This window comes from Pinus tabuliformis, chromosome 1_2, assembly GCF_031772625.1.
Source record: "Pinus tabuliformis cultivar Carrire ecotype Pingquan chromosome 1_2, CPIR1, whole genome shotgun sequence".
Lineage (NCBI taxonomy): Eukaryota > Viridiplantae > Streptophyta > Pinopsida > Pinales > Pinaceae > Pinus > Pinus tabuliformis.
The window spans coordinates 22001957-22074045 of record NC_142298.1 but is presented as its reverse complement, the minus strand read 5'-3'; positions in this window follow the sequence as shown (position 1 = coordinate 22074045).

Below are 72089 nucleotides of genomic sequence, written 5' to 3'. Positions count from 1 at the left end.
TTATGAACATGGTAGGCTGGCTCGTAATGAGACCCCCTATCCTCCATCTAAAAACAAAATTTTGTTGTTACTACACATTTGTATGATAAATAGAGGGAGGCTCAATACTCCTTAAGAGTAGGGATGGTGGAAGAAGTTTTAACATGTCAATAGAAAAAGTATACCCATAGTCTTATTTGTTATAGACAAAGAAGATTATAACCAGGAAGGGTGGAACCAGCATGGTATTTAAGATGATCAATCAGTATCATGTACAGCAGAAAACAATGCAGTAAAGTAGTGTATCAATAATTGTGTCCCTTTTCTTGAAAAGAATCTATCATTAAGAAGCTGTCATGTTAAATATCATAACGTTAATGGTATTAACTCCCTTCAATAGAATCCATAAATTCTTGTCCTCATAAAAGTAGTGTACTTCATACCATGAAAAGAAAACAAAATGAAAAATAAAAGAAAAATGGGGTTGAGATAAGCAAAGAGCAATTACACAAAAAGAATAATTTTGTTGTTCAATTGGGTTGGACCACGGTTGTTCGAAAGATTGAACAACAGTTGTTCAATTAAATGAACAGCAAAACAACTCAAAAATAAAAGAAGTGTTGTTCAATAAATTGAACAACAGCTGTAAAATAGATTGAACATCAGTTGTTTAATAGTTTGAACAACAACTGTTCAATTAAATGAAGAGCAAAACCACACAAAAAGAAAAGAAGTTTTGTTTAATAGATTGAACAGTAGCTTCTCAATAGATTGAACAACAAAACAATGTAAAGAAAGAAAGTGTTGTTCAATAGATTGAACAGCAAAACAATGAAAAGAAAGAAAGTGTTGTTCAACTGGATTGAACAACAGCTGTTCAATTAATTAAACAACAAAATTACGAAAAGAAAGGAAGTGTTGTTCAATAGATTGAACAACAATTGTTCAATTAAATGAACAACAAAATGACGAAAAGAAAAAAAGTTTCGCTCAATAGATTGAACAACAACTGTTCAATTAACTAGACAATAAAACAACGAAAAGAAAGAAAGTTTTGTTCAACAGATTGAACTTCAACTGTTCAATAGATTGAAAAGCAGTTGTTCAATTAACTGAATAGAAAAACGATGAAAAGAAAGAATTTGTTATTCAATATAAATGACAAAAAGCAAGAAAGTGATGTGCAATAGATTGATCAGCAGTTGTTCAATTAATTGAACAACAAAATGACGAAAATACAAAAAGTGTTGTTCAATTCGATTGAACAGTGGTTTTTCAATAGATTGAACAGCAGTCGTTCAATTAATTGAACAACAAAACAGGCAGAGAAAAATAAAAAAAAATTAAATTAAATCAAATTAGAAACCATATTTAGATATTTTACAGAGAAGAAATAAAATTTATAAAGATGAAACTGCCGAAGGATTGCCTTCTGCAGCTAAAAGTTGCATGGTGGGGTCCTCTTGTATCTCCTGATAGAAAGATTCTTTGGTAAGTGGATTTTGGTAGAGGTGCACCTGATGCCCATTTGATTTAAAAGAAGAACCAGACCCATCAATGGTGGCTAGTGTAAGAGTGCCATTGTTTTGTACTTGCTTTATTTCATAGGGGCCTAACCATCTAGTCTGCAATTTGCCAGGGAAGTCTTGAAACCTAGAATCGTAAAGAAGTGCCCAGTCGCCCTCATGAAATGGTTTTTTCTTAATCAGGGCATCATGCCATTTCGCTCTTTTCTATTGAATAAGTTCTATATGCTGTAGAGCCAGTAGTTTAATTTCATCTAATCCATTCATCTACTGTAACCTATTAACTTGGGCTTCAGTTAAATCCAGTCCTACTTCCTGGGTTGTCTTTAGTGTTTGTATCTCAAATTATATGCAAAAAATGGGTTCCTTACCAAATACCAGATGATAAGGTGACTATCCAGTAGTGTTTCTCCAAGTTGTGCAATACACCCACAAGGCCTCTGGCAGTCGAGAAGTCTAGTCTCATCGATGTGATGAGACTGTCTTTGCTAGAATAGCTTCAATAACTTTGCTGGTGCTCTCCACCTGCAGGTGATACGGATAAGTAATTTTGTGTGTGATATGATGATTTTCCAGTGTAGCAGTGATCTTGTGACCCACGAATTGTGGCCCCCCATCAGTAATTACTTCTTTGGGTAAGCCATACCACACAAAAATTTCGAAAAGAAAATTAATAACAGTTTCCTCTATTGCTCTTGGTAACGCTACTACTTCCACCCACTTAGTTACGTATTCTGTTGCAACCAATATATACAATTTCTGGTTGTATGATGGTCTGATCGGCCCAAAGAAATCTAATGCGCAACGCTCAAAGGGTTCTATCACCAGCTGTGGATGCAGGGGCATTTCATCAGATTGGCCAGGGCAGCCCATCCTTTGGCAACTATCACATGCCTGGACAAATTTCTTAGCATCTTTAAAAATAGTGGGCCAGTAGTAGCCCATCTATAGAATTTTATGTCCAGTTCTACGATCTGCAAAGTGTCCACTGTAAGGTCCATCATGGTAGGCTTTTAGGATATCATAAATTTCGTCCTCCCTGATACACCTGCGGATGTGCATATCAGCTCCCGTGTGGAAAAGGTATCCTCCAATCCAAGAGAAACGAGTGCTATGCTACACAATCAATTTCCTTTCTCTAGGTGTCAGATGTCTGGGCAATTTTCCTGTTGCTAAGTAATTCGCTACATCTACATACCATAGTGTTTTTATGGCCACAAAAAACAAATGTTCATCCAGGAATTGATCCTCTACCACCGCTGTATCGTCCATTCGTGGTACTTGGGAGAGGAAGTCTTCCACGAGGTTCTCCTTCCCTGGTCGATCCCTTATAGTTATGTCAAATTCCTGCAAAAGTAGTAACCAACGAGTCACTCTTCCATTTGTAATAGCTTTACTGGCTAAATATTTAATAGTAGAGTGATAAGTATACAGAAATACAAGTTATCCAGTTATATAGTGTCTAAATTTGTTGATAGCATAAATAACAGCTAGAAACTCATTTTCTATTACCGTGTAATTCAACTCAGTAGGAGTTAAGTTTTTGCTGATGTAATATATAGTGTAGGGTTTCTTGTATTCTTCTTGGACAAGAATAGCTCTGATAGTTGTATCTGATGCATCTGATGAAATCTGGAAAGGTATACCCCAATTTGGGCCTCGTAATATTGGTGTTGTCGATACTAACCATTTCAAATCTGTAAATGCAGTGTTACATCTATCAGTCCATATAAAATCAACATTTCTTGTTAAGGCATATAAAGGTGCAGCAATTTGCAAAAAGTTCTTTATAAATCTACGCTAATATCCAGCAAATCCTAGAAAACTACGTACCTCTGCTTGAGTGCAAGGAGTAGCTAATAAGAGGATTACTTGTATCTTGGCTGGATCTACCTAAAATCCAGCTGCTGAAATGTAATGACCTAGAATCAGGCCTTCTATCATCACCATATGACATTTCTCATGACTTAAGAATAACCTAGTAGAAATACACCATTCTAGGACTTTCTCCAATGTCTGTAATGCCTGATCAAAGTCATCTCCATAGGGTGTGAAATCATCCATGTAAACCTCCAATCCTTCATTTATCAAGTCTGCAAAAATACTGAGTATGGCTCTTTGGAATGTAGCAGGTGTGTTACATAATCCGAAAGGAAATACCCTATAAGAAAATGTTCCCCAAGGGCAGGTGAAAGTAGTTTTATCCTGGTCTTCAGGGGCAATTTGAATTTGGTTGTAGCCACTGAAGCCATCCAGGAAAGAGAAGAATTTCTTTCCTACTAGTGTATCTAGGACCTGGTTGATAAATGGAAGGGGAAAATGGTCTTTTTGCGTTGCTTTGTTTAGTTCTCTGTAGTCAACGTATATCCGCTATTTTCCATTCTTTTTGCGGACAACTACTAATGGAGAAACCCATTTACTGTCAGATATAGGATAAATAAAATTCACATCTAACAGTTTTTGAAGCTCTTCTTTCACAATATCCTTTAGATGAGGATTTAATCTACGTTGTGGCTGTCGAATGGGTCTTGCATCTTTTTCAGTGTAGATGTGGTGCATGCATAACTGAGGGTCAATCCCTTTCATGTCTGGGTAGTCCCATGCAAACACCCCTTTATATTTCCTAAGGACTTGGATAAGTTTATATTGCTAGTCATTACTTAGATTACTATTAATGGTCAGGATTTTCCCGTGCTCGATTTCAGTATGCTTGCTATTATAGACAGTGGTTTTTGGTATCGGCTAATCATTAATGTCTCTCAAGGAATCTTCTTCAATCTTATTATCAAGGACTGCTTCAATCATGTGACATCTCAAATTAGACACTGCAGCAGGGTGATTGATAAAGGTGTTAATGACATCATCTTCTGTTTGGTTTTTGAATTCAAGCGCATCTGCCACACTCAATGGTGAAAGAATATTTTCTTTTAAATATGCTACTAGTTGTTTCCTAGTTCTTACAATGGTTGGGCTTGGCTGAGCAGGAGGGTATAAAGCTATATTCTTTACATCATTCCCTCCAGTTATGGTCATACTGCCTATTCGGTAGCCTATATAAGCATAGACTTTTGCTAGCCAAGGCCCTCCCAGTATTAATGGATGTCCATCTAGCCTATTTCTGCGGTTAATGATCAAAAAATCTACCAAATATTCCCAAGAGTCCACAGAAACCATCACAACTTGCAATGTTTCTTCTGGCCTAATGACGGAATGGTCAGCTAGTTCCAGCAAGGTAGTGGTTGGTTCTAAGGCTATGATGCCAAGAACTTCGCAAGTTTCTATTGTAAGAATGTTAATGGTTGCCCCTAAGTCAACTAAAGCATTGGGAAAAGAGCGGCCATTTATTTGTACTGTGACAATGGGGTTTCTCAGATCTTCATATTTTACAGGTGTCTCTTTGCCTAGTAATAAATTAGATAAAGTTCCGAGGACATGGACAATTGGTGTTATTTTTGTTTTCCTCACAGACTTCTTTGCACACAATTCTCTAATGGTTTTAGCATATATCGGAATGTCTTGAATCGTCTGGAGGAGGGGTATTTTTATACAGAGATTTTTTAGTTCACCGCGAAGATCAAAGTCAGGATATTCAATTGGTCGAGGTATTATCAATCTTTCTGGGAATGGGGGAGAAGTAATTATAATTTGCTCAGGATCTTTCTGCCTAAATGTATCTCCTCCCTATTTTATTTGCTGGTCATCTACAGTCAAAGGCTTATTCAGATGCGTTTCTTTAACTTCAGGTTGCATATTTTTGTCCTCACCTGGAGCAATTACGTGTCTATATCTTAACTTAAGTTCATTACATTCTCTCATCTCAACTTTAGGGTCTAGACTCTTAATAATTTGGACTTACTGGATTGGTCTGTTGTTAGGATTTGGGTTGGGTTGAGCTGGGATTTGTGGTCGTATATTAGGTTGAGGGTTTTGCTACAACGTGTCAGGTGCTGGTAAGGTTGGTTGAGGTAGAGGAACTGTTCCCATAAGCTAGTTTGCGGATCGCTGCCAATTTGGTTGCTAGTTATAATTTTGTGAGGTAGAAGGAGACCATTGAGAGGAATAGGGGTTGTTTTGCCAGAATGGTGGAGGGTAAGAGGAATTTGGCCAATTATTATTTGGATTTGATTGGTTGGGCGAAGGTGGCATAGAAAATGATTGAGGTGGCTAGGTAGAGAAAGGTGGTTGGTTCTGCCATGCTGCTCCTAAATACTGCTGAGAATTAAATTGTGAAGAAGGAAAGAACGAAGATGGTTCTGTAGGCATACTTGTTGGACGTGTTTTCCATTGACGGTACTGGTTCAACAGATATACTGGTTCCACTTCCTCTTCTGCTTCCTTGAAAACTGCTTTTAATCCAGGAAGCGATGGACAACTTTCCGTAGCATGATCCTTAGTGCAAATGGCACATGTTTGTATCATATCTAATGGACATTCTCTATGATTGTGTTTCTTTCTGCAACGTGGACAGAAAATAGCCAGATTCTGTTCTACTTTGGCCTACTTTTGTTTGGCCTGCATGATATCCAATTGTGTCGTCAGGGTCCCCAAGATATCAGTCTTGAAATCTTCCAGCAGATTGTCGATTTCAACTCGTGTAATGCTCCCTCCTGAGGCTTTGTTGTCTCTGGTGACCGCATCACGTCCGGTTGGTTTCAGCCTTGTACTGCCTCTAGAACACCTGATGCACAATTGTATAATATTTTCATAATCCTCTTGATAAATATCACCCTTCCCCATTAAATTTAGTGTTTCTATCCATTGGTCTTTCATACCTTTGATCATCGTAGTTTTAAGAACTTTAGGAGGCAAATTTGGATAAGGAGATCTTTGCAGATTATATTGAAAACATTCTACATATTCTTCAAGAGTCTCATTAGTCTTAGGTACCATTTGAAATATTTCATCCTTCAGTTCTCTAGTTCAGAAATAATCTTGGTATTTTTTTACAAAGGTTATTTTCATTTGGTCCCAGTCATTAATGGTACCTCCACCAAGCCCCATAAACCAATGTACAACTGCTCCCTTCAGAGTAGAGGGGAAAATCTTCAGCCTCTGGGGGTCGATAGTGTAATCATATCCCCTACATAAAACATCAAATTCAAAAAGAAATGCATCAGGATCCTCTGAAGTTAGCCCATGAAAGGTAGGAATATTCTGTAATGGAATAGCTTTCATGGGAGCATTGATAGTTGTATCAACAATAGGTTATTGTAATGTAGAAGCCTGAGGCTATTGCTGATTATTAGCCATTTGATAAAAAATATGCCAATATTCTTCAGGGATATCTGGAGCTGGGGATTTGTTCCTGGGGGGTTCAGAAGAGACTTTTAGAATGATTTTAACAACACTAACTTGGTCCAGAATACTAGGTGTCCTATGTTCAACTACTACTTCAGGAGATTTGGGTTTTGATGATTTAATATTTTCAGCACTGCCTCTCCTTCTCCTTCAAGAGGGTTGCGAGAATTGCCTTCTTGTAAAGGCTTAGGCTGCAAGTTTTTAGTGTTCTAAAACCTCTGTTCAGACACTTCAGTCTTACTGTGAATCTCAACGTCAGCTACAGATGGTGATCCTGCAGCCTCAAGGGTTACAGTAGGATTTCTTGTAGAAACGGTTCAGGGTCCTACTGATGACTAAGACTCAACTTTCCTGATGATTTCATCAATGAAGGTTGATCATCCAAGGGGAACCGATCCCTTAGGTTTTCCAAATCTGGGTGGAGGAATTATATCTTTTTCTACTCTTTTCTTCTTAGTCATTCATACAAAAATTCAAACATTTATTTCTACTTTAATTCCTACACAATTTTGTTGAAAAGTAGGCAAGGGAGCAAGCACTTTACTTACTCATATGCAAGTTCTTACATTTTGTTTTTAATACCCAGTTCTTTCACGGCAAACAAACATCAAACATCTATTTCTACTTCAATCTTCTATGCAATTGCGCTAAAAAGCGGGCAAGGGAGCAAGCACTTTACTTGCTCGTACGCAGGTTCTTACCTTCTATTTTTAATACCCAATTCTTTCACAACAAACAATTATCAAACATACATCACCTTCTATGAAATGGAAACACTCTCCCCGGCAACGGCGCCAAAATTTTGGGTGCATATAAGGTGTCTTTTAGAACTCCTAAATGCTTCACATTAATTATCGACCTAGGTAAGTCTTTTTGTTTCAAGAGTGTACACAATATGTGCAAGTGATGGAAATCGTTGAATCTACAAAGAGTAATGCTTTAAAATAACTTATTGATTTCAATACAAGAGTAAATAGATCAAACCATAAATATCAAACTTGTAACTTCAAGGAAATTAACCTATTCAAGCATCAAAACTCAATCTTAATCAAAACCAAAACTCAATCTTAATCAAAAGTTCTAATTGCAATTACATCAACCGAGTGCACCGTAGCGATAACAAAGCTCTTTCAGTTGAATCTAAACTTTTGCATAAAAGTAATACACCTGATCTAATCAATAACACTCTGGCTTTCAATTAACAAGAAATGATTCTTATCTAATAATCAAATCAATCTGTGACATAAATAAATGAAACCAATCAATGGAAATAAGAATTAATGCAATGAATACACAAACTCAACACTAGTGAAAGTAAATCAATCATAAAGCTATAAAATAGAGTAATTAAACTTGCAGTAAAAGAAAGGTAAACTATAAAATAGGGAACAACAGCGAAATCCAGCACTGACCGGGCCCAAGCCGCCAACGATTACATCTTGATTACTTCAAAATCTTCTGAATAAATAGCAACACGTATTATATATTATTCATCAAATCCAAATGTCATTAGAGCACGATGTATCCTTGAGAACAATGCTCTGCATATTAAAATTACAACTAAAGTAAAAGGGAGAAAAGTTAAGTCCCGCTATTCTATTTGTTTTTCCCCTCTTATAGTCAAAGAGAAAAAGAGATAAATGTGATTCCTCAAGATTAGGAGATCCTGAGGAAGTCGCAACTAAATGCTATTATCAGACAATCTTCCATCTTGCACTGATCCTACTGATTCGCTTCTCGATTTGACCACACAAAACATGCTCTTTTCTCCGACAGTTGTTCCATTCACTAATTTCTGCATAAAAAGTAACGAAAGTTAGTTTTGACAGCCAAATCGCATCAAAAGGAGTTTCGTACACTTTCCATCGAAATTCTACCAAAACCTTATTACATCATGGCACAAATGCATAAAAAGGAGGAAGAAGATAATGTAATCAAGAGTAAATTTATACCTGTTGCATGGCCCAACAGCTACCCAAAAGTCTTTCGATGACCTAAAAGCTATCCTCATCAATGGTCCTTTGCTGCAACCCCAGAACTATCATCATGATTACTTCCTCAGTCGCAACCTCCTTGACACTGAAACATGTTATTCTCATGTGGAGAAGTTGGCTTTGGCTACGGTACAAGTTGTTCAGCATTTTCGGCATTACATTCTCCTCCACACTACCACTATTATTTTCGAATGCAATCCCATGACCTACATTCTGACTTGTCAGTTGAGAGGGGGCAAGTCTTCGAAGTGGATTGTCATCCTCTAAGAATTCGTTTTGGTGTTCACTACTACAAAATCTAAGAAATCACTGGTCTTCGCTGAGCTGATTTGCTTCCTTCCCTCTACTTCTCTTCCTGCTAGTGCCAATGAGCAGCTCCAGGAAGAGACTCTTTTCTTGATTAGTACCCTCGACCCCTGGTACGCTAATATCCTCCTGTATCTCCAGACATCCATCTTCCGGTCTTCTTTGACCAAGGATGATCGCTAAGGGATTTGGCATCAATCTCAACCTTACCATATCATTGGAGATACTTTATACCGCATCTGTGTCGATTCAATTCTTCGTCACTATTGTACTCTCGAGGAGGCTGAGAGAGTCTTGAATGACTGCTGTTTTGATGCATGTGGTGGTCACCTATCTGGATATGCTACTACTAAAAAAACCTTCGCACTAGTTAATTTTGGCCCTCCATCTTCAAGGATTGCATCCTTTCTGTTCGGAAGTGCCATGAGTGCCAAATTTATCAGCGAAAACAGCGTGTCCCACCCGCTCACCTACACCCTGTTATTACCTTTGCTCCTTTTACCAAATGGGGCATCGACGATATGAAATGTAACCCTCACTCGGCTAGGGGGCATGGGTATATTGTCATTGCTGTCGATTATGTCACCAAATGGGCTAAAGCAATGCCTACATACTCGGTGGATGGTAAAATGACGACTCAATTTCTATTCAATCACATTATTTCCAGGGTTGGAGTGCCTCAAACCATTTTCATCGACCATGGCTCCCATTTTTGAGATTACATGATCGCTGAGCTGACTTCTACATTGGGGTTGCGCCACGATGGCTCAACCCCGTATTAACCTCAAGTCAATGGCTAAGTCGAAGTTGTGAACAAAGTCTTGGTTACGATGCTTCAGTGCACCATTGGGATACACAAGTCAAATTGGCATCTCATACTCCTTTCATCTCTATGGGCTTACTGAACCTTGACCAAGGACGCCACTGGATTCACACCATTCCAACTAGTCTACGGTCTGGAAGAAACATTGCCTATTGAGTGCAAAATTCCATCCCTCAAGCTAAATCACGAACTTCTCCCCGAGACCTCACCTCAGGAAGAAAGCCTCTTGTATTTAGAATGACTGGATGAGATTCGCCATCTTCCTGCTTTGGTCATCGAAGCACAGAAAAAGTGGGTCAAGTCCCATTTTGATCAGTCTGTCTCTCCTCAAGCTTTTTCAGAGGGAGATTTGGTTCTTCTATATGATCAGGCTAATGATAAGCTAGGGGAAGGCCATTCCAAACCCATGTTGCAGGGGCCCTAAATTGTTAAATGTGTTTTACAAAAAGGGGTTTACGAGATGATTGATTATGAGGGCAATCCCTTAGACAAGCCCCATAATGGGCTTTATCTCAAAAAGTATTGTGCTTAGGTCATCTTGCATGGCTACTTTTGTACAATAGTGTTTTATTCATTTTTATACAGTGTGGTTTTTTGTGTTGTTTTGCAATCAGATTTCCTGCTTGTTATGTTTCTACCTGCTTTGCAAATGTCGGTGTCTCCTCACATCAGTTTCGCTAATGGTGCTTGTTGTAGTACCCAGAATCTATCATCCGCAACGTGGGCCATTTATGACCCCCATGGTGAGTGTATTGATCTTCAAGGTATTTGTCTAGGTTGAACAACTAATAGCATCAATGAGTATAGCACAGTTATTAAATTGTTGTCAGAAGTTATCGCTCTTGGCATCCAAGAGTTGGTTGTCAACCTTGATTCACAACTTCTTGTTCTTCAACTCAATGGGAAATATTCCATCAAAAACCCTCAGATATTGAGAATAGATCTATGAATTCGTCTATAGGAGAGAAATTTTGATTACATTATATATCATCATCTTCCTAGACATATGGATACATTGACAGATGCATTAGCTAGTTATGTGCTAGATAGACATTTGAGAAACATGTCAAAATTAAAAACAAAACATTTATACAATAGTAAGCAAGGAAATATAGCATATATATATGTCAATAATATTTTTCATACATCAAAACACCAAAAAATAATATGTGTGTTCAAGTACATCTATGGCTCGTAGGCCTTATACATCCGTGGCTCACAGGCCTCAAAAATGTGGAATGCTAGACCTATGCACTACTCAGCATGATGTTCATGGAAGCACGTAACTTCTCATACTACACAAGTCAACAGTCGGTAGATCTGATCTGATACCCCCACTGTGTGCCTTTGATATTGGCATGGGATATCATCCACCCAGGCATACTCTAGGATATCGTGGGTCAATCCCTCGAGGTTCAACGCAATCTCCTCCTCATTATCGCTTCCTTCCTGATAAGGAGAGACATTGAACTGCCGAGCAACACGCCTGGAAATCAGGGACATCTTGGCAGGACGATCTGGTCCCACATTTGCATTTACAAAATTGGAATGTGATGAATGCATGTATTTCAAAAAATAATAAAAAAAAAAAAAAAAAAATTACCTCCGTCGTCATAATCTTCTCCCTCTGGGAGCGGCATATCTGGATCACTGCGGAAGTCAGTACCCCTATAAGTCCAATCATCTACTATGATCAACTGTCTCTATAGCCACGAGAAGGCAGGCTTATAGGACATCTGTTAGCCCCCAATAATCCTAGGCATAAATGCACTCCAATGGACCATCCGTGGGTCTCGTGGCAATGGAGGTTCCACCTCAGCAAGCTGGTAGTGAATTAGTGGGACCCACTCCAGAAAGAAGGTCACTAGAACAGAACCATAGCAAAACTGCTTCAGGTTTCCTGCCTTGGCTTTAGATAGATGGTGTTTCATGTTTACCTTCATGTCTTCTGCCCAGTTGAAGATAGGTTGTTTCGTACAGAATATAGCATACTAAAACTTGTATTTGTTGGTTTCATGTTGTGCTTGACCCCCAGCCACTCTGTTTATGGTCAACAATTGCACTCTCAACACAAGATCCCGAATAGTCATGATCTCTATCTTGCCACTTTTTTATTTTAGTGCTTCAGGGAAGTGTTCTGCAATTAACATGGTCACACTTACCCCAATAGGCTTAGACCCATACAGATTGAATGGCTCCCCTCTTCAGGACAGTCCTGTGATGAAATAAATGTCAAAAGTTTCCAACTCTAGTTCTTGGTCCCGAATCATAAAAACTTCCCAATTGACATCCTATAAACTGATCAGATACCATAGAAATTCGAGCTGAGCCTGCAGACCTAGTATGAGGAATAATTTGAGGAGCCCACAGTTCCTCAAGGCATTCAAGCAATTTGGCTCTGGAATTGCTTTTGTGTCAATGTTTTCATGCTCGCGTTCCTTTCAATCAACCATTTTTCGCGATATTTTCCCCGCAAAAACCATAAAATCAAGTCAATAATCATTCTTCGCTAGAAAAATTTGGATCAAATCAGGGAAATTTGGGAAAAAATTTAAACTTTTATGTTCACAATGTCGGTATGACTGTTTTAAAAACAGTAGCGCTGACGATGCATTTGACAATGTTCATAACCCATGATCGACGCAATTCCATGCCTAGATATTGTGCCAACCGAGGGCGAAATCTTTTTGCTACAACCTCTTGAAGAAATCCAAAAAATGGTTAAAAATAGGAAAAACAAGCATGAAAATGAAGCTAAAGGTCTTGGCTCTTACCTGCAACTCACGAATCATCGAATGGCCTCCCGGATCTCTCGCAATCTACTCTTGAAAATCTAGGGCACAAATGGGTGAAAAATTCTTCACACAAGGTAAAATGGTAAAATGGTAAAAAAATAATTACTTTTTCCTCCTTTTATTCATTTTTCATGAAATATTAGGGTTTTAAATGTACTTTTGACCTATTTTTCCTCAGAAATTGGATAATGAATTTACCTTTTGTGTAGCAATAGGTGACAGATTACTGATGATGGTACTAGAGTCACAGTTAAGCTCTTTTCTCAAGTCGTAAAACTCAAATGAAAAGATCACCGAGTATTTTTCCCTTTTTGACTCATAAAAGAGAATATAAATGGGGGGTACACTTTCAAGATCTTTTCTGACTCTTTAAACACGAAGAGATTGCCGAGCTCTTATCATTTTGAACTCATTAAAGGTTGCAAAACGTCGTTTACCCAGTAAATGTTTACCCCTTTTTCGAGCTGGGATAAACTATTTATGAAACATGTACTCCTTAACTTAAATGGTCAAGAGGTTCTCTCAAGTATCATTCTCTACCTTTTCGGGCTCGAGAGACACAAATGTACAAAAAGGGACCATGTGGAGTTTTCTTTTCCATGTCTTGTTCAAACTCTCTAAATATGAAAAAGATACTGAGTTACACCTTTGTTGGACTCATTAAAACATTAAACGACATTGGATTCATTGCCATGACGAACGTGAGCTTCTCATTCCTAGGGCTCATTAAACTTACTAGGTCAGATTCATCTGAAGGATGAACATACAGTGCAAGCTCATGCTATCCCATTCAATCTTGCAATAAAAAATAATTGGGGCACCTCCCAGAAATGGTGGGGGGAAATGGGAAATTCTATTATTCATGTCGGCAGCTCACTCTTGAACATGACACTTTCTGCTTTGTGTTAGGTTGGGATATCCTCCTTTTCATCAATGACCTTCATGGATTGGGCCGTTCAGTTTTTCCTTCCATTTGATCTCTGCCACATCATCATGGACACTGATCCTATGGATCCAAAAGCTGCCAAACTCTAGAGTCGTGTCGCCAATATGTTCAAGAGTTAGTCCTTATGCAATTAGACTTACTCTTGATTCTCTGTATCATCTAAAATCATTTTCATCCCTATGTCTCGTGTCGATGATGTGGGATACATCATGGCCCTCCTTCAACACGGTCGCTTCTTGTCAACTTCAACTCATTATCGAGGAAGTTGGCCAAGTGAATCCCTTCCAGTACCTTAGAGCTTGCATGCCCTAATGGCACGTTCTTTGCACTCAATGACAAGTTCACATCATTGGGTTTCGATCGGGTGATTTCACGGGTGTTCGACTTCAGTTCCTTTATTCGCATTCTGTGAACTATACTATTGGTACCTTGAGATCCATTGTCATTATTGGTGGTTTCTCTTGCGCTTGTTAATGGTTCACATCATTTACTAGTAATCAAGCGACTTTCTATCATGTTCGACTTCAACACATTTATTCACATGTTAGGATTTGTACTTTGATGGGGTCGTTTAGAGCACAAGACCTTGGGCTCATATTACACAAGTCAAGGTTCCAAGGTGATGTGACATGATCATGTTGATATACATTTCTCTTTTAGATGGATGTTTACGACCATACCATGAGTTTTTATATGTGATACTTCTCATTATTGGATGGCTGCAACCATACCTTAGTTTCATTATGATCCTCTCTATTGGATGGTTGCGCCCATGCCTTAGATCCATTTACATGATCATTCTCTGGATGGGTGCGTTCATACCACGATTCATGTATCATTTTTCAAAGTTTTTTAGTGATGTATATGTATCTATGCTTTCTTGCAGGCTTTTCGATGATGAACTCTGGTTCCCCGCATCCAGTTGTGAAGAATTTCACCCCTCACTCTAGTTCGGCCTTCATGCTTGAGGGGGCATCTGTTACACAACATTTTTCCACTGTCCCTGTACTTCCCATCCATGATGCTAGAGTACGTCTACAGTGAACCCTACATGCTTTCCCATCATGAAGAAACTCCCAGTATGTCCCTCTTCATGAACAAAATGATTCCCTTTTGCATCATTTCCCAAGAATCTTCCTTTTACCCTAGCTTACAAGACCGGTGCTACTGACCAGTTTCCTCCTCGCGTTGATTTGTAGAGATGAAATTAGGACTAGCTCTTTATGGCACTACTGATACTTTTCTCAGTCGCGATGATCCTCTTTTAGCAAGTTTTTTAAATATGGAGTCAAAGCTTCAAGGTCTAGAAGCTTTGTAACAGAAGTCTGGTAAATAGTTGGGCTGGATGGAGCTGAGGAAGTTAGTTTGGGCTCCTTCCCCCTATTAGGATGGAACTAACCCAAGAGATAAAGACTTCTCCTATGATAAGAGGAACCATATCCCCTCTATCCAAGCTATATAAACCCCTCCTTTTACAAGCTTCACTAGTTTCATTATTAGTATTTTTGGAGATTGAATAATCAACAAGACATCTATAGCTTGTAGTTTTCTAGTGTATGTTTGAGGGAGAATAGTGTGTTTGGTTTGGTTTGAGACTAAAGGGAAGAGGCCTTAAAACATCCATTGTTGGGGCTATCCATGAGATGCTAGTAGAAGTGTGGGAACCCGGATACATCGGAGGAGACCAGCGACGTCAAGGAATTGGTTGTAATCTCTTTCTGAATTTATATGAATACACCTATTGATTGATTTCCTACATTGATGTGTTATCTTACATTCGATGTCTTAATGTTCCTTGACATTTTAAGTAGGCTGAATACAATATTGTATGCTATCATGTTTGTTGTTGTTGTTTGTTTGCTTGTTTCAGATATTCGAAGGAGAGAAATGAAAGGTAGCTGGAGTGACAAAGCAGGATCATCACCAAGAAGAATAACATTCTAGGAGGTAGGCCCTCTTATTTTATTCTAGATTAAGGATATTTTCCATAGGTTGTTTGTTTGTGGCTAGACATGCTCTCTCGGGCTAGAGGAATTGTTTGTGTCCGCACTGAGAATTTACCTGCACCATAGTTAGTGATTAAGGTATTAGGAAATGGCTAAGGGGTTAATATTTTAGGGGGCTTAGGGAGTAAGTGGTTACTGGTTAAGGGTTTAGGGTTGAATGATTTAGGTGTTAAGGTTTAAGGGATTAGTTTTTATGGGTTCAATAGATTAATTAGGGGGAGTGCAGTTAAGGTGTTAAGGATTAGGGGGATAGGGTCTAAGGTGTTAAGGATTAGGTTAGATTAAAGGGTTAGGTTCAGTTAATGGTTTAGAATTTAGGGTTGGGTTAACAACTAGGTATTAGAGGGAAAGTGGCCATCAACCTAAAATCATGTGTGGTCACAAAGTGAAGTAATGGAAGAATATGGCATAATAATGAAGAAAAAATAAGAATAGGTTATTTTTGCTAGTTGTGACTGTATATCCCACAAAGTGTTTCTCTTTATACATTTCAAGAAATAAAAAAAATTCAGAAAAAATTTCAACATATTCCATAAACATCTTTGAGCAATTGCAAAAGTTGCATCATTGATTTGCTTTTTCATTTCTCACTCTCACCTAAGCTAATTTATCCATCTGGACTACCAGCTCCTAAGTACCCCTAACACTTGGATTTCAAATAACCTCTTAACCCCTAATGCACTAACCCCTAATCCTTCAACTCTGAACCCCTTATAAATTAAACCATGGTCTTTGATTAGTTGGCCCATGTGAAATTTCCATCCACACCAAATGTCTAGTCTACAAATGAAATCAAGAAATAATATGACATAATGATGAAGGAAAAATAAGAATAAGTTGATTTTACTAGTACTGAGTAATATATATCTCAAAATGTATCTCTCTTTATACATGTCAAGAAAACTAAGAATTTTCCTATATGTTTTCAACATCTTCGTAAACTTATCGATAAATTGCACAAGCTTCATCATTGCACTAAGTTTTCATTGCCACTGTATTTATTTTCTTTACTTTCTAGTATTATATTTTTAAAGGTTTGTATCATTTTAATAATTTTTATATACACCAATATTACTTGAGTTTTTGTAATCATAAAGAAAGAGTGTCTTGGGGAACTAGCCATGGATCCTGATTACATGGTTGTTGTACTTGTGCCTGTTTATAAAAATGGAGCAAATATTGAAGATTAAGTTAATGATCCCATGGAAGAAGATGATGATGCTAATAACACAGTTGAAGAAGAGGGGACAAATATGTTGATCTAAAAGACATTATATAATTATGGAATGGATAATGATGGTGACCAAATAGATGATGATTTTCATAGACCTGTAATTAAAAATGAAACAAAACCTCTATCTGAAGGCTCCAAAATAATTATTCTCTCTACTATATTGTTGCTAGTGAACTTAAAGGTTATGAATGTTTTTTCAGAAACTTGTGTCACATAAGTCCTAAGCTATGTCATATATTTTCTGACATTTAATACAAACCTTTGTCCTGACGACGAGTCTTTGTGTAGACTCAAAACCTCAATATTCAAAAATGACTACTATGGAGCAATTTTTGGCATCTCAGATTCAAGATCATCCCCACAGAAATTTGCAAACCCTAAAGGTTTTATTTTTTCCTCTATTTTTATTGTTAGATTGTCATCTGTAAAATTTGGATTCAATATGTATCTCTTTCATTGCAACAGTGACCGTCCAAAATATTTTCGTAACTCAATTTTAGAGCCTACATGAACCGTCGTTTCAAGCCACCCAGTGTCGTCATGTTATTTGATTTGTCATTTTTATATTTTCTCTAAGAGTCGTGTCCTCCCAATTTAATGTTTCCTATGTGTCGCCACTTAACCTTGAGAAGCACTTGTGCTATCTTGCCCATGGTTTAGTGAACTCATAGCTTTTGTTGACTTAGAAACTAGCCTTTTCGCCACAAAAAAGTACACAAAATCACACAAAAGCAAAAAGAAAAAAAGAAAAAACAGTTTTAAGGAAAAAAACACCTCAAGATGACGAAGACTTTCTCTTGTGTTGAACACACTCCTTTGGGATAAAGGACTATGCACTCCTTCATGCTTAGCTAGTGTGCACTATTTTAGAGTATTCCTTCGGCATGAAGACATGCACCCCTCTAGAACTAATGCATGCACTTTCTTGTTGCATGTGGGTGCACTCCTAGAAAATAGGATCCCATTTCTCTTATCGTAAGTAACTCATTCACTGGTCGACAAGTGACGACGATGCATGAGTGTATTTGCATATAATTTATTTTAAATCAACCCATTTAATCATTCGTTCTCATAATCATTCTCATCTGGGTTTGGCACACTCTTTGGATGAAGAAGCTCTTCATCGATATTCATTCTAAGTTTTGCATGTTGATTCTATTGGTTGCCTTTCATGTTTTCTCTATCATTCTTTCTTTCCTTGCTGGCATTTATTTTCTTTTTAGTTTATTTTATGGTGTTTTTTTTCATTATTTCCTTTCGAAGTGTTATTTTATTGTTATAGGTTGTGACTCTAGACATTACTTAACTCTTCACATTATAATCATGATTGCAGCAACAACCATTAAAAATTATAGGCATTTCGTCTCCACATTTCTATCATTCAATCTTGCTACTAGAATTGTCCTGAGCCATTCTATGATAGAGCACACTTGTGGAAGTAGAAGCCTCGACTAACTTAGAAAACTGCACCCAGGAAAGACAAGTTTCCTCAAGAGCACACTCCATCACGAAGAAATGTGCCCTCCTTGAGCACATGAGCACACCTTGAAGGCTTGAATGTTTTCCCTTCATCCCTTAAGAATGCGCCAATGCACCCTGATTGTCCTCTTGAGTGCATGAGTGCACATTGAAGGATTGAAGTCTCAAAGCTCCATTCCTTCATTTCTTCATAGTGCACACTTGTGCCCTCTCAGTCTCCTTGAGTGCATGAGTAAACCTTGAAGGCCTAAATGATTCTCCTCCATGCTTCGTCAATGCTCGCTACTCCCTTGATGTTTTCTCTCTCTTGTTTGAGCACATGAGCACACTTCAAAGCCTCGAATGAACCCTGAACTTCTGTCATGATTTGAAAATGAACCCTTCTTGTTTACATGCAAATTTATATCCCATGCAAGTAGCTATGTGGTGTCATTGATAGGATTACATGCTCAGTTACATTGTATGGGTTTTTCAATATGGTCTACTAAGGTATTACTTGTTACATTTTTTTTTTTTATAAAGCTAATCGTTGTCACCATGAGTCTGCTTCCACATATAGGTGTTTGAGCTACAAGTATTATTACTCTTTCATCATCTGTTGGAACCATTCCCCATGCTACACGTTAAGTGGCCTCCAAAGCAGCGTCAGAGGAAAGCACTAAGGAAGTAATTGATGTTACAAAGCGTACCATTCCCATTTATGCAGATACATGATGCTTCATAGATAATTCTACGGAGGTCACATGGAATGACATTAAAGACACACTCATGCATAAATAGTTCACTGAAAAATTAGAAGATTTGCAAGAATATCAAGCGATACTGGATACATAGGATCACATGCAAGTTCCTAGTTATCCCTTGTGTAGAAGTGATTAAGTGAATTCTTACACACATGTATGATTTTGATCTTGTGGTTTTGTTAAGGCCTCAAATTTCGCTACCACAACATTGGGGATAACCACCTGATTCAGACATTAAAACAACTCCTTTTCCATTTGGGATAGTGGCTCCACTTGGTTCAATTAGGTCCAGTTACCTTCCCTCAACCATTATCATCTTTAAATATATCTCTAATTGCTAATAGCTAGGGCCATCAGATCATTTCTTTGAGACGTTCACGCAAGAAGAATCATCCTTAAGTTGTTCTTGCGGAACAACCAAACCAATCTAAAGCTTTTCCTCAAAAGAGGAATTCTAGAAATGTAGAATTAATCTAAATGGAAACTAATTGTAAAATGCAAGGAAAAGGAACTAAATCCTAATCCTATCTCAATTAGGAAGATATAGATCTATCTCAACTGACAGAAATATATTTAAATGATTTCAGATTTAAATATGTTTTTCTTATAATGAATATCAAGCTAATGAAATAGTTCAATTAACTGGCATTATGAATATAAAAACATATTCTATTCAGAGACCTATTAATTGAAATAATAAACAGATAACACTTAGGAAGTAGTTCACAAAATGATATTGATTGTTAAATCAATAATTCAAATAATTAAAGAAGAATATGAGGAAATAGTCAGAATATATCATTATTTGTTAAATTGATATTAAAAGACAGATTTCTGAGTAAATAGTTACTTAGAAATCAGAATTCAACACATAAGAGCAAAGATAAATAATAAGATATGATTGAGACAAATTACTCATACCAACAATAGTGCACAAATATGAATAAAATGACACATTCCTGCCATTATAAAATAAAACTAGTATTTAAAACAATAGTATTAAAAATATCGTTTTAGTAAATGCATTTCTCTAGCTCTGGTCTCCAATAGTCCTTTACAATGCTTGAACTTCTACTTTTAAAACTAGAGTTGTAATAGTACGAACTATGCCCATAAAAACATAATTCAGAGTGCGAAAGAAAAATCCTCAATAATCCTTCAGATCTAAGTTTTCTCCTCTAACCTACAACTCTCAATCATTTATACAATAGTGCCTTCAAGAATTCATGAATTGTAGAGAAGAGTAGAAACACCATGTATTAAGTAATTTGAAAAGATAAATTCACTATTTATTTATGAACAAAAATATGATATCCCCCAGACTATGTAAATATTTTAATTACTGCAGTTTGGACAACTATTTATTTTCTTAATTTAAAAAAATACTATTTTGGAAGTTAATATTTTTTGAATGAAGACAACAGTTATCAGTAAATATTATTTTACTTAATAATCAGTTAAGGAAATAGTTACATGTTCCTAACTAAGTTCTTGAAACTAATTTCTTGAGGATTTAACCAAGAGATCAAGAGGATAGAGGTATCTGAGATCAAGGAGAAAGAAGGGAAGAGTTACTAAGGAACATACTGTGTTGAAGAGTCAGGTAGTCCTATAAGGCCATGTCTGGTTTGGACTAGAGGGCGCTGAGACTGTAAGTCTCAAGAAAATAAAGAGTTCCTATGAACATGAAAGCTCGGGGGGAGACTACTAAAGTAGGTCTCAAGGTTGGGAGGCAAAGATACAGAGAAATTCAGGTCTGGTTGCAAGACTGAATCAGGAATATTTCAAGCTAGACAGTGGTACAAATAAGTAATAATATCAGTGCTTATTAAGTAGATTTTGTCTTGATTATGATATAGACATAATGATCATTTTCAGTAATTCAAGAATGAGATAGCTTGATTAAATTACAGTTAACTGTCATATTAATTTATTGACATTGTATGATTCAAGAAAAGAACAGAAAAGACTAGTATTAGTAAAGTTCACGAATTTTGGAGATTTAGAACAAGTAATGCTATAAGGTTCCACATAGTTATAATTCTGAATATAAACGATATAACTAGAAGAAAAAGTTCACTTTAATTATTGGGAAATTGTTCCCGAGGAATCACAGTACGCAAGAAAGAGTAACAAATCTTCTGTTAACAAAAAGAGAAACAGTACGGATATTTTCTTTCTCTATAAACTTGGAACTATTATAATAGGTACTGATAATTTATAAGTAGTTAACGGAACAACCAATTCGGAAAACTCAGAACAAGGAGGGAAATATTCAAACTGTAAATATTCCCAGATCCAAAACTTTCAAAAATGAGTCTGAAAATGAGGTATATAGCCTCACCACAAAATAATTAGGAATCCGCAAAAATCCCCAACTGAAAAGAAAAAACATAGATTTTGACTGTTCTCTCAAATAACATAGACAATATTGGATATAGAATCTCTGTAAATCTCTTCAAAGCATTAATACATTCGAAATAGAAAAATCAGAGGCGATATTCTAAACTACAAACCCTTGCAGATGGAGGCAACATGGCGTTCGTAGAACCTCTGAAATAATTAAATATTCTACCAATCAAATAAAGAAATATAGGCCAAGATCTAGCATAAAAATAGTAATAATTTCCATAAATAAAATAAGTAACAGGAACAAAGTTCTATTCCAAGAAATGCTTAAGGATGTGAAACAAGATTACATATATTTCATTCAACAGTCTTGGCACCAAATTGTAACTATTCTAGCCAGGGTTTGAACCACTTCACACTCAGCATAATTAAAAATCTACAAATACCTAATCCAGTCAAAGCCGGGTAGATCTAGCAACATGTTCATGGCTGAAAGGCCTCAGAAACTCAAAACTAAATTTAAAAATTACAGAGGGTAATCAATATCGTAGTCATGGCAAGGAGAAGTGCCAAAAACTCTCCATAGAGCCACAATCTTAAAATTCTAATTCAATACAAAACTCTTGCATACCCGTGATATTAATAAACTAGTCCCCAAATTGAACTGAGGGCCTCACAACAGGCTTGACCCACAGCTTGTCCATTGCACAGCCTATGCGAAACCCTCCACCTTGACTGGGTGGAAAAATCAAGGATTAATGTAATGTTCAACAAATGTAACAATAGAAAATAAAAACCACAAGCAAGAATCTCCATTAGAATTACTTGGATGGCTTGAAGGGGTGAGTCGTCTGTAGATAAGTTCACACCAAGAATGCTAACAGACTCCTCTTTGGAACCCGGAATCACAAATAACCCTAACAATGAATATAGGGAGTAGAAAAATAACTCAGAGCTTGAAAAAAACCCTAGCGGAGGGTCCTCAAACTGTGAATACAAACCGACCCAGAAGATACCAGGAGCATGAACCGAAGAGGAAAAATGACGAGCGAACATACCCATTCGAGGGTTAGACAAACCAAGAAACCCCTCCTTTATCTGATCTAGTGGAGAAACTGATGTCGTTGATCCAGAGCGAATTCCAAGGTTACAATGTATGAGGTCCTGCAGTAATAACTCCAACAAGGCGCCACCTCCACCTAGGCCGAGCAACGAATCAACCAGAGTTAATGCCGGGTAGTGTGAACCATAAGGTAAGTATAGAACCGAACCTCCATCAATGGTGGTAAAATATTACAGTACAAGTTCATTAATGTAGAAAAATCGTGAAAGTAAACAAGTGTACTCGATAATCTAAGCCATCACGAGTGACGAACAGATGTCCTCATCTCGAACTTATATCACGATGTAACTTGTAGACTAAAGTCTGAGAGGTATTCACAATGTAATTTTGAATAACAGTTTCTATCCTTAATAAAGTTTTCAATTACTTTGATTGTGTGTAATAGATTCTATAGAATGATTATGTCTATATATCAATAGAGATTCTGGTATTTTAGGAAGTAGTTAAATAAATATATGTATATGCTTAGTAGATGTGTGACATATGGTATCAGAGCACTCAGGTTGCTAAACTGAGGCCTCTGGAATAAAACAACTTTGATGTGCACGTAGGAAACAGTCAGCATGAGGAGAATGGGGAACCCTCCCCATCAGACAGTAATGGGAACAGGACCAACATCATTTCAAGAAGGTAATCCCGAAGTATGGGTATAGTTAGGAGATGAGCCACGAAATGATAATACAACCATCCTGGAAACTGTACAAGAATTAAAAGATGAGATGGCCCGACTACGGGCAGACAATGAATGACTAATGCAGGAGCAAGAGAAAATTATGAAAAGTTTATCTGATAGACAGAACCATTGGCCACTAGCCCCTAGCCCTGAACACAGAAATATGACAGGGGAACAAGAATATCGAACTAAGAATATGGAGATAGAAGGAGGTGAAGAAAACCATGAAGAAGAATCAGATAACGTGTCAAATCACAAGATACATAAAAGAAAGAAATCAAAACTTCAAGGACAATTTCGAAAAGTTAAACCTCCTCTCTACATTGGTGAAAAAGAAGAGGTAGCAGAGGCATGAATCATTAACATGAACAAGTATTTCTAGCTGTACGAGTATGACCATAATATGAAGGCTCGATTGGCCATCTTTCAATTACAATGAAAGTCCACATTACGGTGGGAGGAAGTAAAAACAATCCAAGGAGTTAATGAACAAAATATAACCTGGGAGAATTTTCAAAGATTTTTTAAGGAGAAATATCTAATAGAAAGATTTTATGATTAAAAAGTGAAAGAGTTCCACGATCTCTGATTGGGTCAGATGACCATGGATGAGTTCATAACCAAGTTCACATCACTACTTCGGTATGTCCCTTACATACACGAAGAAAAGGAAAAAGTGTAGCAGTTCATCAATAGCCTCCCACTATTCATGAAGGAATGACTAGAGTTTGACAACCCAAAAACCATGGACGAAGTTATTCGTAAGGCACAGATATGCTACTATCAAAACAAACCCAAGGGCGATTTAGGAAAGAAGTGGGCTGACAAAAAAGGGAGCAAATTTGTTCCCAGCCAGAAAGGGAACAAGGGTACAGGCAACAAGGGATCATTTAAAGGTCCAATTAACCAGAAAACAAATGGAAATCAGCCCAGATTTAGGGTACCAGGTGAAAATAGGATGAATGAACAAGATGGTAGATCTGAAATAGAATTAAATAACAGACCACCTGTATAGTGTTGGGGATGCGGAGGGCCACATTATGTCAAAAACTACCCACAACGCAGAGGAGTTGATCATATTTCACAGATACAGGAAGCATCTACCATGGGAGAGGTGGCTAGGAGCATCCCCAAAATTAATGCCGCCCTTGAAGACCATCAGGCAGAGTTTCAGCCAACAATGGTTGAATTTGAAGGTAAAGTTTTTGACAGACCTATATCTATTTTAATCGATCCAGGGGCTACCCTAAGCTATATTAGCCCCAAGATTGTAGAACAGTGTAAACTGCAATCTATCAAATTTAAAAATCCATGGCTAGTACAACTAGCCACAGGAGAAAAAAGAAGAGTTTTGTCCAAGGTCAACAATTGCCCTCTAAGTTTAGCTAACCAGACTATTATAGCAGACCTTAATGTGTTACCCCTGGGGTCCTACGACGTTCTTATAGGTATGGACTGGTTGGAAAAGCACTGGTCCCTTATTAACTGCAAGACCAAAACCATCAATTACTAGGATGAGAAAGGAGGAAGGAAATAGATTCAAGGTATTCAAAAGCCTCTGGATATAAGACCTGTAACAACCTCCCAATTAGCAAAATGTATCAAAAAAGGCTGCCAAGTTTATGAAATACAAGTAGGATACACTGATTCTAAAGATAAAATTGTTTATGTAAAAAGTATTTTTGTGATACAAATCTTTCCATATGTATTTCCTGAGGAAATCCCAGGCCTACCCCCAAAAAGAGACATAGATTTCACCATCGAGATAATTCTGAGAGTTGCCCTAGTCTCCCGATCCCCTTACCACATGAGCATACTAGAGCTAACTAAATTAAAAATGCAGCTACAAGATCTTCTTGATAAAGGGTATATTTGACCCAGTGTGTCCCCTTGGGGAGCTCCAGTGCTCTTTGTCAAGAAGAAGGATGGAACATTGAGAATGTGTATGGACTACCATGAGTTAAACAAACTGACCATTAAAAATAAATATCCTTTGCCCCGTATTGATTAATTATTTTATCAAGTAAAGCGTGAAATTGTCTTCTCAAAGATCGATCTACGCTCAGGTTATCATTAGATCCATATAAAGAAGGAGGATATAGCAAATACCATATTTAGAACTCGTTATGGACATTATGAGTTCATAGTGCTACCTTTTGGACTAACTAACGCCCCAACCACCTTCATGTGTCTCATGAACAACATATTCCATCAATATTTAGATAAGTTTGTATTAATCTTTATTGATGACATACTAATCTATTCTCGAAGCATGGAAGAACATAAGGAACATCTCTGTATTGTTCTGCAAGTCTTAAGAGAACACCAGTTGTATGCCAAATACAACAAGTGTGACTTCTTTAAGGATCAAATCTAGTACTTAGGACATGTCATCACCAAGAATGGCATTGCAGTAGATCCATAGAAAATAAGGACTATCATGGAATGGCCAGTACCGAAAGATGTAGCTGACATAAGATCATTCATGGGTCTAGCTGGATATTATAGATGGTTTGTGGAAGGGTTTTCTAGGGTGGCATATCCTATCACTTCTTTGCAAAAGAAAGGGAAAGCCTTTAAATGGACCCCCGACTGCCAAAAGAGCTTTGACCAGCTCAAGCATCTACTCACCACTGCACCCATTTTGAGCATCGCAGATCCCAACAAAGAATATATGGTTTGTATAGATGCTAGCAAAGAGGGTGTAGGTGGTGTATTAATGCAAGAAGGGAGGGTTATAGCTTATGAATCAAGGAAACTTAAGGAGTACAAACAAAAGTATTTTGCATATGATTTGGAACTGACAGCAGTGATTCATACCTTGAAAATGTGGTGGCGCTACTTAATGGGTAAGAAATTTATGCTATTGACCAATCATCATAGTCTAACAAGTTACTTTAAGAAACCCACTTTGAATGCTAGACAAGCTCGTTGGGAAAATTTCCTAAGTGAATTCAATTTTGAAATCAAGCATTTGAAGGGGAAAGAAAATCGGGTTGTGGATGCTTTAAGTCGAAAGGTAAATTGTTTATATGAAATTTCTTTCAGCGAATCAAGAGCAACATTTTATGAGCATATTCGTGAAACAACCATGCAAGGTTTAGTATACAAACATTTATGGTAGCAAGAAAAAATTCCAAACAACCATGAACAACAATTAGGATATGAGGTAAATACAAAAGGATTGCTGATTTTTAGGAAGCGGTTATATGTACCTAATGAAAAACATCTTAAAAACTTAATTTTAGATGAATTTCATAAGATTCCTTGTGCAGGTCATCCTGGATACCAGAAAATGATTTCTGCCTTAAGAAAGGAATTTTTCTGGCCTGGAATGAAAAAGGAGGTAGCAGAATATTTAGCCAAATGTCTGGAATGCCAGCAAATAAAAGCTGAGCACCAACACCCAACAGGTTTACTCCACCCCTTACCTATTCCTGAATGGAAATGGGAAACCATATCCATCGATTTCATCATCTAACTACCGAAGTCAAAAAGACAAAATTACTACATCATGGTAGTGGTAGACAAACTGATAAAATATGCTCATTTCATACCACTCCAGTTAACTTATAAAGCGGTGCAGGTTGCTAACAATTTTATGCAACACATTTTCAAGCTACATGGAATACCCAAAATGATCATCTCAGACCGCGATGTGAAATTCACATCAGCCTTCTGGAAGGCCCTTTTTGAAGGATTGGGCATGCAACTACATTTCAGTACCACTTATCATCCTCAAATAGATGGACAAATAGAGAGAGTAAACCAAGTGGTTTAAGACATGTTGCAAACTTATGTGATGAAACAACCATCAAAATGGGAGGACTACTTACACTTGGTAGAATTTTCTTATAACAATGGATACCACACATCTCTACAGATGAGTCCTTTTGAAGTATTATACGAGCGTAAGTGTAGAACACCATTGAGTTGGAGTGGACCAGAGGACAAGTTGATGTTAGGACCAGATATGTTGGAAGAAATGGAGGAAATGGTAAAGAAAGTATGAAACAACTTAAAGGCCGCTCAAGACCGGCAAAAGAACTTTTCTGATTGGAAACGAAGTTTTCAGGAATTTCAAGTAGGAGACCATGTTTACATTAGAGTATGAGCTAATAAAAGTACATTGCAATGGACCAGATGTGCTAAGATGGTACCCCAATTTTATGGGACATTTCAAATATTAGCTCGGATCGGGCAAGTGGCTTACCATCTTGCTTTACCCAGCCACATTCGTGTGCACAATGTCTTCCATGTTTCTTTACTTAAGAAATACATTTATGATCCTAAACATGTAATCAATTGGCAAAACATTCAGGTAAAATATTCGAGAAATTTTTTCTTTAAATGCAAATATATTAAAGAAGTTGATTGATGACTTAAGTCATTTTGTTGCTATGTAGGTCGAACCGGAAGGCGAGTTCTTGGTCGAGCCTCTAGGTATACTAGATCGAAGAGAAGTAATGCTGCGGAAATGAGTTATCACCTAGGTTAAAGTGCAATGGCAGCACTTTGGGCCTGAAGAGGCCACCTAGGAAGATGAGCAGGTTATGAAGGAGACCTTTCCAAATTTTTTTTTAGAAGGAAAACATCGGGACAATGTTACATCTTAGGGGGGGAAGATGTGATATCCCCCTAACTATGTAAATATTTTAATTACTGCAGTTTGGACAACTATTTATTTTCTTAACTTTAAAAAATATTTTGGAAGTTAATATTTTTTGAATGAAGACAACAGTTATTAGTAAATATTATTTTACTTAATAATCAGTTAAGGAAATAGTTACCTATTCCTAACTAAGTTCTTGAAACTAATTTCTTGAGGATTTAACCAAGAGATCAAGAGGATAGAGGTATCTGAGATCAAGGAGAAAGAAGGGAAGAGTTAATAAGGAACATACTGTGCTGAAGAGTCAGACAATCCTATAAGGCCATGTTTGGTTTGAACCAGAGAGCGTTGAGACTGTAAGTCTCAAGAAAATAAAGAGTTCCTGTGAACATGAAATCTCAGGGGGGGACAACTAAAGTAGGTCTCAAGGTTGGGAGGCGAGGATACAGAGAAATTCAGGTGTGGTTGCAAGACTGAATCAGGAATAGCTCAAGCTAGACAGTGGTATAGATAAGTAATAATATCAGTGCTTATTAAGTAGATTTTGTCCTGATAATGATATAGGAATAATGATCATTTTCAATATTTCAAGAATGAGATAGCTTGAATAAATTACAATTAACTGCCATATTAATTTATTGACATTGTATAATTCAAGAAAAGAACATAAAATACTAGTATTAGTAAAGTTCACGAATTTCAGAGATTTAGAACAAGTAATGCTATAAGGTTCCACATAGTTATAATTCTGAATATAAACGATATAACTAGAAGACAAACTTCATTTTCATTATTGGAAAATTGTTCCACAGGAATTACAGTACGCAAGAAAGAGTAACAAATCTTCTGTTAACAAAAAGAGAAACAGTAGGGAGATTTTCTTTCTCTATAAACGAGGAACTATTATAATAGGTATTGATTATAAGTAGTTAACGGAACAACCAATTCGGAAAACTCAGAACAAGTAGGGAAATATTTGAACTGTAAATATGCCTAGAACCAAAACTTTAGAAAATGAGTCTGAAAATGAGGTATGTAGCCTCACCACAAAATAATTAGGAATCCACAAAAATCCCCAGTCGAAAAGAAAAAACATAGATTTCGATTGTTCTCTCAAATAACGCAGATAATACTGGATATAGAATCTTCGTAAATCTCTTCAAAGCATTAATACATTCGAAATAGAAAAATCAGAGGCGATATTCTAAACTACAAACCCTTGCAGCTGGAGGCAACAGGGCATTCATAGAACCTCTGAAATAATTATATATTCTACCAATCAAATGAAGGAATACAGTCCGAGATCTAGCATAAACACCAGGGAAAATTTTAAGAATGGAAAATTATTTTGAAGTTTAAAAATATTGACGAATCTCACTAGTACCTAATATGAAAACTATAAAATGTTTATTGATGTATTTGTAAAATTATTCAAATTTATAATGATTTTATATATACGCTCTATATAATGTTGGCAATTTTTAAGGTAAAATAACTTTATATTGTAAAATTTGGGCGAATCATTTTTATAAAGAAATAGAAATTGACAAATCTTTTTCTTTTGAAAAATCATGGAAAATTAGCCCATGTGCAAATATTAGCCCCTAAAATTTTCCATGATAAACACAGGAATAATTTTCAGAATGAAAATAAGTAACAGGAACGAAGTTCTATTCCAAGAAATTCTTAAGTATGTAAAACAAGATTACATATATTTCATTCAATAGTCTCGTCACCAAATTGTAACTATTCTAGCTAGGGTTCAAATCGCTTCACCCTCGGCATAATTAAAAATATACAAATAACTAAGCCGATCGAAGCTAGGTAGATCTAGCAACATGTTCATGGCCAAAAGGCCTCATAAACTCAAAACTAAATTTAAAAATTACAGAGGGTAATCAATATCGCAGTCATGGCAAGGAGAAGTGCCAAAAACTCTCGACGGAGCCACAATCTTAAACTTCTAAATCAAGCCAAAACTCTTGCATACCCAGAATATTAATAAACGAGTCCCCAAATTGAACCGAGGGCCTTGCAACAAGCTTGACCTGCAACTTGTCTTTTACAAGCAAGAATCTCCATTAGAATTACCTGGATGGTCCGAAGGGTTGAGTCGTTTATAGATAAGTTCACACCAAGAATGCTAGCAGACTCCTTTTTGGAACCCGAAATTGCAAATAACCCTAACAACGAATACAGGGAGTAGAAAAATAACTCAGAGCTCGACAAAAACCCTAGCAGAGGGTCCTCAAACTATGAATACAAACCGACCCAGAAGATACCAAGAGCATGAACCAAAGAGGAAAAATGATGAGCAAACATACCCATTCGAGGGTTAGAAAAACCACGAAACCCCTCCTCCGTCTGATCTAGTGGAGAAATTGATGCCATTGGTCTAGAGCGAATTCCAAGGTTATAATGTACAATGTCTTGCAGTAATAACTCCAGTAAGGCGCCACCTCTACCTAGGCTGAGCAATGATTCAGCCAGAGTTAATGCCAGGTAGTGTGAAACATAAGGTAATTATAGAACCGAACCTCCATCAATAGTGGTAAAATCTTACAATACAAGTTCATTAATGTAGAAAAATCGTGAAAGTAAACAAGTGTACTCGATAATCTGAGCGATCACGAGCAAGAGACAGATGCCCTCATCTCGAACTTATATCACGATGTAATTCGTAGACTAAATTCTGAGAGGTATTCAAAATGTAATTTTGAATAATAGTTTCTATCCTTAATCAAGTTTTTAATTAATTTGATTGAGTGTAATAGATTTTATAGAATGATTATGTCTATATATCAATAGAGATTCCCGTATTTTAGGAAGTAGTTAAATAATTTTTTTTATATATGTATATTATTAGTAGATGTGTGACAAAATCAAAGGAGAAAAGATAGGATACTAAATGCAAGTTGCTCAGCTCATAAAATAAATAGCAGCAATTTACTATTTCTCACAAAGATGATTCCAGGAGTACAATAGTGCAACTTCTCAAAATTCTTTATGAAATTCCTAAAAAAATGTTCCAATCATTCTATTGAGAAAAGTGTCAAAGTACAATAGTGCGAGCTTTCGTAACCCTTTATTCATAAAACTCCGGACCCTTTATTTCATACAAAAAGTAAGCTTAAATAGCAGAAAACAATTGAATCTATTGTGTAGAGCGCTGAGGGAATTTAAACAAAGCCATTCAACAATGCTTAAAGGAAAATAATATTTTCGTAGAAGTTTCTAAAAGTAATTTGTTGTCTTCATCAGCTTTTTTTGCTCCATCGAATGCTATGGATGCATGCTTGTCGATTTGAACTAATATGCCACTTATCGACACAACCGTCCTCCTCATTCATGAACTTGAACAAAGAAAACAGGAATCTATAAGATAAACATAAAAGAGATAATAAGAAAAAATTATTTGAAACAAATCACGTTTTGCAACAAATCAAGAAAAACGTAGAGCACTATAAACCCTGACACATACATCATGGACAAGAATGCAGAGTGAGGAGGTGGAGTTTATAGCTTATCGCAATCAGAAATCATAGTTTTGGGCAGATCATAAAACAATTGCAATTAGATTAGAATCAGGGGCATAACTCAGAAAAATCACAATCGTATTAGACTGGGAGTATTCCAAATAAAATCCAAAGGTGGCCTTCTGAAATCACATCCCAATTGCAATCAGAATGGGCAAAAGAAGCAGGAAGCAGTGGTCCTATGTTGTTTTTGATAGCCATGGATGCGGGGATTAAATGAATTGCAATGTATAATTTTATTGGATTGGTGTTTTATCGCATATCGCAATGCATGATTATCACAATTGGCATTCAGAGTTTCAAACTATAAGAGGTGGCCAAAAGACTTGCGATTTGAGGGATGCGGGATGACGTCAGGGATGATGTCATGGTGATGTCATTATGATGTGGTAGATGATGTGGAATGGTGACATGGGAGGTGATAAGTGAAGTGGAAGGTGATGTGGTAGATGAGGTGGAACTGACGTCACTGCTGACATCATATCACAATAGGAATTCAAGATCATATCGCAATCAGCTGATGAGCCCCAATTTTTGGTACAATTTGGGCTCATTTGGCCTACTTACCTTGCTCAACCATTCATCTTTTATCACTTATGCATTCATTTCTTAGTATATTCGTGTTATTTGTAGGAAGAAGGGCAGGCATTATATCTATGTGGCTAATACATGATGATTTCAGGTTTTTGGCATTAAAGAGAGCAAAAGACCACGCAATTGGAGACAAGGAGACAACAAAGGTGACATTGCGGGTTCATAGGGAGGTTTTCCACAGTCTTGATGACCTTCCTCGTGATTTTCACCTTAACTCCAAGCTCCAACAGCTCTCCCCACCGAGCTTAAAGGCAGCCAACGGATTCTACAGGATCAGCAGTTTGACTTTCAGTTGGACAGCCAAGCTCCACGAATGAAGGAAGCCAGCTTGATCTTCATTGTGTATAAATATGAAGGCCGTAGCCTTTGATAGGAGCTTTTTGAACTTTTGAACTAATATTGTAATTTCTGAGCACGAGCTACAGCTCAGTGTTTGTTTTTGTAAGCCCGTTTTGGCATGATGTTAGACTCATGATTATGATCTTTTAATAAAGGCAGGCAGCTTTGGATTCAATTCTGAGTTCTTAAGGGAGCTATAGCTCTCAGGTTAGGGCCCAACCTGAGAGCAATAGACCTCCTCTTCCTTGTATTGTTACTTGTTTCCTTGCAACACTTTATTTCCTCTGTTTTGACATGCATTTAGAATTTACAGTCTCCTGATTTGATTTCTTTTATGTGATTGAGTAGGATTAGTTTACAGTTCAAGTGCTTTCATTTGCTTAAACTAGAGTAGGAAGATTGTAATTCATTAGAGCTCCAAAAGAGGTTGATAGTGCACTCGCTGCCATCTCTGTTTAGAGATTGGGGGTGTGGGCTGTACCAACCACCAAAAACGCAGTCTTATGCTTTCATGCAAGCTGCCACACAGTCATTGCAATTGTAGATCCATCCATGCATTCTGATCTTGAGCCATACTTCTTCATTCCAACTCCATGCACGACTTATCTTCATGATTTACATTGTTGTTCATTGGTTTAATAGCACAGGTAGCACAGGTTAATGGATTCTCGTTTTTGGTGCAAGACATAAGCAATTTGTTTTATTTACACTGCTCAGTATCATTCCATTTCCTTCTTCTTCTTCTTAACCACGCCTAAAGCCACCTACTCGACCTCTGTTCAGCTCCTTTACCTTCCAACTCTTCCATTGCCCATGTAGCTTCATTTTCTTGACCTTTCGTTGCTTCCATCCTTCTATCCACCAACCAACTCCTTGCACTCTTTCTCCATCTTATTTCTCCGCCCCTGAGCCATCACAAGATCCATCTCCATCTTACCTATCCACCCATACCGCTCCATCACTTCACCATCACCCAAAACTCCCACGGTAGAACATCCTGTAGAAGTTAGCAGACTTCCTGTAGAATTCCTGAGTTTCCTGTAGGATCCCCTGCAGACATCCTGTAGAAGCCTGCAAACTCGGTTGCCGAGCACCTGAACATTGTGGACTTCTGTGGACTGATGCTAGGGGTCCCCTGGGACCTCTCCTAGCCCTCCTGACCTTTCCCAAGCTTTCTCTCCCTTCGCACCACCTTTGCACAGCCAAACCCTAATAAGAAACAAAACCATAATCACTCCAACCACTTAAGCAAAAATACAAAAACAATGTTCTTTTCAATGGAAGTAGTTTAAGTTCATGCATTTCATATCACTAGTAGTAATGGCATCATTCTTCAACACTTGCACTCCCACCATTGCATCATAGAGATTAAGCTAGTCAGATTAGGGTTTACTAGGGTTTCTATGTTTTGGTTCGCTTTCAGTTCATTTTTGCAAAGTAGATTAATTTCCTTTGAAATAGCCTTCGTCCATCATTTAGAAAGCTTCTTCTGAGAGCATATAGAAGTTGGCTTGAGCCCTAGCGGACTTGTGCCAGCTGACCAAGTGACAGCTGCGACAAGAGCTAGTACTTGTGCATACAACACCGTCGCTTCCAAGTTTGTACGAACTACCAGGTTGATAAAATTAGAGATAGGAAGCCCCAAGAGTTGTAGTATTATTGCTACAATACTGGAGCCCACCATATTTTTGCCGCCGTTGCCGGGGAAGCGTCAAAGTATTAGTAAATGTTGCTTTTCTTCTATTTTCTTACTCTTGCCTTCTGCTAAGTAGTTTATTTCATTTCCATTCTGCAAAAGTAGCATAGACATTTCCTGCTTTCGTAGATTAGCATTTCCTGCTTTCATAGATTAGCATTTCCTGCTTTCATAGATTAGCATTTCCTGCTTTCATAGACTAGCATTTCATTTCTGCAAGCGTAGATTAGTGTTTCAATTCTGCAAGCGTAGACTAGCATTTCCATTCCTGCAATTTCATTTGAGCAAAGTAGATTAGTTCTTTCCTGCTTTCAGTTTAATTCTGCATCTTTATAGTTAGTTGTAGATCAATCTGTTTCAGTTTTGCAGGTACCATAGAAAAACAAAAGCAATCAAAAAAAAAAAAGTCTTTCCATTTCATGCCTCGTAGGAATCGAGATAAAACAGGCAAATTCTTACCCAACACCCCCACCACATCACTGAGTCACCCTTCTCTCTTCTTCGGTGACAGTGATCCAGAAGAACCTATAGGTGAACCTCCTGAGATATACGAAGATCCTATAGTAGAAGAAGAATTAGAAACCATCCCATCTGAAGCTATGGCTAACAATAGAAGAGAAGATGAGAGAATAGAAGGTGCCTTCCCCATCCGAGAGACCAATGGAGAGATGAAAATGAAGAACATTAGCCCCTTCACCTTACCTCACTTCCATGGACTGACTACTGAAGATCCTGATACCTTCCTGTTTGAGTTTGCTGTCCTTTGTAGAACCTATGACTATACTGAAGATGAGCAAAAGCTGAAACTCTTCCCTTCAACTCTTAAGGATGCAGCATTACGCTGGTTCATGGGCTTACCTGGGAATAGTATCACCACTTGGGCTCAGATGCAGCAAGCTTTCAATACCAAGTACAGGGATTACTGTAGGTCCAAGGAAACCAAGGGAGAAATCTTTCGGATGACCATGGGAAATGATGAGTCCTTAGAGGATTATGAGAAGAGGTTTCAACTTAGCTATAAGCGGGCCAGGTGCACACTTCACCCTGAATCCCTCAAGTTGAACCTGCTCCGAGGAGTCCCTGAAGACCTCTTAGATACCCTTCACATGTTAGCTGGGGGGGACATTTACCAACTGCCTTATGAGGACATCAAGACTGTGTTTAGAAACCACTCCAGGGAAACACGGAAACGAGGTAGAGGAAACCTCCTCTCAACTAGTGTCCCTTTCTCCAAACATGAGCTTGAAAATCAATTAGAAGATCTTAAGAGTGAGGTGAGACAGACCATTGCCATGTAGCTGGACACATTCAGGATCCAGCAAAAGAAAGAAGAAGCTGAGAGAGCCTTGGCTGTCTTCTGCCCTAGGTGCACAAGGAGACACCCTAAGAACGAATGCCCATTGCATTCGGTTGAAGTATGTTTCGTTTGTGAGGAGGACCATCCCACAAATCAGTGTCCAACCTTACCTGGGTTCAAATCCATGTACCAAGGGACAGAAGCTCGCACTGAACCTCTCTATTACCTCAATAAAAGGAGGCCACAAGGACCTAGAACTTACCAGCAAGGGATGCAAGGGGCACCTCAAGCTTATTACAGCCCCAACCAATCGACTCCTATGCCTTCCTGGGGTCCCCCTGCTCATCCTTCCTGGTCCATGCCTCCTCCATGGTCTTATCCACCTCAGTACCCTACTCAACCTACTTCTCATTCATATCATTCACATGCCCAGCCACAGCCTCAGTGGAATGCACCTCAGTCGGGGTGGAGGCCCCAGTACAATACTCCTCCCGCCATTTTGCCTCCACTACCAGTTCAACCTCAGCCATTACCTCCTGCTCCTCCAAGGCAACCTCAAATGCCTGCTCAACCGAACCCAAACCCCAACAATAGACAGGCCCAACAGGTATACACAGGGGAAACCTCATGCCCTACCTATGCTGTGGAGATCCAGGAGATCAATCTTCGATCTGGAAAGACTCTACCAGATCGCCAACCTCCTCCCCCAGAGGATGAGGAAGATAAACAGGAAAGTGAACCAAAGGCTATTCCACCCTTTCCTGAGAGACTAACAGCCACCACACAACCCAACCCAGAGGAGGATGAGCTTCTGGGTGAGCTCAAGCAGTTGTGTGTAAAAATACCACTTCTCCAAGCCATCAAGGATGTGCCAATATACAACAAACTGGTTAAGGAAAACTGTTTCAAACACCCAGGGAGGCGGAAGAAAGATGCTTCAACCATCAATGTCATAGGACAATTGTCTGACCTTATGTTAGGACAAGTCATCTGCCCAAAGTACCTAGATCTTGGAAGTCCTGTAGTAGATGTCCACATCAATGGCACCGTCATACCACACACCTTGATTAATCTGGGGGCTGCCATTAATGTGATGACCAGGGATACCATGCTCAAACTCAATCTTTAGGGTTCCTTGAGGAGGACCTCGACAGTACTGCAATTAGCAGATCGCTCCACTGTGACTCCCGAAGGGATTGTGGAGGATGTCTTGGTCTCTATCGACTCTTGGGAATACCCTGCAGATTTCTTGGTTCTGCAACCCAAGGCTAAGCTTACTGGATATCCTCTCATTTTGGGAATGCCTTGGTTAGCCACTGCAGATGCTTACATAAGTTGCCGTGCAGGAAATATGACCATCAAAAATGGTCCTATGTCCAAGCAGCTAGTCCTATACCCTCCTGCCCAACCCTCCTTAGAGCATGACTTACCACTCTGGTTGGAGGAAGGAGAGGAAGACGAGGTGTACTCAGCACCTCTGTGCACCCTGGATACCACTAGAAGAGACCCCCCAACCGAGGATGACTTGATCGAGACCTTGATCTAGAATCCGCCTTCCAGTGCACTATCCTTAGAGAAATTGGCCAAGCTAGCACCTTAGTGGATCTTTGTACAACCAACCCTGTCACTCCCAGAATCAAGACTGTGGAGTTCGACCCTGAGAGAACATTAAATATCAGCTCCTCCCTATCTCCTTCCCAGGAAAAGGAGCTGTGTAGCCTGTTGGCCAGTCACCTAGATGCTTTTGCTTGGAGCTATAAGGAGATGAAAGGAGTCCATCCTTCTATCTGTACCCATCACATATACATCAAAGAGGATTGTAAGCCGGTTAGGCAACCCCAGAGGAGAATGAATCCATCCCTTAAGGACATTGTCAAGGAAGAATTGCAAAAACTGTTGGATGCCGGATTCATCTACCCCATCTCAAATAGTGAATGGGTGTCCCCTCTGGTGTTGGTTCCCAAGAAAAATGGGAAATGGAGAATCTGTGTGGACTACCGAGAACTTAACAAAGCTACCAAGAAAGACCATTTCCCTCTACCTTTCATAGATCAAGTGTTGGATGGACTGGCAGGAAAGAAGTTCTTCTCTTTCCTGGATGGGTTTAGCGGGTACAACCAAATCCAAATTAGCCCAGAAGACCATGATAAGACCACCTTCACTTGTCCTTGGGGCACCTTTGCCTACCGAGTCCTTCCCTTTGGGCTATGCAATGCTCCTGCTACCTTTCAGAGAGCTGTCTTAAGCATCTTCTCGGAGCTGGTCCATGATGCGGTGGAAATCTATATGGATGACTTTACTCCTTATGGGGCCAACTTCCAGGAAGCATTGTCCAATCTGGGAAAAGTCCTAACCAAATGCATTGAGATGAACTTGTCCCTTAGTCCTGAAAAATGTGAATTCCTAATGACTGAAGGGACCGTGCTAGGCCATACCATTCCTTGCCAAGGGTTACAGGTGGATCCTAACAAAATTGCTCTCATCAAGAAGGTTCCACCTCCTCAAAAGGTAAGGGATGTTCGGAGTTTCTTGGGATTAGCAGGATATTACCGGAGATTCATTAAAGACTTCAGCAAGCTAGCCTCGCCATTGTTTGGCCTGTTGGCAAAAGATGTGGAGTTTAAATGGACTGACGATTGTCAGAGGGCTTTGAATGAATTGAAGGACAAGTTGGTGTCAGCCCCAATCTTGAGAGGTCCAAACTGGGCCCTACCTTTCCACATCCACACTGATGCCTCGAACAAAGCCATAGGTGCAGCTTTAGGACAAGTTGAGCAAAAACTTCCATATGCCATTTACTTTGTTAGCAAAAACTTGTCCAAAGCTGAGCTGAATTACACTGTAACCGAGAAAGAATTCTTGGCTGTGGTCCATGCACTGAACAAGTTCCGACATTATATTACTGGCTATCAAACCTTTGTACATACAGACCATGCTGCAATTAGATATTTAATGAATAAACCAGATGTGAATGCTCGTATTATTAGATGGTTACTTTTATTGCAGCAGTTTGATTTGACCATTGTTGACAAACCAGGTAGAGAAAATGTTGTTGCTGACTTTTTATCTAGATTGGATTTGTCTGCAGATGAGGATGGAACAGTGGATGACCAGATGCCCGATGAACATCTGTTTGCTATTTCAGTACTCTCTCCATGGTTTGTTGATATAGCAAACTACCTTGTTTCAGCACAGTTCCCTCCGCACCTATCTTCAAGAGAGAAGAGCAGAATCATCAGAAAGAGTGCCTCATTTACTTGGATCGGGGGCAATCTGTTCAAGCTTGGCCCCGATCAAATCTTAAGGCATTGTGTAAGGGAGGAGGAAGACTTTGATATCCTCCTCACCTGTCATGATGGGCCTTGTGGAGGACATTTTGCAGCAAAGAGAACTGCCTTCAAAATCCTGCAGGCAGGCTACTATTGGCCCACACTTCATCAAGATGTCAGAAGATATGTCAGCCAGTGTGACCAATGCCAAAGAATGGGGAAACTGACCCAAAGGGATGAGATGCCTCTCCAACCTCAGGTGACTCTTGAGACATTTGAGAAGTGGGGTATGGACTTTGTGGGCCCAATCAACCCTCCTTCGAGGCAAAGGTCTTACATCATTGTGTGCACTAACTACCTGACAAAGTGGGCAGAGACCAAAGCAATCAAAGCAGCAACAGAAGAAAAGGTGGCCGAGTTCCTAAGAGAAAACATCTTCTATAAGTTTGGCTATCCAAGAGAGCTGGTCACCGATCAAGGGAGCCAGTTCACCTCCAACCTGGTTGAAGATCTACTAGCTCATCACAAGATCAAGCATAGGACTTCCACCCCCTATCACCCTCAGGCAAATGGGCAGGTGGAAGTCACCAATAGAGCATTAGAAGGGATCTTGACTAAGGTGGTGAGCAGCAGCAGAAAGGACTGGGGAGATCGCCTGGTTAAAGCCGCATGGGCTTACAACACCACCTGGAAGACCGCCACCGGCTTCACACCTTATGAGCTGGTCTATGGGAAGAAAGCTTTGTTGTCCATTGAATTTGAATACAACACATTGAGGATGGCAGCTCAACTGGACCTAGATCTCAGCCATGAACAACAAGAAAGGTTATTGCAGCTGAATGGACTGGATGAGCACTGAATGCAGGCCCTCCTTCACTCAGAAGTGGTTCAACTTCAGAGAAAGGTGTGGCATGACCAACATCTCCATGACAAGCAATTTCAGCCGGGAGATTGGGCTTTGTTGTATGACTCCAGATACAAAGATTTCAAGGGGAAGCTGAGAACCAGATGGCTAGGGCCATATTCAGTGGAAAAATGTCATGACAATGGATCTGTTCTTATTCGGACCATTGATGAGGAAGCCATCCCCATGCTTGTCAATGGGCATCGATTGAAGATCTACAGGAAGCCTCTCTCAAGACAAGAGTTCATCAAAACTATGGAGAAGGCAGTGTTGGTCATAGAGAAGGGTTCTGCCTCTGCTTTGGGCATACCCTGAAGAATCTAAAAAAAAAAAAATAATAAATAATAAAGATCCTTGGGTGAAAACCTTTCTGAGGCGCCCAAGGCAGGTGGTAGGGGTGAAAACCTCATTAAGGCGCCCCTATTGTCTTTCAAAAAAAAAAAAAAGGAGATTGGAAAAAGATCCTTGAGTGAAAACCTCTTTGAGGCGCTTAAGGCAGATGGAAAGGGTGAAAACCTCAATGAGGCGCCCCTGTTATCTTTCAAAAAAAGGAGGAAAAAAGAAAAAAAACCAAAAGAAAAAAACAAGGTCAGCAGATTCATTATGTAAAATTGCATGCAGGTTGCAGGTGTTCTATGGAGGAGAGGAAGCCTCTCAACTCAGAGCTCAGGATCCTTATCATGCTCTCAGGAGACCTCACCAGCACCTCCTCCAAGAATACTCATTTTCTCCAAGGTATGTGAAATTTTATTACAGCTTGAGTCTTCTACAGGAAGACGCAGATTTTCTACAGGAAGATGCAACCTTTCTACAGGAAGCTTTGTATTTCTACAGGAAACTTCCTGTAGAAGCTCAGAACGGCCCAGAATCCATTTTATGAGAAGATCTAACGACTGAGGATCAGTTTCGATGCATGCAAAATATTGTTATCTCCCTTGCACATTGTTGTCACCTCGTCCTGCCATCCTTGTCGACATGCAACGAAGTTACCTGCACCAGCAAAGCAGATCGATGAGTTCTCAAGAAAAAGCAAATTTTAAATGAAAAAACGCTGGAGATCTCACACCATATTCATCCCAGTCATCCAGAAGCTCCGGGAGTGTGATCGTGAGGCCAGATCCTTCGTCGTGCAGCATGCACCCAAGGAGGAAGAACTGTTATAAGACATCCCGCGGGAGTCCTGTAACAGTTAAGCCCGCTAGAGTGGATACCATTCACAGCGCCGGCCATATGCAATGAAACACGGGCGCATGCAACCAAAGCATCCAATCCATCGTCGGCAGCCTGTAAACATGGACCTCCGAGCCTGTGTAAGTTCGCCAGCAGCAGGTAAATCCACTCATCAGCGTCCAAAAAACCAAAACATTGTGTGCAGTCATGCAGGTAAGTGTCTCGACCCTTCCTTCCATCAGATTGCATGGATTTTACTTTGAATTGATTGCAAAGTGTAAAGGTGAATGGGTTGAGCGGCCGTATAGCCATTTGGCCGGCCACGTCGGCCAGTTAATGGTCTAGTTGGATGTTTGGGTGGCGGCCATGACAAAAAGAATGGGTAGCACGCACGTGAGAGCAATCCCATCGGAAAAAAAACGAGTTTAACAGAAGAGGCGGTGGCAGATCTGCGGGAATTGATGCGGCAGCAAGTGAACGCGCAGTTGAATGATGGGATGACGTCGCCCAACGGTCCGGCGGGGACAGCTCACCCCCGCGCCACGGATTCCGCCGATTCAAAATCTAATCGGCTAGATTGCCCTCATGCATTTATCAACCACCGTTTTGAACTCGAGTGGCTATCCTGATCTTTCTGCAGTTCGATACGCCGAGCCTTTGGCTATCAGAACGCTTGTGAAGCACACCCAGAGCGCAGACCAACCGCAGTCTTTCCCGAAAATCACGCGCTGCTTCTACAGGAACGCTGTTTCTACAGGAACGTAGTTTCTACAGGAAGGCGGGTGCCTCACGTAAAAAGGTGGCAGATTAAAAAGGTAACCCTGAACTCTTCATGCAACTGGTTTTTAAAGGTGGCAGAATCGTCGTCCACAGTCTGGTCATAGAAAAGTGGTGAAATTGTTGTCTGCTGTGCCTATACTGTCATTCTACAGGATGTCAGGGTAATTAAACTGTGTTAAGTTCCTCAGGGATAAGTTTTGTGGATTATGTGCATGACAGAAGCGTAGTTCTATGCTCTGTCTCAGTAGACCAAATTTCTTCCACAATCACCATCTCTGGTTAAGGAAACTGTTTTATCATGCCGGGTGGGTTTATTAGACGAGAACCCACTGATTCAACCAAGTTAAGGGAAAACTAGGAGGTGGTGGAGCTCTTCACACGGGTTCAATGGATATCTTTTTGTGACAAATTGCAGGGTTACGACGATGAAGTGGCAGAATAATTTTTGCAGGCTCTGAGGCTGAAATCCAAGACACTGGCCACAGTGAACTTCAGGGGCCTAAGCCTCAAGCTCACCCCACAATATATCAGTCGAATTACTGAACTTCCAATGGGTTTGCCATGGGATAAGGAAGAAAGGAAGTTGAGCCAGCAGGCCAAGAAAGAATTCTTTCCACCTGAGGAGGAATTCTCGGAGGACAAAAATGGGGTGCGTAGAACCAATTTGCTGCCACCATGGAATGAAGTTAGCCTACAAATCATGAAGTATATAACCTGTGAAGGCCGTTTTAGCATCGTGTATGCGTATCACTTTCGGTTGCTCACTGAATTGAGGCACCGGATTGATCTTCCTGTAGAACAGAAACTGAGCATTCCTTATTTCCTGCTACAGTCTCTAATTGAGTGTGCCACAAAGTTAAAAGAAGGCATACCAGATCAGGTAGCCCACCATGGGTTGATCAAACTTCTTGTGGAGGATGCGCTTCATTCATATAAGGTTCCCCTCTCATGGGAATCATTCAGAAATTTGACAAGAGATGGAGACATAAGGATGATGGCTGAAGAAAGTGGTTCCTCCAGCAGTGAGGAAAAAGAAGCAGTGGCTGCGGAAAAGAAAGAAACAGGCCAGAAGATCCCGACCACAGTGCAGAAGAAAGAACAAAAGAAGAAGCATGAGAAAAAGGATGACAAAGAAAAATGTGACACACCCATCTTGTCAGCAAGAGAAAAGAGGTTGCAGAGCAGAACGGACAAAGCTGAGGTGGTCCACATCAGCCCAAGTACCTCATCAGCACCCGCAACCAAACCAAAAAGCAAAACCCATGTAGCAAAGAAAGCAAAGGTGGTGACACCTGTGTCTACAGGAAAGCAGAAACAGGCTTCTACAGGAAGCCTGAAAACAGAAAAAGGGCCTTCTACAGGAAACCCGAAAATCATTGAAAAAGGGGCTTCTACAGGAAGCCCAAAAATTACCAAAACAGGGGCTTCTACAGGAAGCCCGAAATTGGCTAAAACAGGGTCTCCTACAGGAAGCCCTGAAAAGGTGAAACCCAAGGAGAAGAAGGCGGACATTCTAGCAAGGGAGGCAGCAGTTGTACTAGCTGACCTCAGCACGTCACCTAAGCCAAAAGAAAAGAGGAAGAGGGAGACCCCTCTATACTTTAAAGCTCGAGGAAGTGTTAGGATACCAGTCCAGCAGCCCGATTGTCATCGAAGATACCCCTGCTTCTCCCAAGGAAAAGTCCCCCTCAAGGATAACAGTCACCTATGAGAAGGGGAGTCCAAAGAAAAATACGTGGCAAGAAAGGTTAGACCTGTTGACTGAAAAAGCTCGGCTACAGGAGGCTGAAAATGTTCTACAGGACACTCTGGCCCGGCTACAGGAAACGGAGAAGAGGGAAGGAGAAGGACCCTCATCACCACCAAGGGAGGGTGAGGTAGAGCCACCTAAAGAGGCAGAAGGAGTACATATACCAGAGCCCAGCCCTTAGCCTAGTCTGAGTTCATACTACACCTTTTTAGAGGCAGGCAAAATCATACCGCAGAAATTTACTCTACCCCTATTTTTTGCATTGGAGGAAGAAAGAGTCCGTACCCACACATGGATGCAGATCGCCAAGTCAAAGGGTGTGGCGGACATAGGTCCCTTACAAGAGCAACTCAAGGAGGTCAGGAGTGAATTCACCATGGCTAAACATGTGGCTAATTGCCAACGTGTGCTTCTACAGGAAGAAAACCAGAAGCTGAGATTGCAGCTACAGGAGCTAAGGGCAGGGGCAGGTACATCCTCCAAAGACACCACAAAAAAAAAACAAGGCAAAAAGGAGCTAACCAGTAGTCTTGAGGAGCCAATGACACTTCTACAGGAAGCAGAACAGCAAGCACAAATTGAAGTACAAGCTCTAAAAGAACAGCTGCAGCAAAAGGAAGCACAATTGGCCTGCATGGCCAGCTGGGCCATGGAGGCAATACAGTGCAGACAACCTACAAAATCCTATGGTTTGTACTTAAAAGATCAATGGCTGCAGTTCCAAATAAATACCTTGGCACAAAGAGGTATTTCTCAGATCCAAAACCCACAGCAATTTTCTGAATTGTGCAGTACTAGTTCGTCAGAAGACAAAGCCAAATTAGCAGAGTTCTACCTCCACAATTTGGCTTTGCCTAATGAAGTCTCCTGGGATCCCAATATTTCCTTGGGTGATATGCAATTGATGGCGTTCGCTTCATGGTTGAACCATGAGGATCAAAGAGCAGCTGAAGCAAAATCGGTCATGAACCGAGAATTGAGCGAGCCACTGTTCATTCGAGCAGAACCAGAGGATCCGGTTGCACTCATCTCAGCACACCAACAGTTGTCTACTGATCCCACAGCTTCCTTGAGATTTATGGACCAACAGGCCCAAGCCATAGCTCATTTTGAAGACATGGAAAGACTGTTAGGAGAAAGTGCTGCCCAGGCATGCACACACAGATGGAATACCTTGGCACACAGTTTGAAAATCCGAGAGTACCATACCCCAACTCGGATGAGGGAAGCTTTGGTAAGGGTAGACCTTTACAAGAAATCCATGCAAAGCCTCCAGGCCAGCTGGATTGGCCTTAAACTCAGCCCACCACTACTGCTAGGGTTGACTGAAGGCAATACAGAGGAGGATGACAGTGAACAATGGGAAGAGGTGAACAGGAAAGTTGGGTTTCATATCAGCAAGGAGGACACTACCACAGAGGCTTGGGATGTAAGGGAAGCAGTAAAAGCAATGAAGGATGAAGATTTGGACTAAGTTGCTCAAGGATGAGCAAATATTTTAGCTGGGGGGTGATGATGAGCCCTAATTTTTGGTACAATTTGGGCTCATTTGGCCTACCTACCTTGCTCAACCATTCATCTTTTATCACTTATGCATTCATTTCTTAGTATATTCGTGTCATTTGTAGGAAGAAGGGCAGGCATTATATCTATGTGGCTAATACATGATGATTTCAGGTTTTTGGCATTAAAGAGAGCAAAAGACCATGCAATTGGAGACAAGGAGACAACAAAGGTGACATTGCGGGTTCATAGGGAGGTTGTCCACAGTCTTGATGACCTTCCTCGTGATTTTCACCTTAACTCCGAGCTCCAACAGCTCTCCCCACCGAGCTTAAAGGCATCCAACGGATTCTACAGGATCAGCAGTTTGACTTTCAATTGGACAGCCAAGCTCCACGAATGAAGGAAGCCAGCTTTATCTTCATTGTGTATAAATATGAAGGCCGTAGCCTTTGATAGGAGCTTTTTGAACTTTTGAACTAATATTGTAATTTCTGAGCACGAGCTACAGCTCGGTGTTTGTTTTTGTAAGCCAGTTTTGGCATGATGTTAGACTCATGATTATGATGTTTTAATAAAGGCAGGCAGCTTTGGATTCAATTCTGAGTTCTTAAGGGAGCTATAGCTCTCAGGCTAGGGCCTAACCTGAGAGCAATAGACCTTCTCTTCCTTGTATTGTTACTTGTTTCCTTGCAGCACTTTATTTCCTCTGTTTTGACATGCATTTAGAATTTACAGTCTGCTGATTTGATTTCTTTTATGTGATTGAGTAGGATTAGTTTACAGTTCAAGTGCTTTCAGTTGCTTAGATTAGAGTAGGAGGATTGTAATTCATTAGAGCTCCAAAAAAGGTTGATAGCGCACTCGCTGCCATCTCTGTTTAGAGATTGGGGGTGTGGGTTGTACCAACCACCAAAAACGCAGTCTTATGCTTTCATGCAAGCTGCCACACAGTCATTGCAATTGTAGATCCATCCATGCATTCTGATCTTGAGCCATACTTCTTCATTCCAACTCCATGCATGACTTCTCTTCACGATTTACATTGTTGTTCATTGGTTTAATAGCACAGGTAGCACAGGTTAATGGATTCTCGTTTTTGGTGCAAGACATAAGCAATTTGTTTTATTTACACTGCTCAGTATCATTCCATTTCCTTCTTCTTCTTCTTAACCACGCCTAAATCCACCTACTCGACCTCTGTTCAGCTCGTTTACCTTCCAACTCTTCCATTGCCCACGTAGCTTCATTTTCTTGACCTTTCGTTGCTTCCATCCTTCTATCCACCAACCAACTCCGTGCACTCTTTCTCCATCTTATTTCTCTACCCCTGAGCCATCACAAGCTCCATCTCCATCTTACCTATCCACCCATACCACTCCATCACTTCACCATCACCCAAAACTCCCACGGTAGAACATCATGTAGAAGTTAGCAGACTTCCTGTAGAATTCCTGAGTTTCCTGTAGGATCCCCTGCAGACATCCTGTAGAAGCCTGCAAACTCGGTTGCCGAGCACCTGAACGTTGTGGACTTCTGTGGACTGATGCTAGGGATCCCCTGGGACCTCTCCTAGCCCTCCTGACCTTTCCCAAGCTTTCTCTCCGTTCGCACCACCTCTGCACAGCCAAACCCTAATAAGAAACAAAACCATAATCACTCCAACCACTTAAGCAAAAATACAAAAACAATGTTGTTTTCAATGGAAGTAGTTTAAGTTCATGCATTTCATATCACTAGTAGTAATGGCATCATTCTTCAACACTTGCACTCCCACCATTGCATCATAGAGATTAAGCTAGTCAGATTAGGGTTTACTAGGGTTTCTATGTTTTGGTTGGCTTTGAGTTCAGTTTTGCAAAGTAGATTAATTTCCTTTGAGATAGCCTTCGTCCATCATTTAGAAAGCTTCTTCTGAGAGCATGTAGAAGTTGGCTTGAGCCCTAGCGGACTTGTGCCAGCTGACCAAGTGACAGCTGCGACAAGAGCTAGTACTTGTGCATACAGCACCGTCGCTTCCAAGTTTGTACGAACTACCGGGTTGATAAAATTATAGATAGGAAGCCCCATGAGTTGTAGCATTATTGCTACAATACTGGAGCCCACCATCAGCATTAGAATGAGGCATGAGTTTTAGAACTTTGTGATTGCAATATAAGCCCTAGATGCGATTTTAATGTAAATTACAGTGAATAATCCCGGCAAGTCTGGGACTTATCACATATCGCAATCGGAAAAGGGAGTGAGGTATGGACTTTGGAATTTTTTGATAGTCCGCGGATGCAAGGTTTTATAAATTGCAGTCGATTTTCCAGTCAGTTACGGTGTGATTGCATATCGTAATACGTGGTGTAAAGGAATTTTTTTGTAATGTTGATTTATTATGGGATATGTGATGCAGGTATGGCAAAGTGTTGAAGTTTGAAATGACTTCAACCTTCGAGAATCTTTAAAAAAACCCTTTAATTTTGTTATTTAATTAAATAACCCATAATGTTTAATACTTAAGCCTAAGTATAGTTTGGGTCTCATGAGCTATTTAATTTAGTTTTTTTGGATAATCAAAGTTTAATACTTGGGTTTTAATTAAAAATACCAAGTATTAAACTTTGATTATAAGACTTTATTAACAATATTTTTGTTGATTTTTTTTTATTTTTTCATTTTTTTGTTTGTTTTGGAAAAATTAAAGGCTTTTTTTAAAATCAAAGGGTCTCTATTTTAATATAATGAATCTCATATGAAATTTATAATATATTAAAATGGGGGTTGCTGAAAAGTACAACAGCTTCGTAGCGAAAGTGGTGGTCACCTTTCCACCTATTATGGAGAATACATGCAAACTTACTATAATATGAAAAGGCCCACAAAATATGCCAAAAACAAATTTTACACTAAATGGGTTGATCTAGAAACAAGTGACACAATTAAATCTTGGTCTCAAGAGCGACCGCCCAGCTACAGTTTACTCAACCAAGATTGTCAGAGACGTATATCAGTATCTCATTGTTATGTGTTGTAGACTGCATTGGCGAAATAACAATGAGGTGTCTGAAGAAAATATGATATATATGCATAGTATGGTGGCTACCAATGGTAAAGTATTTAATTGGGAGGATATACTTTTTCTGAGTTGCAACGTCATGTGTGGTAGGAAAATGCATCTTTGAGGACAAACTCGACACCATAATTCTATATGTCTACATTTCTTTTGAATGGAATTTGTGCATGATATGCTTTCACAGGAATGTATTGGTATTGGACCCCACAGAGTAAGTTTTGAGTATACTTCAGCTATAGGGTGTCCTCAGAATCAGGTCTCAAAGGGGAATATAATAGATTGGAAGAGCAATTATTTGCACTCATATTCCATATGATATATGAGATTCATACTTCTTTCATGATCGATTAGGTGAAGGAGTCACTCCATGATATCGTGGATAGGTTTACTACATCTGAGGGTACATATCAGATGCTTTTGATATCATATTTCTCCTCATCTCATGTTGCAATATGTGACTAATAAGGTGGTCTTGCAAGAAGTATCATATCGGTGGGAAAAAGGGTTGTCATGAGTTCTTCACAGAAGGGAGGAAACCCCTTAGCCCACCTTCCCTTTGAGGATCAGATTGTATGAACTAAAGATTCACAAGGTAGTAACTACAAAAATACAAGGGTTGAACTACTTACACTTTGCAGTGAAGGAATTTTATGGATATGATCCTAGGAGAGTGTGTAAGAAACATTGTGACAAGATTGGTTTCAATTGGGAATATTCATCAATATTTAGCATAGAATATTATAAGTTGTTGGATTGATGGGGGCTAACCCAGGTTCAGAGTTAATTAGCTAAACAAATCCCTGCACTACTGGCCCTTTGGACAACAGCTCACAGAGCGTGGACTGAGGTCTCACTCGAAGCAGTATGGGGGGATGTTGGAACCAAGTTTCCACACCCTTGAGATGTCTGAGGGGTCAATTTAGTCAAACTATGAATAGCTTCGTGTAGGTTACTTCGCGCACTGCCCTGACCTACGAGGCCTTCATGATCTGCTATAATCGCCTTCGTGTAACCCTAACCAGGGGCTAACGAGCTTTTGCACTCCTAAGGCAATGATGTGCACTATTTCCCCAAGTTACACCATGAATCTTACTTATCTTCTTATAACTGTTAGTTAACTTAACATAAATAGATACTTTATCTTATATTCACTTAATCAACACAATCATATATGTTCGCGCGTCATATAAACAACATAAATGTAATTTATACCCAATACATTCAATGCAAAAAACAAGAAAATGATACATATAAATGATATGAAAATTCTCTTTATTACTTCTCCAAAGGTTAGAGACTCGACACATCCTGCACACTCAGCTGCAGGGGTCCACGCACTCAACTGCGGATTACTAGACCTCTGTGCACTCAGTTGCAAAGCATACTCCTACTCTATGACCCAAGACTTGAAACTACACTTAGGTAGGACTTGATTCTTCATCTTCATCCCTCAATTGATTTGGTTATTTACAACTTAAAGCCTCGATCTATTTATACAATCCCATGGTCCGTGGACCATGGGTAGATCTCTAAATCCAACATTACATTACAAAAATGAGGGTAGACAACCCTATGATTCATATACAAGCTCGCTCTCCGCACCCACAAAATGCAGAGTCTTTACATCGGATTTAGTCAAAATCTGGGCATTAAGCCCCAAAACTTCCCTTGGGGGATACCGCGCCCAACAGGCTCCCAACACAAACATCACGAATTGCCCTCGAGTCACTCTATTGGTGCGGAGATCTTCGCGCAGATACCTCCCAACTCTGCTCAGATCACTGCAAGGTCATCATCCCACTAAGCGGCTGCCTGTTGTACCTCCTGGACATGCTATTTTGAGACCACGGTATCTGAACTGCTTCTTTGCATCTCCTCCTGCATTCCCTGCATCTGCGCAAGCTTTGCTTCGATCGAGGTTGTAATGACGAATGCTTCATAGATCCAAGGTTGTATGTGTACCTTCAAAACCGCTTCCTTATGTCGCGCTGCATCTAACTGCTCCTTGAGCGCTTTTGCCTGTTGCATCCGCGTGAGCCTCTGTGTAAGTGCCACCATTTGCGTGGTCCCTTTAATATCATCATATCTTTGCTACAACTCATTCGCCTCTATTTCTAAGCATTGTATGTTTCGGTCCTCCTACAGAGTGTTGGGGACCTCGAAAGACTCTTCCAAAAGTTTGGTGCAGTCCTTCACTACACTGTTGATCTCCTTTATTCCCATCGTGATAGCACTAGCGTGTTGTACCATCACCTCTGGTGTAGTTGAAGGCTATGCCTTCAATTTCAGCTTAGCTATTTGAAGGTTCAGCTCCAACTGAACCTTAGCCATTTCTTCTCGCGCCTCACACACCCTTGCTACTAACCTCCAGATGCACGCCTTTGCTGGTGCCTCTGTTGGGATGGCCAACTTAGGGACCATCTAGCAGGCCTCTTCAACCACCTACACTAGCTTCTTATTCTATGTTATGACCTCGTCATGCTGCAGGCTTAGTTGTTCCATGTTAATTCGCAGTTCACTCAATACTTGTAGTGTGCGTCCCTCCCTAGCCCGCAGTTCTGCAATTACTTTGTCCTACAGAACATAGAGCATCTCCCGAGGGAGCACGGCCACGTTGATCCCCACTCCTTCTAGCGCACTAACCATAGGCCTGTCGGCCTCATTTTCTATAACCAATTACCCCTCCTATAGCACTATAGTATTATTCATGCAGTTGTGCAACATTTCCTCAGCTGCGGTCATTCCTACTGCGAGGATAGTCTACAAAGTACTAGCCTGAGGAGTGCACACCTGCAACTCCTGTATCTGTGCCCAAAGGGCCCCCATTGCCATCTGATTTTCTTCTACCTACTCGAGGGCCTCCGCAGTGACGTCGCACACCATCTCCCCTATGTCATTTAGGTCCCCCTCAGTGAGGGTGATTGGGTCGAAAGAAGTCCTGGAGGCTTTTGACTTCTTCCGTGGCCCCACCTGCTCTCTCAAGTGCTGGCGCTTCAACTGTGTAGAAACTGTCTGTGGGTCCACACCACATTCCTCTGTCTCGATCTCTTCCTTAGGTGATGATGACTTATGGCCCTCGCGCTCCCTCTCTGTTGCCTCTTTCTATTCTGCGGCTGCCTTCTGCTATTCTATTGGTGCCTTCACAGTGTCCCGCGCCTCCTGCGCCTTTGCTGCTGCTTCCTCTTTTCTTCTCTTCTCTACTAACTACGCCATTCATAGTTTTTCCTCTTCCTTCTTCCTTTGTGTAGCTAACTTCTCCGTTTCCAATGCGGAGATGCATGGAGCACACCACTCTGGTGGCCACAACTCAAGTACGGCAAATATGGCATCATCCGTGGCCAAGTACGGGAGCTCCTTCCACTTCTTCACAGGGTCCTTGCGCACCCAGATATACACATGATGGAAGTCTGATTTGAACTCTGCGAAGCTTTGTAGACTATTATAGATAGTGGGTGATAACCAGAAATGGAACCATTTGTTGGCTTGAGGGAGCTTGACCCAGCTTCAAATTTAATTAGCCAAACAAATCACTACACTATTGGCCCTTTCGGTAATAGCCCGCAGAGCGTGGACTGAGGTCTCACTTGAAGCAGTATGGGGGGATGCTGGAACCAAGTTTCCGCACCCTTGAGATGTTTGAGGGGTCGATTTAGTCCAACTGTGACTACCTTTGTGGAGGTTACTTCGCACAATGCCCTGACCTGCGAGGCCTTCCTGATCTATTATAATCGCCTTCGTGTAGCCCTAACTAGGGGCTAAGGAGCTTTCACGTTGCTAAGGCAACGATCTGTGCTATTTCCCCAAGCTACACCATGGATCTTACTTATCTTCTTATAACTGTTAGTTAACTTCGTGTAAACAGATACTCTATCTTATATTCACTTAATCAACATAATCATATATGTTCGTGCATCATGTAAACAACATAGATGTAATTTATACCCAATACATGCAATGCAGAAAACATGAAAAAGATACACATAAATGATATGAAACTTCTCTTTATTACCTCTACAAAGGTTAGAGACTCAACTCGTCCTGCGCACTCAGCTGCAGGGGTCCGCACACTCAACTGTAGACTACTAGACCTCTGTGCACTCAGTTGCAGAGCCTACTCCTACTGTACGACCCAAGACTCGACACTACACTTAGATAGGACTCAATTCTTCATCTTCATTCCTCAATTGATTCAGTGATTTACAACTTAGAGCCTCGCTCTATTTATGCAATCCTATGGTTTGCGGACGATGGGTAGATCTCTAAAGCCAACATTACATTACAAAAATGAGGGCGGACAACCCTATGACTCATTTACAAGCTCGCGATCCGTGCCCACAAAACGTTGAGTCTTTACATCAGATTTAGTCAAAATCTGGGCTTTAAGCCCCAAAAATTCCCTTAGGGGATCCTGCGCCCAACAGAAGGTGAAGCGCTAGTACAATGAAGTTGGGAAGATAAATCTAGGAATTAAAGTTGGTTCACCCCAAGTTCCACCAGCTCAAGATATACATGTGCAGGAGGAAATGCCAACAACTCCTCAAGCAAAGAGAGTATCTCCCAGGAAAAATATCAAGCATTATTCGATAGGAGAAGGCAGTAGTAAATGGATAGTCGATCCTTTGATTATAGGAGATATTTAATCTGAGCGAGAAAGGAGAAAATTTGAAGAAGATGAGAAGAGGAAGCAAGATGAGTTTCTCATTAAGCAACAAGAAGACAAAGAGGAAAGAAGGAAAGTATAAGAGAAGCAACAAAGTCAATCATAAGAGGAAGAAGAAACATAAAGGCTGGAGGAAGAAAAATTGACTCAGGAAATAGAGGAAGAGTTGGAGGAAGATGATGCGATCCAACCCATATAATATGCACTAGGTTCTCAAGAAGCACCGCCTCTCACGGGTGGTCATCTCCAATTTGGTGAAATGGGAATAACACCTCTACCTAAAGATAGATTCATGGATGTGTGCAATGTGACATTTGATCAACTCAAGAAGAGGATCATGCAGAAAAGGCAAAGATACTTCCCAAATGATCCTTAGAATATAGTCTCAGTATCTACAAAAAATGTCATAATTGCCAATACTAGAAGGAATCACAGGGAAATCATGGAAACAAATGTTGATTTTGCTACAAAAGTGCGGGACAACTCAGAGTATTTGTTTAATGAGAATCCACGATTAAGGAAAGAGTTAATTGTAGTAAAGAAACAAGAGGAACACTTTGCTACAAAAAATAAATTGTTATGTTCACAAAAATTCAACACATTAGAATGGAAGGAAGTAATACAGGAGGAATTGGGGCCAATCGACAATACTATGGAAAAGTTATATGATGAAATGATACTTCTACAACAAATAGTGGCTCCTCTCGTTGGAATTTAGAAGAAAGCACAAGAAGTCTTGAAGCTCGTAAAAGTGGCAAGCAGAATGATTGATAAAGTCCAAGAATGGGATGCCAAATATCTAAATGTTTTGCAACAGTTGGTTAGGAAGGACAATATTGTTGTTGAAATATATTAAGTAAAACTAACACTCCACCATCATAATCACAACTGTCTTGGAGAATAGGATACTAACACTATTGTCTCTTATAGTCAATTTCACAATGGTTTCGAGTCTCTAACATAGAAACATGGGATGATTTCGTTAGGATCACTTGAATAAATAAAGGGTAGAGAAACCATATTTCAGAAGATTAGGAAGTACATAGAACAAATCGAGCAAGCATCAAAACAAGAACGCTTGGAGATCACCAAAGAAATTATTCTACAATATGCCATCACACTAGTTAAAGGCCACATGAAACCGTCATAGGTATGGAATAATGTATAATAAATCTACAAGACCATATGAACAGAAGCACTCGAGGTGAATATGCGATATCCAACGTACTTTCTATTTTGGATCAAAGTCATTCCACAAAGTTCATAGAATGGCACACATACATACAAATGAACTCCATGAGGAAGAAAATGACTTGTCAATTTGATAATTCTATCCTATCAACAATTTTTTCTCATATAACCATGATCTTATATGTAATTTTTCATTTCTAATAAGTTGTATGTAATGAAGTCCAAGAGACTTGTGGAATGTCAAAAGAAACATATGGAGTGTAAAAATTCATGTATAGAATATGAAAAGTTATATAAAATCCAATAGGTCATAAGAGTTGAAGAGTCATTGGGAAGCTCAAAAGTCATTTTCATTCTTTATAAATATCCCCTCATAACTCAAGCAAGGGGCTTGTATTCTTGAAGTCTCGCCTAGGATTCTCTTGTAGTTCATATGAGATAGATAATTCTTCGGAGAAGAAAGTTGTGGCTTCATGTTCCACTACTGGATCTAGTGTTTCATCTATGTAACAATGTACTTGGCATATTTCATTTATAATCATAAACTATATGAAACAAAAGTTCTTCATACATGTATCGTGGATGTGTAGGACTGCTCTTTTTATGTTTTCGATATATGTTGGTTTAATTACATACAATGTCTACTAAAATATTTCATTTCTAAGATATGAATATTATTAAATAAGTGTTCTTATGTTTACATAATTGGTGTTTAGCATGTCAACTACTTTGCAGGTAATCAAAAATCCTTTCTCTTCGCTCTCGGGTTTCCCTTAGTATAGTACTATTACTTCCCTAACCGGAGGCTCATTTTCCTATACCAACGATGTAAGTTTCGAGTGCGCTTTACATTTTGTGTCACATAAAGATTACATAATTGCTGCCCCAAAGAGGTAATATGATATCTTTTGTATGTTTTGTAACCAAGGCATATCTTTGAAACCTTTGTAATGGTCATGAGACCATATAGTCGGATGGGACTCCTACACCAAAAGGTGTGAGGTCTAATTGGGACCTCACATCAAGGAGATCCACTTACACGTTGGGGAAATCTAACACCATCAACATTTTGGCACTAGACGTAGGGTGAGATTACAAGTTGAGCCTATGAAATCCATTTGAATCTCTTACCTTTAATGGATTCATACCAAATCATAATCCCAAGGTGTTTGTAGGGAGCTTTACACCTTTCAATCCACACATAATTTTTACATAACTTCTCACATTTGCAATTTGATGAAAAGGGCACAAAAACCATCCTTGATTATGTAATTGAGTTTTTTCAGTTATTTTTCTCAAGTGGTTTTTATTTTGATGAAATCCTTGCAAGGTTGTTTACCCCTACATTGGATGGTCGTGCTAAGAAATGGTGTTATTCTTAACCCGCTGCTTCTATTTCATGTTTTAAGCAATTGATTAGTGAGATTTGTTGTTGTTTTTATAAATATGAATATCAAGATGTTCTTAATGAAATCAATTAGATTATAATGGAATTGAATGAATCTATTGAACAATTCTTCAACCATTTCCTTCATTTTTGCTATGAATTTTTAGATGAGGATGTAGACTGATAATTTTTGGATGAAAAGCTTCATTTCTTAGTGTGGATTTCAAGAAAATATTTTGAATAAGATTCATCATTCTCTCCCATTCAAAATGAACTTCAACATCTTGAAGATGAATCTGATGTTCTTCTTATTCCTTGTCACCCTCCTTTTCATTTTCCATGTTTTTAGCCTAAACTATTTAGTAAACAAGAAGATCAATTTGCTGATGAGGAACTAATTTTTCTTTCACATATTTCCCCTGATGATGATATATATGATCCTATTAATAAATCATCATTGAATCTTGATATTTCTCCTATCGGCCCTAAATCTATTTATCAAGTTGAATCCTTGGATGAACATGACCCTAGTCATTTCCTTTCTTTTTTTTAATTCTACGGTGATGATTGTTCAAGTCTTACAAATGAATCTTTGTTCCCACAAGAATATTTAGATTTGAAGAATTTTCAAATAGAGTTTGATGCGATTATTGAATATTTCCTCTATGACATAAGTCCTTTCAATCAAGAATATGACATGCTTATCATTAAGGATTTTTGTGGTAACCTAAAAAATCTATCTCATCAAGCTCATCTCCCTTATGAATCTCATGATTTGAATGATGACTCTTATTTAGACAAGCAATTGGCTATGTTTTGTCAGTTTGATTTTGAATCTTTTTAGAGTTAAAAGTTAACTCAAGTGAATAGAACACTTCAGCCTATGCTGATGGTTATGTTAGGTTCCTGTCACTCGGACAGTACTTGTGATTTTGGTCAGTTTAATATTTTCTCGCAAAATCTTGTTGTAAATTTCATCTCATGGGATTTTGACTCTCTCTTGAAGGATTATCATTTTCTTCACATAAAATGTTTAAACTCTCAAAGTAGAATGTTTAATTTCACTTTTGAACTTCAATCACTACATCCCACCTCAATCAAATATTTAACCTGCGGTGTGGAAAGAGAGAGTGTTCTTAATGATTGTCAAATATTTTGATCTGACATCCCTTATGTATCATCCATCAAAGATTTTAACTCACATGAAAACATATATTATGGTCTACCGAATGATTTTTCTCATGATAGGGATTTGTCTTTGATTAAGCTTTGTTGTCAAATTTCTCCTAAAAGTTTTTTCCATGATCCTATTGCGCATTGGCTTGAAAATTCCTATTAATCAAGACCCATGTCTCATGACCTATACCTTCATCCATTCAATCAAGTCTTTGATGGTCATGAGCCATGTAGTTTCATTTTTTGGAGGTTTTCGTTTGGTAGAGAAGTCAAGAGTGTCACACCATTGTGCTTGCACTTCTTGTTTTTACCTATCACTGTGAATGTTTTGGTTATTTAACCTTTTCACTACAATGTATTTAACTCTGGTCTTACATGATCACATCCTTCGATTTCAAATTTGGTAGCAGCGTCTATGGCTGCATTGGAAGTTCCATTTCAGTTAACCCAACATCCCAATTTTTAGTTTACGAAAGGATAGGTTGCATTTAGTTAGATGAATTACATTTCTATTTTCCATTTTCATGTTCCCATTTTGTTCTTTTGGTTTCATTAGTCCTGGAATAAATTTGGTTTTGAGCTTCAAGAGGATGTGGCTAATATTTTGTGAAAGGCAAGTTCTAGTAACATACAAGCCTTTGCTTATCTGTTACAGTCTCCTTTGGTTTGTCTTACATATTTAAATTTGATGATTTTCAGATGGAGAATATGATCCTTCAAGCCAGGAAACCATGATGCCTGTATCTATATGGCATCCTCATTCCTTACTCGGTCTTGTTTATTAATAATGTGTTCTTTCATATCTATCTGAGTAGCGTAAGATAAGGGGAAAACTTTTAGTGAATAAAGAATCAGAGTTATTAAACCTATCTATGAAGGAGAAACGTCTTCTTCTCTCAATAAGTTGGGATCCCTCTTCCTCTCGTTCAAAACATTAATATCCTAAGAACAATCCTTTACAAAATAGAAAAAAATAAAGGGCGAAAGAAGAGAAAGGATTCTTGGGTAGGGAGGTGAAGAAAGAAACTTTGTTGGGGTACTATCTAGGCTTGTTGGCAGTAAAGTGGGGTATTGTTGAAGCCTCATGGCAACAGATAAACACCAAAGATGTGAAGCTCATACTTTGATTTTTTTTAACTTGATCTACTATATTACCCTTACTTTTGTTGAAAGGATCATGATATGGCTTGCTTCATGATGTGTTAAGCTGAGTGATAAAATGAAGGAGAGCATGTATTTAACTGGGTAGAGTGGGGAGTTAAGGTAACTCACTAATTGAATCAATACTTCCTACATACTTGAGACTTCGTGCATTAATGAAACCATATTATAGAAGTTGGGGTTCTCCCAGTGTGTCTCCAATTGTTATCGCTGCTACAATGACCCTCCAAATTTTTGGTCTAACTTAATTTTGGAGCCTACATGAATTGTCATTTCAATCCACCCAATGTCATCACATTGTTTGACTTGTCATTTTTATATTTTCTCTAAGTGTTGTGTCCTCTTAATTCAATGTTTCCTAAGTGTCATCACCTAATATTGAGAAGCTCTTGTGTGATATTACCCATGCTTAGGTGAACTCATAGATTTTCTTGTCTTATAACTAGCCTTTTCGCCACACAAAAGCACACAAAAGTAAGAAAAATCAAGAAAAATCAATTTTAAGGCAAAAGCACACTTCAAGATGATGAAGACTTGCTCTTAGGTTGAGAAAACTCCTTCAGGCTAAAGGGCAACACCCTACTTGAGCGCACTCCTTCATGCTTAGCCAGTGCAATCTCCTTGAGCACAATCCTTTGGCACAAAGATATGTTCCCTTCTATAACTTATGCATGCACTTTCTTGTTGCATGTGGGCACACTCCTAGAAAATAAGATCCCACTTCTCTTCTCTTAACTATCTCATTCACTCATCAAAAAGTGGCGAGCGTGCATGAGATGGATTTCCATGTAATATATTTTAAATCAACCTAGTTAAACATTCCTTCTCATAATCATTCTCATCTATGTTGGGTGTACATCTTTGGATTGAGAAGCACTTCGTCAATCTTCATTCCAAGTAAGTTTTGCATGTTGATTTTATTGGTTTTGTTTCATGTTTTTTCTCTCGATCTTGCTTTCCTTACTCTCATTTCTTTTCTTTTCAATTTATTTACTAGCATTTGTATTCATTCTTTCCTCTACAAGTGTTAATTCTCCAATTGTTGTCGCTGCTACAATGACCCTCCAAATTTTTGTTCTAACATAATTTTGGAGCCTACATGAATTGTCATTTCAATCCACCCAATGTCATCACATTGTTTAACTTGTCATTTTTATGTTTTCTCTAAGTGTCGTGTCCTCCTAATTCAATGTTTCCTAAGTGTCATCACCTAATATTGAGAAGCTCTTGTGTGATATTACCCACGCTTAGGTGAACTCATATATTTTCTTGTCCTATAACTAGCCTTCTCGCCACACAAAAGTAAGAAAAAATGAGAAAAATCAATTTTAAGGAAGAAGCACAGTTCAAGATGATGGAGAGTTGCTCTTAGGTTGAGAACACTCCTTCAGGCTAAAGGGAAACACCCTCCTTGAACGCACTCCTTCATGCTTAGCCAGTGCAATCTCCTTGAGCACATTCCTTTGGCACAAAGACATGTTCCCTTCTATAGCTTATGCATGCGCTTTCTTGTTGCATGTGGGCGCACTCCTAGAAAATAAGATCCCAGTTCTCTTCTCTTAACTATCTCATTCACTCATCGAAAATTGGTGAGCGTGCATGAGATGGATTTCCATGTAATATATTTTAAATCAACCGAGTTAAACATTCCTTCTCATAATCATTCTCATCTATGTTGGGTGTACATCCTTGGATTGAGAAGCACTTCGTCAATCTTCATTCCAAGTAAGTTTTGCATGTTGATTTTATTGGTTTTGTTTCATGTTTTTTCTCTCGATCTTGCTTTCCTTACTCTCATTTCTTTTCTTTTCAGTTTATTTACTAGAATTTGTATTCATTCTTTCCTCTACAAGTTCTAATTTTCCATCACAAGCTATGACTATGCGTATTCTTTAACTCTTCACATTCTTCTCATGATTGTGAAAATGCCAATAAAATCTTGTAGATATTTCCTCTCCGAATTTCTATCATTCAATATTGCTACTAGAGTTGTCCTTAAGACGTTCTATGAGATAACACACTTCTGGAAGCTAAAGCCCTAACTAACTCAGAAAATTGGGCCTAGAAAAGACAAGTTTTCCTCAAGAGTGCACTCCTTTGTCATGAAGAACTACGTCCTCTTGTGGGAATGGGGGAACCTTGAAGGCTAAAATCGTTTGCCTTAATCACTTTAGCATGAACTAGTGAATCCTGCTTGTCCTCTTGAGCACATGAGTGCACCTTGAAGGCCTGAAGGCCTAAAGCTCCATTCCTTTGTATCTTCGGAGTGCACCTTTGTGCCCTATCAATATCCTTGTGTGCATGAGTGCACCTTAAAGGCCCAAATTATTCCCCTTCATGCTTCGTTAGTGCACCCTGTGCCCTTGGTGTTTTCTCTCTCTTAATTGAGCGTCGATAACTTCCTTCGTGTTTGAAAATGTGCCCTCCTTGTTTGCATGCATATTTCTTTCCCATGTAAGTAGATTTGTTTTGTCATTGGTAGGCTTACATTCTCAATTGCATTGTATGGATTTTTGAATATGATTTCCTATGCTATTTCTTGTTAAAAATAAAATATTTTATAAAGCTAATCGTTTTCGCCATGAATGTGCTTCCACATACAGGCGTTCGAGCTAAAATTATTATTACTCTTTCATCATATGTTAAAACCATGCCCCCTGCTACACATCAAGTGGCCTCCAAAGAAGATTTAGAGGCAAGCACTAATGAAGAAATTGAAGTTACAAATCCTATGATTCCCATTTATGTAGATACATAAAGCTTCATAGATAAGTCTACTGAGGTCACATGGAATGACACGAAAGACACATTCATGCAGAAATAGTTTCTTGAAACCTTAGAAGATTTTCAAGCATACAACAATATCAAGTGATCAAGGATACATATGATCGCATCTGGGTTCCTAGCCATCCCTTGTGCATAAGTGATTGAGTGTATTATTACACACACGGATGATCCTCATATTATGCTTTGTAGTGAAAGAGGTGGTTAGATTGCCACCTATTATGGAGAAGAGATGAAAAATTACTATAAGATTCGAAGGCCCATAAAATATTCCAATAAAAACTTTTACACTAGATGGGTTGATCTAGACACAAGTGACATCATTAAATCTTGGTGTCGAGAGCCTACTAAGTTTTGCCATCGCCCATCTGCAGTTTACCCAACTAGGATTATTAGAGACATGTATCAATATCTTGTTTGTATGTGTTGTGTATTGCATGGGTTAAAGAATGCTAAGGTATTTGAAGAAGACAAGATATATATGCTCAGTATGGTGGTTACATGTGCTAAAGTATTCAATTGGGAAGATTTAATTTCTTTTGAGTTGCAACATTGTGTGGGGTGGCAAAAAACATCTTTGAGGACAAACTAGGCCCCAAAATTCTATATGTTTGCATTTCTTTTGGATGGAATTTGTGCATGATATGATTTCCCAAGAATGTATTGGAACTAGACCCCACAAAATAACTTTCAAGTATACTTCCAATAGAGGGTGTTGTCTAAATAGGGTTTCAGAGGGGCATACGAAAAATTGGTAGAGAACTTGTTCGCAGTCATATTTTGTATGATATATGAGATCGATCCTTCTTGCGTGACCGATCAGGTGAAGGAGTTACTACATGATATTAAAAAATTGGTCTTCTGCACCTGATGATACATATATCAGATTCTTTAGATGTCATGTTTCTCCTAATCTCATGTGCAATATGTGAGTAATAAGTTGGTCTTGGAAGAAGTAGGATATTGGTTGGACAGAGGGTTGTCAGGAGTTCTTCACAAAAGGAGTAAAACCCCTTGGCCCACCTTCCTTTTGAGAATTAGATTGTATGAATAGAAAAGGTATAAGGAAACAACTGTATAAGTATAAGAGTTGGACTGCTTACACTTTGAAGCTAAGGAATTTCATGGGTATGATCCTAGGAGAGTGTGCAAGTAGCATTGTGGAAAGATTGGTTTAAATTAGGGATATTCATAAATATCTACCACAAAATATTAGAAAGTGGATAACTTGTACAATGTCATTAGGAAGACACATCTAGGATTTGAAGTTGATTCACCCAAAGTTCCACCAACGCAAGATATGTAGATGTAGGAGGTATCACAAACAACTTCTCAAGTAAAGAGTGTAGCTTCCAGGAACATAATCAAGCATGATTCGAGAGGAGAAAGTGTTAGTATGAAAATTCTTAGTATGTGTAAACAAAATGCTTCGCTTAAGTCAGTGGTGACAACTGACCCTAACAACAAGATTTGGTCACTTTTTATGCTTAAGATCTAAAATAAAACATGATAAAACCCTGTAAGAAAATATTTGATGCAAGCCAAAAACGTATAAAAACATAAAAACGAAGTGTAATAACCCAATCAAATATTTTAATGAAAATTATTTTTATTGAAACACCTCATGAAGAATATTTACAACATGTGTTTGCAAATCCCCCTCCATGGGATGGGTCCTTTGATGTCCTTGTGCTTCAGTGATCTTGTTCTTCTCTCTCAAAATGTAGAAAAACCCAAAAGCAAGATGGAACTCAAGTGGGAGCTCAACTTTTATGAGACGATAATGGTGATGATGATAATGGTCATTGTGAAGAATTAATGAAAAACCATCTTATTTATAACAACATATTGAGCTAAATTACGAATTGGAAAACAATAAAATATTATTGACCAAATCAAAATCTAACCATTAGGAATACTTTATTATATTTTTTGCAGAGGGAAAAGATATTCAAAATGGTCAAATATCTTTAATTAGAAAATGGTTGTAGTAATTAACATATATAATGATTTATTAATCACTTTGTGAGGATTAAGAGATGTGTGAATTTGAAATATTTATTAAATAATGGTTTAACAAATATTCCAAAAATAAGAATAAGGAATAATAAATAAATAGTGATTTATTTAATTATTCCAAGGTGATTTAGTCAAATGTGTTAAGAAATAATTATCAAATAATTATTTAACAATTATTTCTAGAGAAAAATAAATAAATAATGACTTATTCAATAATTCTCATGGGGTTTTTATATTTTAAATAGAAATGGTTCTAAAAAAATGGTTTACTAAATTATTTCATATGGTCAAAGTGATTTTACTATTGTAAAATTAATCCTACATGGTGTATTTCAATCCACTTAGTTAGAAATGGCTAGGTGATGTTTTTTTTGGTGATAACAAATTTCTCCCCAATGTACGAGCGTCAGAAGTAAATCGTATGACCGAAATATGTTGTAGATTACACTTCCATGAGACACCAAAGGCGGGGAGAGAGAGAGACAAAGATAGTTGAATAAATGCAAGGAAGGATGGAGGAATGGAGGGGGCGAGACCTACTAAGCTGATATAAGTATCCTTTTATTTTGGAGTACACGATGTCAAATTAGGCGGGGGAGATATTCCCAGACCCCCTAAGATAATTGAGTACAAATAATAATGGTGTTCCCAACAATGTGGGAATGAGATAAAAAGTACATGATATGCTCACATAAATGGGAGAGAGTGTAATACAATAATACAATGAGTCCCATAAACATAATGTGCCTAAAAAATAGAGGTTGGAACTTAATACAATGATATCTGAGTACATGAGATAACATGACCCTCAAGCTGACATGGCGAGGGGGAATCACAACCAAAGAAGCCTTGTTGAACATGAAAGGTCTCTGAAGATCTAAATGCATGTTGCGGACATTGTAAGTAGCAGGAACCGAGCCAGTAAAATCTACGGAAATGTGTCTCAGGTTGGATCTTAATCTAATGTCATATGCCTGAAGGGCCACCCCTTCATGAGGTCTCAAACATCTCACACACACCCAAGAAATACTAGTACACTCTCCTGGATCACCAAACCATTAAGTGTATGATTATCGATCATGTGATACTAAGTTGGAGTCAATCACATGAGAAACAACCAAGTTAAAGGGCAATGATGACTCCCTTTGCTTGATCCGATGCACTGAACAATGTTGAAATCTGGAGCTAACGTACACCACCCTCTAGACCACTCTCCTAGAATAAATGTGGTGAAGTCGATAGAAGAGGACCTGTCGGAGGTGAGGAATGATGATTTCTCAACAAAGGCACGAGGATCATAAAAATGTGACTAATGGAATGATATGAGGGATGATGATGGAAGGATACAACATGAGTGGTAGTGATCCGGATTTAAACAGGAACGCAATAGATTACAGAGATAACCATAAATACAGAGATGCCATAACCATAAACACAAAGATGCAGTGGAAATAATGCTTCATTTCATTAATGGAAAATACTGAAATATGCTTACAACCAGAAATGGAAATAAAGCAGCTAGGGCGATGGTAGCTTATCTCTGAGAAGAGATGTGGTCGCTACATGCCTCTGAACTGTTCCGAACTGAGTTACAATGAGGCTCGAAGGCCTATTTATTGTTGAGAAACAATGGAAAACCCTTCACATTCCAAAACCTAACCCTAGAAGATGAAACGCCAAATTGTGGGCCCCGTTTGGGTAAATTGGTACATCAATTTCCCGGGGTCGTAACTTTGGCATACGATCTCCGTTTGACGCGTATGATAGCTCGTTAGAAAGATATATCCGAGTACTACCACTTTGGGAGGCAACATCGGTCCATGGACCCATGTTGCCCCAGAATCCCAAAAAAACGTCGTTTAGGGCCTCAAAACGGCTCCGGAAGTTCAGGACCCGAAAAACTGCTAAAAATAGTAAACTGTGCTACAATTTAGGAAACTAAAAAGACTGAAAGAGACAGTTGTGGGGGTCCAAATGGGATAGGTGGGTGGCCACCAACATCCACCTGGATCATTCCTCCCCCCTTAGGAAGCAATGGTCCCCATTGCGTTGAGTTCCTCCATTTGTTGAACTTGTCCTACAATCCAGTGATGGTGGGAAGCATGGTCGACGATGGTCCACATTGAACATTTGGTGCAGGCGAAGGAATGGAGGAATGATGTGCTCCAAAGCATTGTTCCCCATAGCCTTGGTACGGCTGTAAGGACCATGTCGGTGTGGTCTGAGCTTCTGATGGGTTCTGGTAAGGCGTTCTCTCTGCATATGCAACCAGACTTTGTCGCCCACTTGAAGCTTGTGTGGTACCCCTGTGCGTGAGGAGAAGTTGTTCCTGTGTTCTGTCATGACCGTATTCCTTTGCTGCTGCTGCTGCGTAGAGGAACCCTTTGCAGGGGTCATGGATGTAGCAACAATCTTCCCCTTACTTTGGGAGTGAACCAGACAGATGAATTTCCTGGTCTGGGAGATGAGCTTGCTGCCTTTCTTAGCAGTGATCAAAGATGTGGCCGTAGGTGGGGCTACCTCCGGTATCCTGTATAATGAATTATTTAAAGAAATAATGACAGCACGAGGCCTGGACTCATACACAGCATGTCGCCTCCACAAGTATGGCTGGCCTAATAATACATCACAAACATCCAGAGGTGTAACATCACATAATACCTCGTCGGTGAAGGGCTTGATGTTGTAGGGAAGGCGGCACTGCTGGCGAACTTTGAGATCTCGTCCTTCGTGAAGCCACCCGATACTGTATGGCTGCGAGTGTGGTGTAGTCGGTAGGCCCAACCGCTTCACGACCTCTGCTGAAACAAGGTTCTTTTGGCTGCCACTGTCGACAATGAATTGTAGCGGCGAACCCTTCACCCACATCTGTGAGTGGAAAAGACGCTCCCCTTCCTCTGGATTTTCGAGCTCATTTTTCTTGATCTTGGCGGTGGCAACAGTGGCACTGGGATCCGCATCAATGATCTGCTTCCCTTTGCCATTCCCCTTGTCGGGTTCTGGCTCAGGGTCGGAACATGCATCTGATTCGGAAGCCTTCAACTCAGCCACCAGCGACTGCTTGGTCCGACACTCACTTGTGTTATGAGTGGGACTCTTGTGGAACTCACACCACTTTCCTGTGTCCTTCTTAGGCTTCGTGGTGTTGTTCTTTTCTTGCGGCTTCGACGGGTTGTCTTGAGTCACCCCGCCTTGGCTTTGTCCTTTGGGCTTCGGATTTGCAGATCCAAAGTCTCGCTTCTTCTGTTTGAACTTTTGCTCGATTTTGACAGCATATCGGTATGCCGTGCCGAGTGAGGGGATGTTCAAAAACACCATCTCTTCCTGGATGTATTTGTGCAAGCAGCCATGCTATTTGAGTACCAGATGAAACTCAGAATCTTTGATACCCAACTGTGTGCGAAGGGTATGAAAAATGTTTGTGAACTCTGGCACATCTTGGTCTCGTCCCTGCCGCAGTGTGGTCCATTTGATGTATTTGTCCTCATAGCTTCCGACAGGGTAGTACTGCTCCTTGATGGCATCCCGAAAGTCATTCCAAGTGGGTGCGGCTGAAAATAGTGAGCCTGTACTTTCATCCTTCTGCTCGCAGTAGGTTTCCCACCAGTCCTTGACGTGGGGGGCTGCTTTGAGAAGAGCGAAAACAATCTTTTCCCGACTTGAAAATTCGTGACCAGAAAAATACCCATCTAGCAGATTTAACCATTTATCTACGACATCTGCATCTATTTGACCCTCGAAGATGGGGATTTCAAAATTAACTTGTACCTTGAAAGGTGTGGCATTTCCAGAGTCGCTGTTGGAAGCCGATGCGTCGCCTCTGGGTAGCCGCTGAAGGATCTGCGCAAAGCTATCCATCATCGCGTTCCTTTGCCGCTCGAGCGCTTCTTCGAGCAAGATTTTGATAGGATCTCCTGCCCCCTCGTCTTTCTTCTCATCCGCCATGGGAGGCCGTTGGGATTTGCGAGGCTGGTCTTGCAAAGGTTCGACCAGTTCAAGCCCTAACTCCTTATATCCTGACCTCGTTGGGGACATGCAAAGAAAAACAGAGAAAAAGCAGACCGCTCTGATACCACTGATCTAGATTTAAACAGGAACGCAATAGATTACAGAGATAACCATAAATACAGAGATGCCATAACCATAAACACAAAGATGCAGCGGAAATAATGCTTCATTTCATTAATGGAAAATACTGAAATATGCTTACAACCAGAAATGGAAATAAAGCAGCTAGGGCGATGGTAGCTTATCTCTGAGAAGAGATGTGGTCGCTACATGCCTCTGAACTGTTCCGAACTGAGTTACAATGAGGCTCGAAGGCCTATTTATTGTTGAGAAACAATGGAAAACCCTTCACATTCCAAAACCTAACCCTAGAAGATGAAACGCCAAATTGTGGGCCCCGTTTGGGTAAATTGGTACATCAATTTCCCGGGGTCGTAACTTTGGCATACGATCTCTGTTTGACGCGTATGATAGCTCGTTAGAAAGATATATCCGAGTACTACCACTTTGGGAGGCAACATCGGTCCATGGACCCATGTTGCCCCAGAATCCCAAAAAAACGTCGTTTAGGGCCTCAAAACGGCTCCGAAAGTTTAGGACTCAAAAAACTGCTAAAAATAGTAAACTGTGCTACAATTTAGGAAACTAAAAAGACTGAAAGAGACAGTTGTGGGGGTCCAAATGGGATAGGTGGGTGGCCACCAACATCCACCTGGATCAGGTAGACTGAAAACTTCTCTTGTGAGAGCATGATATGCACGGTTGGCTTGGCGGTGACTGACTTGATTCCAAAAGGGATGGTCAATTACTTAGGCAAAGGCTTTTCAAAGATCAAGTAATATCTATGGAGGCCAAATATGACCACAATGGGATGAATGCATCACAAATATGGATGATATACTATAAAAGGACTCAAGGGGACTCATAACAGACTCAATAGATGCAAGGGTGACTCATTTGTATGGCTCTGAACAAGGGTGACTCAATGATGCTACCACATTGGGGGAGGCCGAAAGGGACCGTAAAAATATGAGTAAAAAATGGTTATTCATGATGAAAATTGACCCGTGAGTTGACAAGTGCAAAGGTAAAATGGTACCAGAGTACAAGAAGCTCATACGAAGAGATTCAATTTTAATAGCTGACAAAGTGATACCTCGTGGAAAAAGTGGCTTCTCGGTGAAGTGTCAAATTACCAAAAACAAAGAGAGACCCATTATAGAACATGGTGAAAGATTTCCAACGATGTTAATAGTTTTTCAAACTGAGATACGACTTATTCGCAATGGGCGATGGAAAAAATAAGGATTTTTCCTATAAAAGGGCTTCTTGCGCCCAAATCCAAGCCATTTTCATAGTGAGCTATTGAAGAAATTGGAGAAGAGGAGAAGGCCCTAAATATCGTGGAGATCGTAGTGGAAAAATTTACCATAAGACTTTGGATCGACTTCTTTCAGGTAGGTGGCCTTGTCTAAAAAATGACCTCAATATTTCTTGAAAGGATGGTTCTTGGTGAAAAATCAAGGTAGAAAGAAATATGGGGATGAACTACTAGAAAATGTATAGGATCATCCCCACCCACCACGTCAAACATGGGGACTGGGTGGTAAGTGTGGCATCACATCAAACATAATGTTTGAATAAATGGTATCAATCATCTACGATATTGGATGTGTATATGGCTCGCCGAAGAGGCCGATAGGATAAAATATCAAAGGTATGAAAGGATAATAGACCATACCTATATTATTGTGGTTTAGGATGAGACTTTTGTTAAACAAGTGAGAAGGTGGGCAAGGATGACATCATATCCCCAAGCATGATATATTTCCCCTCATCATATGTACTGGAGGAGAACTGATCGGGTATGCAAAAGGTGGGAATGATGCCCCTACCTAGAGTAATTTTTGGAGTGTAATTATGTTCCAAGTGCTCAAATAAATGATTCAAGCACTTGGCCCAAATGGCACAAGATCCTTTAGATGATGATGGGTAGATGTAGGGGCATATTTTCCCCCAAATTTTATATGCATGTATGTAGCATGCTATGGGCATGTCAATTGTATTTAGAATAGTGTTCTATAAACACATTTTAATGATGTGGTTAGCCATTTGTTTATTTTATGGATTTATTCTTCTAGGAAGAATGAATAAAGGGTGTAGTAAGAGAGAGGAAATGGTGGATCACCAATCTCATTTGGAACTACATATGCAAATCAAATGGACTGAATTTATGGGTTCGCATACATGGTGTCACTATACCAAAGAGTGGATTTAGATAGAATGAAATGATGTTCACCTAGATGACAGAGTGGTTGAACAACAACAATTTCTAAGGGACTGGGTTGTTGATCTAAGATGGAGGATTTGGTTAAATGGATCATCCCTATGTTGATATGGAGTGGTATGGGACTCTAGAGGTTCTTCGGCATGGGGAAGAAGGATGGCACTACAGTCGACATTACTAGATGCACTAGAAGGGTTGGGGAGGATTTCTTCTCTTAGACTCTCAAAAATAAATGCCTCCTTACCCAAACATTATGGGAAATGTAATGGAAACAAGGTGGAGGTGGTTTGAATTCATGGGTTTGAAGTAAGACGTGATTGAACCAATCATCATCATGGGAGACATGGTTCACATGTGCATTGTTGGAAATGATGGACGAATGACTAGTAGATGTGACATCTATTGATGTTGAGACCAAAGTGGTTGCTAAGAAGGTTCAACTGAATCACAATAAGAAACATCAAGAGTGTCCCAATATATCGATATCGTGGATGTTGACAGGTAGACAATAGGGGAAAAACTATTTGTCATCTCGATATTTGGAGGGGGAATAACAATTATGGGTTGGGGAACCTCTTGTTCTGGCATAATAGTGGGACCAAAACTCACAAGTAGAGGGGAAGTACAATCACTACGAGTGACATCTTACTCATGAAGTACTTGAAGTGTATCAAGAAAATCTTCAATAGAGGGATAATGATGGTAATAATGGGCATAATTATCACACAAAGCACAAGGGTGATTTGTGTGTAAGGATCTGTTCTACTTAGATGAATTAGGTAAGGTGACATGAACCTCGAGAATGTTAGAGTCAGGAAAGGTATCGCGGACCACATTCTTGATACGAGGGAGCTTAGGAAAATTATTAGTGGCATTCCCGACAACATCACACAAAGCACATGGAAGAGAATGCTTTGGCATTTTGGGAGGAGCTGGAGTTGTTCCAGGTGCCTTATATTTGGGTCCCTTTTGGGGCTTAGCCTCCCTCACCAGATGCTTTCGTAGTAGGAGTGGTTTCCTGTTGATGTTGTTGTGGAACTGAAGCAAAGGAAGGGATAGGAACAACAAGTTGAACCAGGGTCAAAGTTATGTAATGTTTAAGTTGATTAGGAGGAGTGTTTGCAGGGGGGTCAATGTAGCTTGTTGGGATCCCTAAGGTAATGTTAGGTAGACTCAACGTAGCCATAACAGTGGTAGAAAATATTCCTGGTGGTGAGAATAATAGAGGTATCTGACCAAAAGGGTAATGACCTATGGGAACTTCTCGCTGATGGTTAAGACCTAGGGGAACGATTTTGGGCTAAAAAGGACCAAGAGAGATACCAAAAAAAGAAAATGGGGTTGGAGAAATTTCACCTAAAGGCTCGGTTAAGTTTAGAGTAGGTGGCTGTAGAGGGGCTGGTTGTTGTGAAGGTGTATTGGATCACTTGTTCGAAACCCGTCGCTTGAAGCATGGAAACACTAGGCAAGCTAGGCTCAAAAGGGGTAGGCGGTGGGCCATAATAAGCCCCAAGCAACATTGAATATTTCTAGACTCAAGGAGACACATTGGTAAAGGAAGTGATAGTTGTATTTGTCATCATTGATGAGCTACTGGTCTAAAGAGATGTCCGAGATTGAGGGTCATAGTAAGTCAACTAATCGATATTGATGATATTTCCCTTATGAGGAAAGCACATCTTACGAAAGACAACAAATGTGATAGTAGACATGGCATAGGTGTAACTATGACCCAAAAATAATTTATAATCTAAAGGGTCATCAACAAATTTGACATAAATCATGAGAGTCTTGCTGACTACGGTGATGAGATAGCAGCAAAGAGCCTTGTTTTGTTTGGGTTGTCTACCCTATTTTTGGGTTATTGGAATAGGTTGGTCACCCTAAGGGGCATTAGGTGGTGGACCCTAATTGCCTTGGTTACCTTAAGATTGTTACTTCCAGTTACGCTTCCTTGTATTCTTTCACTTGGGGTTGAGTGGATTGGTTTCACTCTGTTGAGCATGCAATTAACCTTGAGGAGGTGGTTATTGTTGTGGTAGAAGTGTAGGAGGCATGGGAGGTTTGGGCACTATTGTTAGAGGGGCTAGAGCACTAGACAGTGAATAAGGATATAAATAATTGGTAGTAGCATTGGGATAACTAGGTGAAGCGACAACTAGCCCTGACATTGACATATGCGGATGGGGATATGCATATGACATGCTTGAACCTTTGTAAGTGTCCATGGGAAGGAGCAAGAGAGGGATAGGTGTAAGTGGAATTATTGACCGTGTGAGATATATCCAATGGTAACATCAACGACATTAGATTTCCCAGTGTCTTAGCAGCACTAGGTTGGGGTAGATCAGGAAGGACAATATAAACATATCCTGATTGTGCATAAATCGTGTCATATTTCAAAGCTACTTGGAACACTTCTTCCTTAGACTAGGGGATGTGAGAGGTGAAATATTTACCAATGGGGGCCAAAAGTGATCTAAGGAACCAATCCATATAGACATGATATTCAAATTCAGGAGCCCTACACATGCTCCTCCTTCTACGCCATTCTTGAACATGGTCAGATAAGTGGGTGGCAGAAGTTTTACGAAAATAGGTCAAGAGTTCGGTACCAGTGTCATATCGAATGGGTAACTGTAAGTATCACATAAATATTTGGCTAGAGTCACAAAGGTGGAATGGGAGGCATGCGGTTGGTAAACATACCACTTGGAAGGAACTCTGGTCAGGGTGCGTTGGAAAAGATGGAGGCGAATGGAGTCTTAGGTGATGGAATTAGATGAACACCACATATGAAAAGAATGAACATGATTTTTGGGGTCTTCTCCACGATTAGATTCAAACTTAGGGATGTCATAAGGAAGCTTGGTAGGTATAGCAGGCCAATTGGGGTCATGGAGAAGAGGATCATTGATGAGCTTGTTGAAATCACTGAGGCTCAAACCAGCCATATAGGGGTGAAATGGGAGTTTAGTGACCATACTGGAAGAGGTTTCACTTGTTGGGTTACCTTGGTTAGCACCTTGGTATCTCGCACCCACATTGGTTCCTGACATGGTGGTGGTACGAGGATGGGAGGATGTAGAATCGAAGGAGGAACTAGAAGAATCAACAAAACTAGAGTTAGAATTAGGACTCGATGGAGGACTAGGTGGATGAACTCTAACTTGATGGGGAGGACTAATATGTCCTAAAGGAAACTAGGGGAGAAGGCCACAAAATCTCCATGCCAAACTCCTAGCGGGCACAATGATGTTAAGACAAAGATGACTCAATAAAATAAAAGGGGATGATAGGAGAAAAAGAGAAACAAACAATAAGAAAACACCTAGTGCAATAGTTTCAAGTGTAAACTAACTATATTAATATCCTACTCCAATTTAAGAAAATGCATCTTAACAAAGAAAAATTACCTCTAGCCTATAGGTCAGCTAAATCTTTAAACAAGTGTTAAATCTACTATTTTAGATGGCCTTTCAAAAGACTTCTTACTTGATGAAATATGATCCATAGAAGCAGAGTTGTCAAGAGAAAGGTGGGGTAGAGAACTAACTGCTACCCACAACCAATTCTATAAGGTGGTTTCCTCTGATTGGTCACTATGGTTACCTTCATCCCACGAGGGTGG